This window comes from Aquila chrysaetos, chromosome 13 (genome assembly GCF_900496995.4).
Source record: "Aquila chrysaetos chrysaetos chromosome 13, bAquChr1.4, whole genome shotgun sequence".
NCBI classification, from domain to species: Eukaryota; Metazoa; Chordata; class Aves; order Accipitriformes; family Accipitridae; genus Aquila; species Aquila chrysaetos.
In genome coordinates, this window is record NC_044016.1 from 36,877,347 (window position 1) to 36,949,435 (window position 72,089).

Genomic DNA, 72,089 nt, shown 5'->3' on the forward strand with positions numbered 1-72,089 from the left:
GCTGCCATAAGCCAGCAAAGAAAGCAGACTGACAAAACAATACCTAGCAGAAAGGTTCACTTTTGTCTTGACTTTTATCCTTTATAACAGTGATTCTCAATTTCTTACCATAGCATACCCAGATGTACGGAAAGCAATGACTAGCACCAATTCTGTAAGGTTTATCTTAAGATCATAGATTTGCTAAATTGAATATGCCAAGTGCTTTTGCTTTCTGCTGCCTAGCAACTTCTTACAAATAAGGGCTATGAACAGGAAAGCTACTACAGAAAGGCAATCACCATTGCCGAACATGTTTAACTCCCTTTGCAAACAGCATTTTCAGAGACTGCAACAAGATTTCTCTGCTTCTCACCACCTCACCTCTGGTAACTGACCAGTATGAGACCACTGAAACTGCTCTGGTGCATGAACCAGAAGAGATGCTAAAAGTCAGGTTTAAACAGTGCTGGTTAAACAGAGGAGTTATTGCATGTTATTGAATGAGAAAATAACAAGTTGGTTCACTTCACATTAAACCACAGCTGGTTACCTTCATCTTGAAAGTGATGTCCCTGTTGTAGCTATGAAAACAGGTAGCTTCCAGTTCTCTACTGGCCACCGACCATCGCCCAAAAGCATTCACATATAAACAACAGTTAAACACAAGAATTTTGCATAGACTGTTATAAACTCCATGTTCATGATCAGTAACTAAGAAGTAGGAAGTCAGAAGCTTATTACCAAGTTTCCTCTTCCAAAATTGTCTAAGTAGTTTCTTGTACCTTACCTGTAATACACTTCACTCTAGTCTTTGTTAGATAGGATATCAGCCAGATAATACTATGATGGAAATCAGATAAGTAACAGTCCCCTGCTCGGAACACACAGGAGACTGCACTTCCTCGTGAAACAAGGGTTTGATACTACGGTACCCTAACAACTAGTGCATTATAAATGCATCAAGATGGATAGATGGACAAGTATGCACAGTAATAGACAGTTATACAAGTTGTCCATTAAATCCTTCCCCCTCAAAATCCAGGAGTGTATCTATTATATAACGGGGCTCTTGGTATATCATGGGTCAGAAAAAGGTCAGGGTCTAACCAGTCATGATCATTATCCTCTGAAGCTTCTCTGTTCCTAGACAACCTCACAAAATGAACGCTAGTGAAGTAGGAGATGGTTACTCTAGCTGATATCACCATACAGAATGGCAGTAGTAGTGGGAGTAGATTATAAACCACCTTTCCTTAACCTGCTAGCAGAACATTCAAATCCAAGACTAGTACTATTCTAAACTGGGTAACACCCAGATTAAAAAAAAAAAAAAAAAACAAACTCAAACTCTCCATCCAGCATGTTATACAACCTTGTCACTATATCATAATTTGCTCCAATTTAATAATGAAGACTAATTATCCAAATAATTTCAGCATGACTATCTGTTCCTGACCACTGCAAATCATCCTGCTGATCCTCAAAATCCTGTTTGTTCCCTCTCCCCTCTCTTATTTTAAGCCCAACTGCTCTAAGTGCCTTTTATTTAAAGAGAAATTGGTTACCTACTGTGTAAATTTCTGCAGGGAGCCCTTTAATGTAGACTGTTGCAATTTTCTCCAGGAATATACTAATAATTACAATGACTAGGGACTTGTACTTTGTTATCTAAGAGGAAGCAACGAAAACATGATTAAGACTTATTTGTTAAAGTCCACAAAAAAACCCAAAAAGTGAGTGTGATGAAGCCATAGGGTCTTAATCAGTAATGGGCTGGAGAAGAACTAAGACCATAAAAAAAAAAGAAAATCAGAAAAGAAAGGAGAGCAGAGGCAAACAATTAACTGCTCACATTAACTGGGAAAGCATCTCTTCCTCTGCCTCCATGAAGCTTCTGCCATAGTGAGCAAGATTAGACACAGCACTGCAGCATTTGGGATTTATTAGTGTTATTCCAACAGCTGGGAGAAGAGTGGTGTAGGCTGACAAGTAGGAGATGAAAAGGGAGGGCACAAAGAACACATAAGGAAGAAGAAATGGAAGGAACTGAAAAGCATGATATAAGGATGGCATGTGGCTTACAAGAGTTAGAAAGAAGCACCTTGTATAACCAGTGAGCTGACCAAGCCATGAAGTATTATACATTCCCAATTTTAAAACAGAAAATTTGCTACTTTTAATTCAGACTCACTGATTTACAGGTCACATGTTCAAAGTGATTTCTGCTAGAAATTTAAGATTTTGAAAAGAATTAAAAGACCTGTCCAGGCATAAAATCCAGCAGCTAGATTCAAATTCATGCTCCATGTAAAGCCAGCACGAGTTTCCCACCATCAATGATAAAGTCATTGTTGGAGCAGCTGAGTCAAAGCGTACACAGGTAGATGGCTGAGCACACCTACATATTCAGAGCTTTTCATCTCAGAACTCGGAGTTGCTCAAAGCATGAGCAGGACCACTGCTGCTGCCACATTCTTCAGCCTGCTTGTCTTTGCAGCCCAAGGGTATCGCTGTTTCTGTTCAGAGGCTTTTGTCTTCCTTCTTCTTGATGTAGGTAAGTAGATAAAAGTTGACTTTTAAACTTCATCCCACTGACTGGACTGACTTCAGACTTTTGCAACATGTTCTTAGACATTATTATTTTCTGTGTTGACAGTTCATACCTAGACACTACTTGCACATTAGCACATTGCCTGTTATCAGACTGCAGCTATATTCAGCTATTAGGTAGACCGCTAAAGAAAGGGCCTGCATTCCAATTATTATCTTATTCCAGAAGCAGATACAAGAACCACCATTCTTACCCTCCCTAGTGTATAAACTACCAAAGAGGGCAAAATGGCTCTCACGCATGCAAATAGATGCATAGTTTGTTTAGGAAGCCATGAAAGCACTGCCTTGGTTAAAAGGCAACTGTATGAAGGCTAGTAGTCCAACACACATCTATCGCACATCACAGAGCCATCAATTACAGGCATCATAAGTGCCACTTCCTCCGTTATGGAGGAGCTTTTAAATCTACTTTTTCAAATTCAGACATTGTTACTATTAAAGCTCTAGTTTACTGCAGAAGAATTTGATTAACAAAGAAAGCAAACACAGGCATGACTCGCTATCCTAGTTATTAGAGAAGTCATGAGGCAGAGACAACTATTTCAGCCCCCTTCTTGCCAAATGAGAAACCAACAGTGAAATACTAATTAGAGAAGGAGCTAAAACTTGCAAAGGTAAAAACTTTAGGAATCATGTTCTAATTGCTAGAGTAGTTAAAAAGCAGAATATAGTATCTAGGGAGTAATTTTAATCTGTTGGATCTCTATCCCATTGGAGATTTTTAATGAGAGATTAGAAAAACATGTGAGGAGTGTTAAGTCTTGCTGATACTGCCTTTGAACACATGACCTCAAGAGATTCCTTTCAGTTCTGTTTTTCTGTAATTGTGTGTTGTGGAAGGCTCTGAAATTCAGCCTTTATTGAAAGACAAATGTAAAGCTTGAGGGAGTGCCTTGGATATGAATATACCATTTCACTCCACCCCAGAATGTGGGAGAGTGATTAGGAGATCTCATGAGCATAGTCAAGTCTTAGCTTACTACCACAAAACCTCAAGTCTCACTAGTGTTGTAATGCCTTATTTTAACTATTTGAGCCATCTTACTTTCAAATTGTAGCAAGGTCTCCACAGAAAATGTTATTTTATAAGAATGCTCAAATAGCTAACACATCAGGTGCTATATAGTGCAGGAGAAGCTTCCCTTCTCTCAAGCATTCATAATATTCAGAGACTGGACAGATGAGGGGGAGAAGAGGCATACAGAGAGAAAATAACCCTCCTGAATTAAAAGAGCCTAAGTGATGGAGCTGAAAATAGAACCTAGGTATTTTAGTTCTTGTCTCAAGTGAAATTCTAGCTCCAAAATAAATAGCAGTAAAGAGATACAATATTTGGTTCAGCTCTAATTAGGAGAGACAGCAAAACTAGCATTATGTTAGAATACAGAAAGTCTATAGGCTGGCAGGAAAAGATGAACAGAGTGCATCCAGCAGAAGGGCTCCATTTACAGACACGGAATAGTGAAGTAGCATATCTTGGCCAGATGTCCTTAACTTATTACTCCAATTCTCTTGGAGAAAGGCATTGAGGAAAAAGAGAGACAGGAGAAAAGACAGATCATCTGGAAAGTTTTTACAGGTTCATTTACACTGGCTAGTTCCTCAGGCTCTGAAGATATTTATTCACCTCACCAAGACCAAGCAGAACCAAAAGGGAACTTCCTCCTTATGAAGTCCTTGAAGCTAAGGGTTTACTTTGAATAACCTTTAAGAAAGTATATACTCTGATACACTGTCCTGGCCTAACTGTAATGGCTGAGTCTAATGAAGAAAAAAAAAACAAAACAAGTAGATAAACACTGAAAAACCTACAGAAAACAAATCCAAGTAGTTTGATAACTGCATGGAAGTTGTACTAAATATACAGCTTAATTCCAATTCACTAAGCTAGAGCTTTCTCTCTTTAAAAAGAAAAGTGATACTAGCTCCAAATTGTAACACAGGTCTCTGCCTCAGATAAACTAATTTCCACTCTGGAAAGTCTCCAACATCTTTCAGAATACCATGGAGTTACAAGAGTAGCACCGATTCACAAGAAAACCAAGCAAGGACCCAAGAGTAATTGATCATAATACACATAAGAACAACAACAGCAAGGCACAGACCTACAATACCTGAGAAGAGCCAACGTAGCAACAGCTCAGCAAATATTGAATCAAGGTAAGAAGGACGAGAGGGAAGACCCCACCCCTACACAACACAGCCTAAGCGAGAAGCGAGGCTGCAGGACTAACTGAAATGGAGCTCCTGTGCCAATAGGGAGCAGGTGTGTGAGCGAGGGCCAGGTGAAATAAATCAGGACAGGTAAGGTCTGCTGGGTCTCTCAGGAGCCTCAGAGATGATAGCATTATTGCTGGTCTAGATTTTTTTTTTTTTTTAAATTTAGGGTTTTTTTGTTTTGCTTGTTCCATTACAAAATACCAAACTATGCAAAACAACCCTTTTTACAAGTAAGATATTCACATTATAATTTTCAATCAACATGAGGGAGGATTAGAAACAAAGAAAGCCCTTTAGTAAGTAGTGATTCTTTCTTGAACGTTAGGCCTTCAAATATGACCCTTTATTTTCTAAGTTAATGATGTAATTACTTTAGCTAAACAATAATTGTAGATTTTAATCCTCCTTTGCTGAAGCACATTTGTCTGATAGAAGTAATTGTTTGCAGTAGCTATATCTACGATTCAGCGGCTTCCTTGTCTATAAAAGATCTATGCTGAAAAGATGTTTCAGTGATAGAGAATGTATGCTATCAGCTTTTTTGTTCCGTGCCGCTTGCAAGCTTTGTGATTTTTTTTTTTTTAATGTATTCTCTAGGGTTGCTGAAGATTGCATGTTAGTGGCAAAAGCCTATCTTCTTATTACCTGTGGCAGTTTGGAAATTAGGGTAAGTTAAATGTGTCACACTGCAGTTGAGCAGGGAACAAAAGGAGAAGAAAAAAAGGAAAAATCTACTTCAGGAAGCTTTTAGTCAGTTTGTGTGGGTGAATGTGGGCAGAAAATGTAATGGAAAAGCAAATATGCTGTTAAAAGAAGATTTAACAAGTTTCTTTTTCAACAAGGGGTGACAGACTCATACCACTAACCCACTGTAAAGAGCAACTCAACAGATATTCCCCCAAAAGTTACCTATGGTCCCCTTTTTCTTTAAAAAATTGCTTTCTCACCTATACTATGAGCTCTCCCCTTTAAAAAAAAAAATTTATTATGGTAATAGCTCTCTTATTAGTCTCTCACTTTTTATTCAAGGCTTTTCACTTAATGCTTGTTTAAAAAAAAAAAGTAAGACCAAATCTCCGTAGCATTATATGTATAAAGGAACAAAAACAGCAGAGCTGAGAGTTGGCTTCCAAGGTTTCTTCTTTTTCAGTTATTACAATTAGGAATTACAGAATTATATTCATGATGTAACACTTCAGTTAGTGCCAACGTGCATGTTAATAAATAGATCATTTGTCTGCTTCTGTATACACAATAGTCTTTTCATAGCACTGCTCCACGTAGGCTCCCTCAAGCTGCTGCATTCAGGCTGTCTTTAGTGTCAATTTGGAGGGGCACAAGATTAGCCTCCCTCCTTTTCCTTTCTTATCTAACACTTGTGAAGATTTGCTGCCCCCATGTGAGTCTGGAATATATATTCACTGTCCCAAGAAATGTGGCGCCTCTGCTGTCAATTGGATCCCTTGAGGTATTCATCCATCACCTTTGTGCTCCTCCCTTTCAGTTTCTCTTATTAAGCCTTGTGAGTTCCCATTTATTAACAGAGCACCAGAGAATGGTCTTGGGATGCTTGTGAGGTGCCTATTCTGCAGAGTGGCAAGGAGCAGGGTACTAGCTAGATTTTTATTCCAAAGAGCTAAAAAGACAATTTCACACACCAGCATTTAAATGATCTCTGTTCAGATAACTGCTCTTCAAGCAACTCCTCAGACTCCTCCATATTTTGAATGAGGATTACCCACCAGAAAATAAAAATCTAAGTAGGTGTAGCACTTGGCAACTGTAGTAATAAGTCTAGTTAAATAGGCCAGGCTGACTCATTGGCCAGTGGTAGAGGTGTGTGTGTTTCCAACAAAAAAAACATTTATCAGACACTGAGATGAAGACCTTTTGGATGGAAGGCTTTTGTTAGATCACTGGCTATCCTTTGATCCTTAAATACTGAAATAAGGGAAGTTACTTCTTATGTGTCAGTCAGTGACTGTATAGCTTCCTGCTTCTTCCACGTCATATAAAGGCAAATGGAGACAGTTCCAGTGATATTATGATTTACACAGGTATCAGAGGAAAGCAAACTTTGGTCAGATGGTTTTGCTGATTTGCATGGGGGCAGTTAAAAAAAATACAGCCCCCCTCCGTGCTATTTTACTGCTGTGCTGCTATAGGAAAACAATGTACAGCCTCTCCTTTTCATAATGAACTTTTATTGAAAATACCAACCCTTCCAAAACCCTGTCCTTAAATAGGTATGTATTTATATCAAAATATATGTGAGTGCAGACAAGGCTCTGAGAGTTTTCAGCCTTAATATGGCCAGCCAGGTTACAAATGAGGTGTATGTGTATAGGGGAGTAATGCTGAGTATAAATAGCTACATTACAGTACACATGACTTGGGGTAAAGTTGGGCAGGGGAGGGAAAAGAGGGATCACAGAGCTTGCAATAGTAGCAGTTTCAAAAGCCTTTATTATCTTTTTAAATTGTATGAGCTCAGCTAATAGAATTTGAACAGCCTGGCAAGAAAATAAATTTGGAACTGCCTGCAATCATATTTTCAGAGTGACTTTTTTCATCCGTCAGATACTTCTATGATAGTTGCTACATGTCTACATTATGCAGTTAAGACAAGAATATTGATCAGCCTTATGTATACGTCACAGAGGGGAGTCAAAAGGATTTAAGAATTACTTGCATGATCTCTTACCATGAGGTGAGATGATTTATTGGGTAGATGAACCCTACTGGGACCCACCATGTGGAAAACAGGCAGGTTGGGAACTGCATTTCAGGAATATGGAAGAGATGGGATCACCTACTGCCAATGTGGTCCATTATTGGACTACAGGAGGCAAAAGGGATCTAGGACTCTGGCAGTTAACATCATCCAGATCAGGGTGATGATGGGCACACAACACTGTCACAGTTGAGCACAGATCTAAGCCTGTTCCCAAGTCCAGATTTGCCTACTTCACTCACATAAATTCAACTCTGACAGACGTAATTTGTGTCCTTCTGTAACACAGAGGAAAAAAAAAGAACAATTTTTCTCGCCTTAAAATTACTCTTGGATAAAAAAGTATTTTTAAACATTCACACTGTGTATTACTATAAGAAAGAATACTTAAGGAAGAAAAATAGTAAGATCTGCAATGAGTTATTCTGACTACTATAGAATTCTTTGGGGCCATGGGAAGAAGGAAAGAGAAATAAGATTTTGAGGTTACTGGCAATTTAATTTCTTTGATTCCTAATCCACCTGCAGATTGTGTTATTTGGGATGCTGCGTATCATCAGGCTTCCTAATCCTTCTTGAGAGGAATTCAGGGAGGGCTCTTCAAATAGGTGTTTTGGAAATAAGAGGGAAACACAGATTACTAAGAAAGGTCTGATCCAAATCACATCTAAGTGTGGCTATCCAGAGGAGCAAAGACCAAAACAGACCCCTGTTCACAGTCATCAAAGTTTAATTTTGAGAATGCTGTGTTTTAATTTGGCACACAGCAGGCCTCAGCCATGGAGCAGAAGTCTGTGCAGAGAATTTAGGACTAGTTGGCATCTGCCGTGCCTCAGTTCTGGCTGTTAGAAAATGAAATGCAATAAGGAAGGAGAAAGAATAGCACAGTAGTGCTGCATTTCCAAATGTACTTTACTTTCTAGTTTACAGCTAATATTTTTTAAGTCCCTTCCAGTTGAGAGGTTTTCTTTTTTTTTGTTTTAGAGATGTGGAGTTCACATTCAAATGTATAGAGATGTTACTTATACTATTTCCAAGAACTTGAAAGTTGAGAGGATGGCTGTGACTGCTTTTTAAAAAATCTACAGAATTTTCTTACCAATCTTATTTTATCAAGAAAAATAAATTCAGAACACACTTACACCCCAAACCTGCAAGCTGATTTAGCCAAAATAGGGGACAGTATACTATGACCCACAAGAGTCCGTGGGACAGTCATAACTTTAGACACATTCTCTACAGGCTCTGGCTGAAAATTTACTTAGGTGTTCCCTTAGTGTTATTGAAATTGGAGAGCTGATTTCAGAAACATAAACCTGGCTTTGAGATGCTAATGTACTTTGAAGACAGCAGTATTTGAACACCTTAAAGAGTCACTTTGTGGTGGGACATCAAGGGAATGATGCAGAGCTTGGGGGTGTATACATTTCACAGTAGTAGCACTTATTCTTAGAATTTAATTGCAGACTGTTGCAGAGTACAGAGCACTACTGTAAATGTATTCCCTGCACTGAATCCTTAATAATAATAATAATAATTAACAGTAGAGACATGCAAATAGTTTTCATTTAATAGTAGAGTTGCCTGCAAGTGCTTCCATTGTTAAGAGTTTGTCAGAGCTTTGTACTTTAATTAAAGGGAACATGATGCTGGTGGAAAGGTGTTGGATTGACACTCCCCGAAATGAAATCCTCTGGTTATCTGCTAACAAACAACAGCTGCGGCTGCCTAAGTGCTACTTCTGGAATAAATTTGGGAGGGCCAAGCTCCAAACTTATCTAGGGATATTGCTTGTACATTTCAAACATTGTTCAAAATGATGTAAGGATGTGTACATAATTTAATCAACAGGTAAGAGAGTTTTGCATTGCAGACTGGGTTTAGGGAGACCTGGGTTTTAACTCCTACTCTGACTCACACTAGATGATCTTGGAAAGTCACCACTGCTTCCTGGGAAGTTCAGGACACCTAACACTTCTAGGGTGCCCTACTTCAGACCTGAGTAAGTCAATCTCTTAAGAAAAGCATGGAAGAGAAATAGTCTTAGTTTTGTGATTCACTGTTATGAAGAACTGTAACTTCTTTCTGCCTTATGGTATGTTTCAAGAAATAACTGCGCAGCCTCATACTAGAGACAGGTATTTGAATAACACAGCAAGACTGTAGAAATATGGAAACTGAATTTAACATCAAAATCCTGGGAAAGCCCATTGGAATTTTATAACCTTTATGTTCCAGCCAAATTCAGAGCTTGCGCCTTAAAAAGTGTATTGGTACAGCTCTTTTAGTTAAAGATGTTTGGTTTTAACTAAAACATTAAATCTATACCCTCCTAGTTATGGAAGACTAAAAGGTAGTTAACACCAGTCTATTTTTATTCCTGCTACAGAGGAATAGCAAAGCAGCAAAACAATCTTTATTCTGCTCCATCTTTATCATTTTAGTCATACCAGTAAAGTGGTGTGAACAATCAGATGAATTCTGACTCAAAGGGTCCCAGACTGAACCTGGAAAACGTTACAGCTTTGCTAATTTCCCAGCAAATGATCAACTAACAGTTGTAGCAGCTGTGATAAGAGGATTCTTGTTTACAACAACATCCCAGATAGCCTGCTTTTGTTTTAATAGCACCTTTTTCATCTTCAGTCTAGGAGTCTGTCATAGCAAGGTACTATAAATTACTGCCACAGCATGCTCCTTACCACCTACAGCCTTTCTGTGGCGATCTATGACCCATAAATCTTACTGACATTCTTTTCCATGGCTCTTTTAATGCTCTTTCCTTTCCTCTCTCCCTTTTCTCCCCCTCTTTGCTGTGAAGAGGTCCAGCGGTTCCACCAGAAAGAAAAAAAAAAAAACTAAAAAAAAGAAGCAGCACGAAACAGAATGTAATCAGATTTTGTGGGGAAACCTGAAGGTGAACACAGTAAGAAATTAATCGACTCTGGATACAGAGTCCTACTTCTTTAAGTACTTTGCAACCTAGGAATTGCTAAAGGGTTTGGCAGTGACAATAAGCTCTTTTACATAAAATATCAGCAATAGATTTGGTCCTAGTAATTCAGTTCATTACAGATTTCTTCCCAGAGATCACTCAGTGTTCTGAGTAGCCACATGTTCTAAAGGAGATGGAATTACATTAACTTTTTGGAATAACTGTACGTCACTGAAGTAAACTTGGTCGGTGGGCAAGTGATGAATCTGACCTCTAGAGGTCCATTTTCAGTTTCACACACAGTAACTCACAAAGAGAGATGTATAGACACAAAAGACTGTAAGAATTAATTTCAGCACATTTAGATTTAACAGATTCTCTCCAAACTACTAGCATTCTCTTAACAAAGAAATTGCTTAAATGATTTATATAATTTCCCCTCAAATCTTCTCATTGGCTCACTGAACAATTTGACAATATCACAGGTATATGTTTCTATTATTTCTTATTTCATTATTTATTTTGCTTTTTGTTCTGTTACATTTATTCTATTTAGACAATAACATCTCTGTCAACTGCAGTTTAATTGGTATCTAAGATGTAGTCTGCGTTTACATTTTACTGGAATAATAATGTTGGTAACGGGTATGATTTTTTTATAAGAGAGTTATGCTGCTATGAACTCCTTGGTGGATGCAATCAAGTTAGTATAGAAGTGATTTATATTGGTTTAGTTCTTCCCCTACTCTATAGTAATAGCTATCTAATTATAAAGTATGTTTATACTGACACAATTGTATCCACAATCCTGGTTTACTTTTTCATTCTTCATTTGTCTTAATGTAAATTCTGCCAGAGGAAAATGACACATGCACACACGTATACCCGCAAGGAAGATCATCAAAGTCCTGAAAACCCATTTGGTTGAATTCATCAGAAGATAATTCTTTCCCCAGGGCTTTAATCTCTAAAGAGCAAGATCAGTCTGTGGTGATCATAACTGCTTGATTTGCATTACAGCAGTAATAAAAGACTCCCACAGTGCTTAAAAAAATACCATTTATGGAACTTCCTTGAAGAAAATAGGATCAATAGCACAGTAAGGTGCTAAATTGCTGTTACTTAAAATGTATACCAGATTAATTTAACCCTTAAAGCTCTGCATGCAGCAGATGCAATAAAACTCTTAAATCAAACTGTCTTGGTAAGAGAACCACAGAGCTTCTGCCACAAATTCTGCGATCTCCTATGGAATAAGCAAAGCCCTGAACAGATGGCATACAGGGAAATGACAGTCTTTTGAGGGTTTGGGTTTTTTGTTTGGGTTTTTTTTTTTTTTTTTGGTAAGGTGTTCCTCATTAGACACCACCTGGAATACAGCGCTCTATTCTGCACCTCCCAGTACTTAAAAGACACCAACTACGTGGAAGGAGTTACTCCAGGGGTGTTTCTATTTCTGAGATTCTGTAAGAGAAAACGGGGCTTAGAAAATGGGTTAGCCAGTTAGGGGAAGGGGTCCGTGGACATTTAAAGGCCACCACTATTGATGCCAGTTTATAAAAAGCCACAGGGATGATGGCAAGGGCTGTATTGCACCTGTGCCAGCACAAGCCGAGGAGAGGAGCCCCTCTGGGCTCGTTATCAGCCTCACCTGTGGCAGTGAGGGGGTGGGGGCTGCCCTTCTTCCCCCATATTCCTGGCTCGTTAACCAGGCTGCAGCGAGAAGGTTCAGCGACAGAAATGAGGGCTCATCCTAAGGCGTTCGTGGAGGTTTGGGTATGCTGCAGTGGCTGTGTGCAGGAAAAAGCAAGGTGAGATAAGCAGTGTGAGAGAGGGGTGAGCAAATGCGTAATTTATTTTGCCTTCGCTCTACTGAAGGTAAAAGGTGCTGCTCGTGGGCTCTGCCTGAACTGGTTTTGGGCTGCGTCGTGTGGTGGGGCTCTTTAGGGAGCCGTGAGTGCTTCACGTGGGGTTGGTAGCCCGAGTTGCGGGTCTGGCCATCTCTGCCACAAAGCTGTGCCTGAGGTGACAAACCCCTGTGGGGCTTCCTGTGTGGGGGCTCTGGTAAAACCCTACAAGTCCACTAGTTTGCTGCAGTATCTCACAAATGCAGCCTCATTTCTTGCAGGCTTGAGTTTGCTTGGCTGTTGGTCCTGTAGAAGGTGTTAGTTTCCAGTGTGGTTTGTTTCTGGTGTCTGGTTCAATAGCTTTTGCTGGATGTGGTCAGTGTTCAGTGCCAATCTTGAGATTGGATCCAGCCCTGTGCAGTCAGGTAATCCTATTTTTGTTTGTTTGTTTTAATCTGATTAAGTTTCTCAGTACCACTCAGGATTAAAAACCATGACCAGACAAATGTTTGAATAAAGTGCAAGTAGTGTTTTCTGGGCCTCTGTGTAAGAGGGTTTATGATAATGTTCTAATACCCTTGCAGTCTGGTATTAAGGTTGAAGAAAGTGAGCTCATAGATGAAGTGCTATGGTAACTTTTAATCTCCCAGAATAAAGAAAAAATAAAGGGATTCTAGTAAAAGTTACTTGAATTGCCCTTAAGCCATACAGCATGATCTAATTCTAAGATCATAAAAGAAAAATCCTCCTTGAGGCATGCCTACAGTAGAGAATTGGGAGACAAGGAATCCTCCTATTCCCTGCTGTTGGGACTTGAGTGGCTGAGGATCGGAGTACAGCTCCAGCTGGTCCTCCCAGTCCCCCCTCCTGTACCAGTGGATGGGAAGAGCGATGACTGGCAGTGGGAAGAACCTTGGCTGTGTCTGCCCTGATGTGCTGGCTGGTTCTATGTGCAGTCCCCGTGCAGTTCCCGTATTTGATGCGGAGGAAAATCTGCTGGGATCTGGCTGAAGCTGAATGGCAAGAACACAAGGAGGGAGCTAAGGCCTTTCTGAGGTGCCAATAGGACAGCAAATCAATATCCTTCTTGTTCAAAGAGCGGAATGAGCAGAGAGTTTAGGCTGAAACTAATGGGAGGGCCAGGAAGGAAAAGCCTCAACTGCTGTTGCCATGACAAATAATGACAAAAAATGACTGAAGCATTTTAAAGGTAATGTTGCAATAAAAAAAATATCCTGTGGGTTGCTTGGTTATAATTGGGCTGGGCCCTGTCAGCGCTTGGTAGGGCTGAGAGCAAGTGCTCTGCAGGATGCACAAGCAGTGTGTTCACTGGGGGATACACAGAGGGGGAGATAAAGCTGTTGTAAAAAGGCCCTGAATTTAATTCCTCTGGGAAATCCCCCCCCCCCCCCCCCCCCCCCCCCCCGAATGTAGATATCTGTTTCTGTTCCTTCCTTTGTTATTGCCTTAGCATATTGTTTTAGGAGGTTGCATTGCCTTTCTGTTACCTGCCTTATTCATCTACAAAAATGGAAGTAATGGAAGTAGTGGGGCTTGGAAATGTTTGTGTGAAACTTGGCTGGGGGAGAAAGGGAGTGGGAAATGGCTGTTGACACTTGGTGTTTCCCCACTGTGTGAGAAAGGTTGAGGGGTGAAGCATTCATCAACACTTCAGTAGTGATGATTAGTTGTATGAAGAGTTGCACTTGAGTATTACAGAAGTACTGCATGTTACAAAAGTGCTGTGACAAGTAGAACCAGTTGGACTGCTGAATTACAGTCGTAACGATAACTTCTGTGGGTATACACGTGTTTTCTTTGCCTCCCATTCAGCCCTGTGAATTTTAGATGTAGTCAATGTGGAGCCTTTCTTTCTTAAGTTCTGATCCATTTCCAAACCCAAAATCTTGGCTTTGTGGCATCCTGAGGATGCAAAGACCTTTGTGGTGTTGTCTCTGAGGCACATTCTGAGATGGATTATTTATGGCTCCTTCAAACAATACTATGTTTAAAAAAAATAAGAAAGGCATCTAACTACTGCTTTCTGTCCTACAAGTCTTCCCTGTTTTTCTGCTCCCTCCTCCTCCATCTGCAATAATCAGTAGTTTTGAAATAGTCCTTGCAAAATGTTGGTCAGTTTTTGTGTGCAACTGTGCGTATGCGTGCAGGTGTGTACATGTATGTGAGTGATCTCTGAATGTGTACACTGCAACTTGAGTATTGGGAAGATGCAGAAAGAGCCCTGTCGTGGGGTTATTTTTTTTAATAGGTGTGCCCGATTGCATTCTACAGAAGTGCAATTCAGCTAGACACTATAAAACATAATGCTGCAGCATAGTACTCTTCTCCCCACCTCCCACCCACCCTGTGATCATATAAATAGCTGCCAGAACTGAAATCTTAAGGTAGCTTATAGTAGATATGAAGGGAAACTAAGGGTGGCCAAGCGTGCATGCAAAACTGCAAGCATCCGGGATTGGTATGTTGGGGAGCTACAAACTAAAAAGAAAAAGGTAGTGTTTAAAAGCGTCCTTGGTTGTTGGCATTCTTTTAACATATACTGCATCTTCCTTGTGTTTTGGGCCCGCACATCTGCTAATCTTTATGACCCTGTGATGCTTGATAGAAGATGTCAGTACAGCTAAATTTTGCAATCCAGGAAGTACAAAGATTGTAAACAGAGATCGGACGAAATCAAATCCCTGTGTTGGTAAGATTCCAGACAAGATACCGGTCTTGAGTCAGAATTCACTGTCAATGCTTGTCACAATGAAAACCAGTTGAGACCTTGTGAAAGATCAAACCCTGTATGGACCTCTAATTGGGTGTTGTTTGAATAGTTCCTTTCTGTAATAAGCCAGGCCAAACTTGCACATAAGGTTCCAAGAAGGATTTTAATTTGTTTTTGCATAGCCTTGGAATTAAGTTGCTTTGGCCACTATAGCTTTATTAAATTCTCTTTGCTAGTCACCTTTGTAAACTCCTTCCCATAAGACAGTGATTCTAAGAATAGAAAATGAACATCTGTCTATACTGGGATGGGATGGGCTGTTTAAAATTTTAAAATAGTCAGTACTCTCTTCGGTATGACAAAGGCATGAATGGCAAATTTCTTGCTGTATTCAAATAATCCTGAGTATTTTTGGAATCTTTCCAGTCATTCTAAATAGATTGTAAAAAAACCCTGAAGGTATCTCATATTAACAGGCTTGATTTTAGGCATTGTACAAATATTGATAGCTAGTAGTTTCTTTTGCAGTTTCAAAGACTATACTTTTTTTTCTGAGAAACATGCTGAATGAGTTAGTACCGATTTCAATGCAAAAAATAGTCCAGTAGTGTAGGAAGTACATAATTTTAATACTCTCACTGCTCCCATTGGCCTGTAATGACCACAGGCTGTCAGAATGTAATAATTCCAATGGGGAGTGACGTTATAGCAATAACAGTATATGTGAATGCATCAAACATTCATGACCATATCTGAGGCTTTCTAGTCCATAAACCTTCTCTGAACTCATGTAATAGAGTTATCAAAAAGATAGAGCAACTGTTCATCAGAAATGCGCGATATTCATAGGCTTCATTGAAATGTTATAGTGTATTGAGTACATTGGTATAATTTGGTCTATTGTGTAATATATTAACCAATACCCGACAGACCTAAAATTTTGGCTTTTTCTGAACTCCACACACCCCCCCCCCCCCCCCGTGAGGATAAGCACATTATTTGGTGCAAACTTTTTTTCTGATTTGTGATCCTTCTAGAACATATAGGATAATATAGAACTTCGTAGTGTCATTTCTTTGCTATTTTAATTGAAAACCACAACACGCACATTCTTATGTTTACTTTAATTTCCAGAATCTTTCAGAGGACATTCTTCTATCTATGCTAAGATGTACTCAATCTTAAATGTTCAGCGTGTTAGTTGTCTTTCAAATAATGTTTGGACTGGATCTGTTAGCAGACTTACTTAATGCATTACATGTTTTATATGGAGCATTACATGACCTGAAGTTTTCTACAAAGCCATTTACACAACTCCATGCCCCAGTCAATGAAAATTATGTTCTCATAATCCACATCCTGCTGAATTTTCAGAATGTGGGGTGGAGCTTGTGTGCTGTAGGCCAGGGGAGAACATCCTGTACAACAGTGCGCACTGGGCTTCACTCTCCCTTGTGAGTGAGTGTTACAGGGGCCAGGAAATACATATGGACAGTACTATTTACAAAAAATAGATTTAATAGAATCCTATAAAGTGAGCTTTTGCTTCAGGTTTTGCCAGTGAAAAGCCCAGTGAAGTCAATGAAACATGTGTTGTTACAGGCTTTAACAGATTTTCAGATTGTACCTATAGGAGAGAGATGACAGACCGTGTTACAAATTGTTCTCATACAACAGGACGTCTTAGCAGTATTCTAGACAACCTTGAACAAGCTTCATCAGAAAAAAAAGGTCAAATTATAATGTAGCGTGGAGTTTTGATGCTGTGGTGTTTTTTATTACCTTTTGAAAGAACTTGGGAACCCCTGCTGAAACTGTTGCTTAATTGAGTCTCCTATCTTTGCAGAAAGGGATAAGAGGTTGACTTTAAAGGGATTCAAATCTTTTCCTTAGGAAAATACATCTGGGTTTTTGGTTTTTTTTTCTTTTTTTTTTTTTTTTTTTTTTTAAATTCAGAGAGGTCTTTGCAAAGGGCATGAATACTTGGTTATCAGTTCTCTACCATTGTTTGTGTATCCTGTGTCACTAGTGAAATATAATTTAGATTTCAAATTGAGGGCTTGTAAATTGAATCATGAAAGGGACATGAGGACATACTGTCTAAAGATTTACTTTGTCTCAGTGTTTTTCCCCTAGTTCATAATATTTTTTTCTGCAGTGTCACAGTGAACCTAGTATAGAGTAAAATTGTTTCTTTCTAACCAGATCAGCGTCAAACTTCTGTGAAAGTGTTCACTGAGAGTAAATTGATCTTTTTAGTGATGTTTTGAGATGTTTTTAAGCAAATCCAACTATTACATTCTAGTCCGCAACATTAGTTGTTACATGTCTCTTAAATTATCAGACTTGATAGCTAGTACGTACAGTTGTAATTTGCTTGCTTATGTGCTTTTAGGTTGAGTCAGGACAAATGCCTTTCCCTTGCGTTGGAGAGTGGTGCAGAGGTTCACAGTGAGTTACATTCTAGATTATTTGCTTGGTAGAGCTTAGCTCTCAGTAGAGAAGGCTCTGCTCTCTTGTAATTGCATTATTGCATGTATGTTCAAGTCAGGTGCCTCTGCATCTCTTCTCCCTAGCATGTTCTGGGGTTGTTAGCAGCTCAGCCTCTGAAATAGAGACACCCCAACATTACAGGTGCCAATTCATGAATGGACTTTGTCCACTCAATGACTTAAAACTACAGCAAATATTTAAACTTGTGTTATAGACCGTATAGTTTGACAGGCATCTTGCAGGGAAGTTTTCTTACAGAATGAAACTGGTGTTGAAGATGCTCTTAAACCCTTGTTGTTTAGGGAAGGGTAACCTGACAAGAAGCTGAGACTTCTGGTTACTGTGCGTTAGTTGTCTGGCTTTAATCCTATTTCCATGTTGTTGTGATCTTCCTTTCCATGCTTCCTGTGTCTGACCCACTTTTAGTGCTTCCCATAAATTAACTGATGAGCTCTTTGAGGTAAGAATTGGCCTTTTTCAATGCATATCTGCAAGGAGCATGGCATAATTGTGCCCAGACCTTTATTTTACACTTAAGAACAAAGAAACTAATGTTGATCAAACTACTGTTGTCTCCAACAGTTGCTATTGCCGAGCTCTTGGATGGCGTGCAAAAAAACCATAAGATGATAGTTGCCGAATGTGTAACTGTAGGGGAAAGATTTCCTTTTTCTTGCTACTTTAACCTAAAATAATACCTAAATAGATATAACCTCTGTTTAAAATCTCCCACAGCAATTACAGCAATGTCTCTGGTTGGCTTGCAGTGCTGAACGGGTCCTGCAAATTCAGGACTGGGTACTATAATTTCATCTCCAGATATCAATAGCCATGTAATTTAACAGCAGTGATTCTGAGCCATTTGCAAGCACAGAACAAGAGGTTCTGTTGATCAGGGTGGTTGATGAGGTCACTATGACCAGGTTAACATTGACCATGTGGGAAAGTAGTCAGCTTGATAGAGCAGCAATTTTAGGTAATGAGGCAGTAATACGTTGATCTTGAACCATTCCAGTCATATAGCGTACATTGCTCCAAATAAAATAAAATCGAGTCACAAAATTTCATAATGCAGGATGAGTAGGTTCTTCGTGGCCAGTCTTCTAGATACAAGCAAGGGAGATTCTTGAATTTTACTTGTTAATCTTGTATGTGTTGAACCTCTTCTATTGCATTTTTTTTCTTCCAAATTACATTTTTAACATCCAGTTTATTATACTTAAATCAGCATTTAGGCTTATAGACTTTTTATGTCTGTCTACTCTCCTACGTGCTTCCCCTGCTGCAGGATATCAGCAAAGTCATTCCAGGACCAGTCCCAATGACATGCCAAAAAAGAGAGGCAGGATGACTGGCATGCTACTTTGGCCTAAGGGCTGTCTCGGGAAGCTGCAGGCAGTTTGGATGCAGCCAACATCCCTACCTGGCATACCTTGGTTCAAAGGGTGGAGGTGGCAAATGGCTTTTCATTGCTCTCTGAGAAATCTATGACAAAATACTTCACTCATGCTCACCCGATCTTCTTCTTGAATTGCTGCGTGAACACAAATCGAAGCTGACAAGGTTGACTCTTTCTCTTCAAAGCTTTGAAAATAATAATGTGTCATCCCTGTAACAGTACAGCACTCCTTACAATTGCTCAGTCTTTCATACTTGCATACCTGTGCACACATGCTCGAAGAATTTCTTTGAGTCTCCTTAGTGATAGGCCTGTTGCCCTCCAAACGAAAAGAAAAAAAAAAAAGGGGGGGGGGGGGGGGGAACGGGGGTGACAGGACATGGACCAAACAAAGAAGCTTTACTACTCCATAAGTTTTCTAAGGGGGGAAAAAACAAGTGGGAAGGAAGGAACGATCTTGTGAAAGACATTTTATAAACATCTGAGCTTTGTTATATGCAAAAAAGTAACATTGTTTCCTTTTTAAAAATGGCCTTTGTATTTGGATACTTATTTATAAAAGGTTCCAAAGATGCGGGATCCTGCTGGTTTATTTCAGAGGTGCTCCCTGTGGGCTGAATGGGAAACTGGACCTTCTAGCCTGAGTAAGGGGCAGCTTATACTCCCTACCTTTTGTGCCTCGGGGGAAAAGCAGAGTACCCCAGAGCTCTTTCACCTGACTTGCTCCAAGCAACTTGGGAAAAATAGAAGTCTTGCAGCTGGCTTTCTTCTCAAAGCTTTTGGTCTTATGTTGTAGGTTTCTCTGTAGGCTTGCAACAAGGACCTGGATGACTTTTTTTTTTTTTTTTTTTTAAAGCTTCTTGAGGCATCACATGACTCGAATCACTTCAACTCTGTAGTTTTCCATTTATTGGTCAGTAAAATTTTTTGGATAATGACTCTCATTAGCCCTCTAATGTTGTGGATTTCATTAAGGATGTTAAAGCATTTTTGGGTATTGTGATGTCAGCTCCATACAGAGAGACATGTCTACTATTTAAATGAAGTTTGGTTATTCAAGAAGTAAATGTGTTATGCTGCACCTACACTTCACACAGCTGGGACTCCCTAAGTTTGAGAGGCACGAGTGCATATAGCTCTTACTGATATCAGCCACAATTGTGGGAATTCAGTATATTACGAAATTAGTCTAAATCAGTCTCAAGGTGGGTACCCAAAAATGAAGGCTCTCAAACTGTACAAAACAAACAAACCAGCTATGATTAAAGAAAGTAATTTTATACATTGAGCATGACCATCTTCCTGCTATGTGATTTCTAGTTTGAGTGTTAGCAATATGCAAAACAGATCCTTTGCACACATTCCAGAAGTCAAATGTGGCTAGCAAGAGACAGTTCAGAGGAATTTTAGATTAGTACATGTTTCCTAACAGAAAGTTAGCCATTTCTATTTGGACACTGTGGAAAGGGCCATAAAAATATGACAAATTGTTCTGAGGCATTGCTTTCATTATCTGGCTTGAAAGCAATATCACTGATGGTCAGCTTAGCCCTATATGCATCTTTAGGAGAGACTTGCCCACGGAGGAAGGCTGCTATGAATCAGAGTTTTAACTGATTATGAATGTTTCTCCCATGTGGTTAAAGAAACATGCACATACTCTCCATGTGTTGGGTTTGAGCCAGGAATATCACTTGCTTTCCCTTCACTGATCATGTTTTTCTTGTATTCTGAATGCATCTTTTATTAGTGTCCTGAGCTGTCCCTTTCCCAGCCCTCCTCGTTAAACACAACCTCTTTTTTCCTGGGTCCAGCTGTGAATATGCTTTTTTTTTTTTCTTTCCCCATCTCTGACAATAGCAAATTTTCCTATGTTACCTGGCAGTTCTTGCTCAGACTAAATTACATTGAATTTGCCACAAGTTTCAAGGGGAGGAAGGACTGGTGTTTGCAAGCTATGCTTTCCACTGGTCTATGGAAAAAAAAAAAAACAAACCTCGACCATAAAGCTAAAACAATCAAAAAGGAGGGTTTTTTCCTACTCTTTGACAAGTTTCTTTTCACTTATCCTACTGTTAGTAAAGCTGTTTAGCTTCCCAAAATCATGCAGAACATGTTCAAAGGGTGCTTCTGCAAACCATTGGTAATATTCTTAGCTCAATATAATTCCAGTGGTGCCTCTCAGAACAACTGCTATTATAGAAAGTGATCTAAATGGAAGAGTAAATGAGTAACATTCCGCTTTGGGGTTTGTTTTGGGTTTTTTTTTTTTTGGGGGGGTAGGGGGGGATGGGGGGGGCATCCCTTAAGAAAATGGTTATGTTTTTTGACAAGCAAAGGTTAGCTTTGAGATTCAGAAACTGTCATAAAGCCTGAAAGTTCATATTCTATGACTCGGAGTCTTCATTCAAGTTCTTGTGATAGGCAATGTACAAATACATCTGATGGATTTATAGTTTGTTACAGTTTTAAAAGCAATGTTGGCTAGAATAGAGGATGAATAATGTGTCTTTTTTACATGTTTAAAAATATTTGGCTAGTAGATCTAGTTATTTCAGTTTCATTAATTTAGTTATACCAATTTGAATGAGCTGAGGATCCAGCCTGTGGTCTTCCAAAGAATTACATCATGACTCTGAGCTTTCATTTGCTGTTCTGCAAGCAGCTGCTTTTAAAAGAAAAACGTTACTCTGCAGAAATACTTAAAGTAGATAAACTTCAGCTTCTTTCCATTTTGTCACTTCAAAACAGGGAGAATAAAGGAAAAGAACATGCCTGAACTCATTCCCTGCTCTTTGTTGAGTTTCAGCTTCAAATCCAATTTTTATAACTCAGTTATAAACTTCTGAAAATATGACAGTAGCGTGGAAATTCCCAACACAGGCTCAGCTAAAGCACTGCATGTGTTCTGGTGACAATTGCTAAAAGCAAGTAGCCAGCTGTTGAAAACAGTGGAGTGCTATCCTGTGTCCCTATTGTGGAATAACAAAATCTGGAGGGGATCCAGTTCTAAGTGAACTCTGCACCCATGAGTTCTGTAGCACTTACAGTCAGATTGTCAATGCAATTAATTTGTCATTTAATCTTTTTTGAAAAATCCAGCTAGTTCTATTAGGTACCAGGGTGAGAGCTGAACTGTTCTTCACATACAATGCTCCCTGCAATTGCTGATCCCTTGTGGGAGTATGACTTGTATGATAAGGCATGTTAAAATACCTAAAGGAGTGTATGGGTATCTATTCACTGACTTCAGTGAATGAAAGTTGTGGATTCTTAATTAGGCCAGCTCAGGGGCTATTAGTATCATACTGGTTCTAGCTCAATGCTTTTTAGAGGTATAAGTTAAAGGGCTTTACCAGAAGAATCAGAGTCAAACCTTTATTATTTAGAGTAAGTGTTAAATTTAATGACCCATTCCGTGGCCCAGTTCTATCCTTTAACCACAGCACATGACTCTTATAATACTCCTGTGCAAGGGGCAGACCGGTCAGCAAGTTCATGTTCTGAAGTTGTATAGGAACTGTGACTGCTTTAGGCAAGTGTCCTTGACAATCTATTTCTAAGGCTAGTAGTGCTTTTTCTGATTTGGCATCGTTTTGGGCAGAGAAGGGGTTTCCCTCTTGTGCGGTTTGTCATGTCCTAATACATCCTGAGCAGGAAGCGCTGCTGAACTGCAAAGGGACTCAATGATTCTATCTCAAGGCTGTGCCTCTACTATGTTAGTAGTTGCCTTGGTCTGCCCCCAAGATTGTGCTTAACCAAGGTTTGTATTCTAGAGCAGAGAGGAGTTTGAGCATGCTGCCCAGAAGGATATTGCAGGCTGTCTATAGCTTTTTTGTGGTCTGTCCATGAATACAGTGTATGGGTGGGGTACAGACCACACAGCGTTTATCTCTGTTACTGAAAAGTATAGGCATGATGCACAGCTCTGTCAGACAACAGAAAAGCGATCCAGAGCGTAAGCTTTCTAAGTTCAGGCACGTGCATTGCTAGCTAGCCTGAAGAAAAGGAAAGTATTACATCAGCTGAAATTCTAGAACCTTGAGATTATTAAGTATATTTGGAAGGAAACAGACCTGGGTTCTGGCACTGGGTTATGGACCTCATCAGTATGAGGATCCCAGAACTCTCTGCAAAGATCAGTGAGGTCACAGAGCTGCTGTTCATAGTTGGCAAACGTTTGTGGTTTAGGAAGTCGCACCAGGTAAGGTGTGCTATTGCCAGGGGACAAGTCAGTGGAAAAACACAATCCAAGAGTAGAACGGTTTGGATAATTTTTCAGTTAGATTGTTTTTCATTGGACGATGTGATTAATCAAAGCTATAGCTTAGATTCAAAGGAAGACTTACATCTGTATCTCGGTGGTCTGATTCAGAACAATTGGCAACATGTTTTGGTATTGGCATCTTTTGAGCCAGGCTCAAGGCTGTATTAGATGGGGAAAAACATAATGGCTTTACTTCCAGACATCTTCAGACTTAGAACAGAAACCAAATTATTCATTAATACTAACAACTTTGGAATAAGTACAGAGCGATAGCAACAGATTTGATGTAGTCAATACCAAATACTAGTGAATCTGATGTGACTGACAACCGTGCCTCCGTACTGTATATATGTATACTTCCTACTGGGGACATTTAGGTAGTGCTTTAATAATAGTAATCAATATATTCACTGGGTGAACACGGTAGCAATTCTAAAGAGAAGGTAGGTTTGATGTTGTAAAGACCTATTTGTGTGCTTAGTATCTGGTTGATATCAAGGGGATTCTCACAAGTATATAAAATACAGCATGTATCTAGGATTTAAGTGCATTCAGAGTCAGCCTCTGACATCCTTGCATCTGTAGTGCATTGTTTTCCACATCTTAGCAGTGCAACATGATTTGAAAGCATTTTGATGAACAGGTCTTGCTCAAAGCCTTGTTGCCTTGCCAGAGAACTGGAAGCCTTGCTGTTTCCATGTCATTTGCAGAGCAGTTTCTTGTTGTGCGTGTACTCTTACATATAAATTGTGGTGCTGCCTGTGGATTAAATTAAATATTTCACCCTATGCCTGTCTAAACTTCTAAGTATTGCAGTTGTAGATCGTGCATGTAAATAATTTATGAAAAACATTGTATGGATTTTAAGTCTTACTCTTTTGGCATCTGCATTTTCATCTCTGAATGTTACTTGTGTATTACACGGCTATGATAAATTAGCTTTTTAGTGAATTGGCTATGGTGGATTTTTAGGAGAAAGCAGAAGTAGCTGTTACGTAAATATGCAAAACTTTGCTGGTAACAAACTAGAAAAAAGGCTAATTAGTGTAATTACTGTCATTATAATTCTAATTTAACTGCATAGACTTGTACTGCAGCAACATCAGAGCTGTCACATTTGCAAACTGCATAATTATATATATTAAGTTCTGTCTGTGTTGCATCCAATATATAAAATGGGCTGTTACCTTAAACTGCTCCAAAAAAGCAGTCAAAATGTCATTAAAGGGCTGACTTAATCTCCTTGATTTTTCTGATTATCAGTGAAAGGTGAAACAAAAACCTTGTTTAAATAAATATCTTTTTAAAATATACTTGATAAAATTCATAAATAGATGGTCAGCTGAAAATAACAAATCTGGGTGTATATGTCTATATTTATGTGTTCCGTGTCTATATTTGTAAGTCCCACTGCCTTGTACTTACTGGTAGTACAGACCTTCCCTTCACTATCAGCGATCCTATACCACGTGAAGTTTTGTAATAAGAACCCTAATCTCGCTGTTAGGGAGCAGCTCTTTCTAAACAGGATGATCTGAGTAGAGTCTTGCTGATACTGTGTGAAATTATTTTTTGGGAGACCATAGCATGTGTCAACTATGAACTAGATATAATAATGTCAACTATGAAATCCTAAGTGATTTTAAACGTGTTCCATGCTAAATCTAACTTTTAGAGGCTTCTCAGTTACTTAGAGCATTTCGAGCTTACACAAACCTGGAGGGAGAAGTTTTGGATGGTGTTTGGAGAGTGTTTTGAGGTGGTGTCAGTGTTTTGGAGGATATAACTTGAAATAATTTTGATTCATTGGGAAAATGTCCCAGAATCAATAAGATGACATTTAATAAAGACAAGAAGAAAGGATGAAGCAAATACACAGATTTGTAATATGGAATAATTAGTGGGGAAGCAGAGGATGTGGTATTACAAACTGAGCAAGTCAAAATGGGATTCAGCTGCAGAAAGGCAAATGACATTTTTGGACATTTGACCCCTATCACATGTGAAACACAGGAGGTAATTATTCCTGATCTAACTGAATTAGCAGCTGAAGATGTAAATCTTTTATGCACTGCACTACACAGTGGTTCTAATATCTAGCATACAGATGGTGCAGGTGCCAATTTAATCCAGCATAATCCCTGCGCAAGAGTTATGACTTGATCTTCTGGGGCTTCTCTGAAAACAAGCTCCAGGGTGGTCTGAGGTTGTGGGTGTGGTTTGTGTTTTGGGTTTGGTTTTTTTGGGTTTTGTTGTTTGTTTGGGTTTTTTTTAAACTTGTACATCAATACGGTCTGCTTCATAAACAAGTGTTGTGTTGTTCATTTAGCATATGTGATAAGGAATGATCATTCAACAGTTTGCATGCCCGGTAGTGGTGCAAGTGAAATATACTTTACACAGCAAGTCACGTGTATCATGGATGCTTTCATGTATAAGATTCCTCGTGCGTGTAAGTTCCAGAATTGCCTGACACTGGATGAAAAGTCAAAAAGAGAGCTCAAGGGATGCCAAGGAATGCTGGAATTTCTCTTTCATTTCATTATTTGAAAAACAAAACCCAGGCCTGCCCCAGCAAGAACTAAATGTTTTTTCAGCAGTTGGCAGTATACTTCAAGCTGTCAAGCTTTGTTCCTTTCATAAATACATAAATAAATAAATCTTTGCAAATCTACATGTTCCTGGATTGTGAACTCTCTGCACATAACCACCTAAACCTACTGGTCTTGAAGAGTCATCTAATGATCTTGGATAACCCAGTATTTGGTATAACCCTAACTGAATAACTTAACCACCTACACAAGACAGCATTGCGAATGATCAGCATGCAGAAACCATGATTCAATGCCTCTCATGATCAGGATATTAAGTATAATGATAATTTTAAATAGCACATCTTGATGTTGCCAAGCTTTTTTAGTTTTGCAAGGCTTGGAAACTTTAAAAATAAAATCTGAGAGCCTCACTAATACTGTGACTCCAGTAAAAAAAAAACCATAACAAGCGTTTAATTTTAAAGTGAATAATTCAAAGCTTGTCAAAGAATTTCAAGAACTAGTACCGCTGTTATTTTTTTAGAAGAGCACTTATCAGCATATTACTGTGTTTTAGTTGCTTATCTAACATGCAGTTCTCTGATAAGTGCATGTTTAGGTGGAGTTAGAACTTAAAAATAGTCACAAAAGTTCTCCCACCTCAGAACTTGCTGTAAATGGCAAGATTAGTTTATTTCTCAGGCAGCATTTCATTCTTCTCATTTCAATCTTCAGTGCTGCGTGTTTCAAAATTGGGCTTGTATTTATCACCAAAGTGTGGGGGCAGTGATGGTGGACACTTTTGGGTTTTGGGGTTTTTTTTTTTTTTTTTTTTTTTTTTTTTTTTTGCTTGTGCAGTGTTTCCTGTGTCATGCACTTGACTAGCTAATAACACAGAAATAACTTGCCTCAGGACCTCAAACCAAAATTCTCCTTGGTTTCATTCCCTGAGACCGTGACATGTTGCACACCCTTTTTGAACCCCCAACCCCCTTTCAACAGACTGAGAAAGTACATCCTGTGAGACTTCCTTGCTTAATATGTATTTATGCTTCTAGAGCACTCTTGACAGTTTGTTTTCTCCCCCTTTCTACATAAAAAATGAGTTGCTTTTGTACTGCTCAGCATTGTGTTATGAATATTAATCCAGAGGGTTTATTTTTGTTATTCTAAATCTGCCTGTATCCTTTGTAAGAAGAAAAATGGGACATAATTAATCTCTCTGTTAATCTTGATATTTGCATGGAACAAGTGAAACAAGCTCTTCAAACCACTTGCTCAACTCTTAAGAAGTAGTTACACTGCAGTTCAGAGGGAAACTCGAGGGCTTGCTTATTTATTTATTTTTGTCATCTAAGATTCAATACACACAGTGGGAGGCAAATTTACTAATTCCCAGTGAATTTTATCTGGTTCACTATAGTGGTTGGAAGATTATTTCAAAAGTGTCTGTAGGAGAGGAGTGGGAAGCTACCAGATTTGAAACGGCAGCTCGTTTAATAAAACATGTAGCTCATCACGTACAGCTTGGGTCTCCAAATGCAGCCGGCCAAGTGAGCGCTCTGTGACGCGTGTTTCGACTTCGCCCTGGTGATCAGGGGTGCTGAGAATCTGCGTCGGCATCAGTGACAGAAGTGACTCGGGTACTCAGTGCTGTTGAAAATGGTCTTCCCTGCCGACATTCATTTCTCTGTACTGTTTTAATAAGGAGATGTGTGCTGTAGGAAAAAGCTCGTAATTCCCTGGAGATTCATCTGTATGGTCTAGAGTTTGTAATAGGAACACTGATACCTGGGGACACAGTATTAAGTTTAGCTCCGCCACACACCCTTATAGAGTAGGACCTCAATTCCTCTGTGTTTTGTTTTCCTGTTACTAACGTGGGATAATGCCAAATTTCATGCGTCTTACTAGGCCTAATGTTTCCTCTGGGTTTTGTGGAAATGTACCTGACATCACCCTGTGCGCTACCCTCCAAGGTGCGTAGGACCTTGGTAGAGTACAGGGAATGGGCAGAATGACTGAGCGGCCTGATTGCTGCAGTGATGTTGTCTTAGCTTGGGATGCAAGGTCTGTCGGGTATAGCTTCACAAATGAAACTGTAGCCTCTTGGGACTGCATGGGTTTGTGCAGCCTTGCAGCTGGAACCTGTTATTCATGCCTGTACTCTGTATCAGATGTATGAAAGCAATTATTTCTCTCCATGCTGTATACAGCTGCTACACACTTGGCTTTTACTTATGTGAAGATGAAATGGGGGTGTCTTTAGCCTTGTGCAGCATTCCATAATTCATTGCTCAGTGATGTCAGTCAAATATGGGGGAAGATATGTGCTGTACTGTAGGTCATGATACATTTAATTGTATTTAGCAATATAGTAGCCTTGCCTAGAGTAAAATCTGAAGTTGGCTAGAACAAAATAAAAATGCATGTATTACAGTTGTAATAGGTCTAACTTCATTTTTTTAAAAAGAAATTCTTGTCAGATGACTAAAATAACTTTACTTGGACTCTGAATGGTGACTCCCAAATTATGCATTTTAGCTTCCTCTGCTGGGCTTTTGTTGTTGATTACTTATTCAGAATGGCCTCCAATAGGATAGAACCTGTAAGTTTATAATCTTAAAGAAAAAGAAGTAGGAGATAGGGAAGTTGCATGAAAAGAAAGAACAATAAACAACTTGTATGGAACTGGGATGCAAATCAGCGTAACCTGCAGTAAATAGCGTGATAGTGTAGCAGAGCATCATAAATGAGGACAAAGTTGAGATTGTGAGATTTCTACTATTTGGCCATGTACAGGAATGTCAAGAGGAACAGGAATAGGATACAGTTTTCTTGAATAATAAACAGCCTTTCACATGAAACCACATTTTCTTTTCTACTGATTCCCTGTTTCAGAAGTCATGTCCTCTAAATTCTGAAGCAAGTAAGGCGAAGTTCCCAGAAACAGCATTCATCTTGCAATCCAGATGTTTCCACAGTGCAATGAAAGCAGTGCGATCCTTTAAAAACCTGAGGTAATTGTTTGTTTACAATATGGCCAATGTTTTTTTGTTTTTCCCCTCTGTATCTAGGTAGTATGTAGTCGAGTGGTGCGTGCTCTGGAGGAAGCAGCAGAATAGCAGAGAAGCCCAAGCTGTGTGCTTTGTAAATCCTGAAAAGCAGTTTCCTCAGGATACAGATTCTCTTTACATGTGTAAATATGAAAAGAATTGAAGCCTTGAAGTACGGTACCATAAGCAGCGTATTTCTTAATAGCTCGAAAGTCAAGGATTGTGTTATGAGTTCCGCAGAGAATCTTCAAGTGTCATGGAAATGTGAACAATACAAAGCACTTAAACTGTCTGCAGTACAGAGCAACTTGTCTCTTAGTATTTGTATACTTTTTGCATCTATTGAACCCTGGTCTCCCAAGGCAAAAAACCCCTTGTTTTGGGCACTGTATGTTCTAGTTGCTGTAATGGACACAGCAGAGTAGCGCAAGAAATTTCGGAGTTCTTTATGAAATTTTAATAAGCATCACGTGGTGTGGAGGAATTGAAATTTGTTTGATCTCTTGTTGCTGCTGTTGTTAACAAAAGAGTGACAGAAAAAAAAAAAGCCAATTACAAGAAGGGAAGGATCTGTGCTCTATATAAACCGATAGGATTGGTACAACCATGAAAACATACTCAGTTTTTTTTTCTCATGTTGGTCAGCAGTTTCTTTCAGTTAACAGAGAATGGAGAATTTTTGCAGGTTGAGCTTTAATTTCATCAGAATTATGAGCCTCCCTCCCTCAGTAGGAGGTTACTAACTGCTCAGGAACAGTAATCTCATAGGCCACAGATGGTGCAGATAACTGACAGGACACAGATTTATGCTGTCTGGTTTACTTGCCAGTAACATGTCTTCTCTCCGACCTTCATGTCTTCTTCTGCAGAAAGGTCATTAAAAGAGGATTAGGAGAGGAACCAGAAGAGTGATATGTAGGAGTTAAGGTGGATGGAAAAGTAATGTTTGGGGTTTTTTATGAGCATCAGGGTTCGATTCTGTCTCAATGATGGCCTTTCCAATGGTCTTTCCCCTTCTGCCTCCCTGCTCTGAAGTAAATGCTCTGCATAAACCAGAAATTATACCTGGGTCTGAGAAATCTTCATGTGTTAATGCTTCATCAAAGGTGATGTATTGATACACTGCGTTTATTTAGGCAGGTGGCATTCTCTTAACTGAAAACCCTAGTATTTTGTAGAGAAATTCAAAGACATTGTGTGTCCAAAGAGGAGGTAGAAAACTGAATGAAATTTAGGACTGTGAAATCTCTGGGTAAAATCTCTGCATGTTTTGTTGATTTGGAAAGCTACTTTCCAAGAAAGCATTTTTAGCGTCCAGCTGTATTAAAAGAACTTGCAAATGTGTTTTCCTTGCATTCTGCTAGTGCAGTCTGCTCAGTAGAGACAGATTATTTCAGATCACTTCAGAGGTTCCTAATGTACAGTGGATAATCAAAAATCCCGTTATTAGATGAAGCCACAGTTTTGAGAGCATGTAAATTAAAGTATCTGTCTTGGAGAAAGTGATTGCAGTGTAATGCTGGTGCCGACATCTATCCTTTAGTTTGTTACAGTATTAACTTTGTAGTACTACGTGAATATGCCAGGTGGAAGTGAGGCACAATGGGTGCCAGGCGGTAACTTTGGCAGAGTATAGAAAATATTTTAACATGAGTCCTGTGATTCAGCCAGTGTTGTTGCCTTCTTATGAACACATGCTATCGGTTGTTCTACTGGGAAATTTCACCCAGTCTTCAGTGAACACTAAAGGTGCTGTTGCCTTCAACAGACATGCAGCAAATCCATCTGAAGAGTAGCACAGTGAAGTAATGGGTTAAGTTTGTCTGTAGGGCGACCACCAGCTGACAGCAGTGGAACTGTACTGTGTGCCATACAATGCGATTAGTAGGTACAGTAACAATTGTTTTCGAAGACATACCCTGTATATTAAAATTTGTGAACCAAAGTCAGCTCTGGTGTCTGACTTCAAAAGACTTGTGATGAGGATGAGCTTGGCCCTCCATCTGAAAAATAAATTGGAGCAATATTGAATCTTTGGAAATGGTAACCCTGCTTTGAACGCTTCTGTTTTATGAACGGTGCTTTGAAGGTATTCATTCATTCTGAAATGAATTCATGCTATTCATTCTGCCACTCACAGAATAAGATGTAATAGCAGTCACTCATGATTGCTGTCATCTATCAACAGTTCATTACATACCAGGTAGACTGAGGATATAGCATTTGTGAAAAGTATTACTGTGTGCATCTTGAAAAGAAAAAGCTAGCAACTTTATATATAAAGATACTGAGCCTGTTTCTCTACAAGACTGGATAGCTGATATTTTGAAAGGTTTTTATCAAGCGAAGCTGCTGATATGCTGAACAGATAAACTGGTAGAAAATGGTGCTTCTCCAAGGAGTCAATTTACCCCAGTTGAGGATTAGGCCTATTCTGGACCATCTTACCCCTTATGGTGCTTTACTATGTGTAATGACTCATACCAGTACAGGGTAGCTGTGAAACATATAAGGAAAACAGTGTTTTACTCCCACTTCCCACTAACCAGATGCAAATGATATTCCTAGTGTAATTTTCCTTAGGAGCTCATCTCTTCAGAATGTGTCTGCCAAATTGCTGATATGTCTCCTGCTTTTGCCTCAGGAGTTCAGCCAAATATCCCTTAACTAGGCAAGGAGATGGGAGCTGCCAGTTTGTGTCTGGGATTTATTTACAAAGGAAGTTGGTTTCTTCTTGTTGCTAAAATGACTTTAGTAATCTGATTGTGTGAATGGAGAGGATCAGTGGCAGAACAAGTAGTTAAGTACTGCGCTGTAGGCACCACCTATTGGACAATTGCACTAATAAAAGGTCAGCCAAAAAGGGGCTGGTATGTCTGCCTAGCCCCGTGTACTTGCAGTGTTAAAATCTGAGTAGGAGTAAAGCTGACAAGAGGAACCCCCAGATAACAGCCACTTCATGCACACATTTCCCATTTACAAATAATTTAATATAATTTTGCTATTATTTAGGAATGGTGTGAGTATAGATTCATAATGTGTATGATGGAACTGATAACTGCATGGAAAAAGACTATAAAAAGCAGTATCTAATGTAATCATTTTAATCGGTATATCTCAAAGAACAAGATCACTATTGCTGTTACTGTTTCACAGGTGGGGAAACTAAGGAGAAGAGAATTACTAGGTCTCACTCTAGACAATTCCTTTTGCAATTGGTCAAGAAGCAACCTTTGATTGGAGGAAAAAAAAAAGCAGCAGCTTGAAATGTGACCCTTCTTAAAGTATAGTGATGCTAAAACACCGTATGGTTGACTGCTGATCTCTCCTGGGCTGATATCTATGCTGTATCCTTATCAGCTGAAACAGTTCATTCAGCTTTGTACTTTTTTTTACATATCAGGCATGTGCTGTTTTTAGTCATCTGCTTGCAGTTGTTGAATACACTGGCTCTGTTTACTCAAGAGTTTTCTGTTTTGATAATGTATAGCCAGAATTATAACCAACATAGTGTGGAGTGTTGGCTGTATGTAACCTCTACCTCAGTTTACCTTCCTGTGTAAAATGGTTATAGGAGTATTTCTCTGTGTAACTTACAATACTTGAGCAGTGTTTTTAATATGATTTTAATCCTTTCAACAACTTCTCTGTAGATCGAAGAACATGCAAAATAGGTGTCCATTCTAGCTTGTATATTACTTAGCTGGGAGTATAATTTCTCCCAAATCTCTGAAGAGTGATTGAGTTAATAACTAGTTAACTACTTGCTAATGTATAATTTTCTCATTTAGACAAGTAAATTGTAATTAACACATATGGCCTACAGATACATTGCGGGGGGGGGGGGGGATAATCTAATTTTCCTTCCTCTTTTCCCAAGTATGGATAGATTAAAATGTCCTGTTTTGTGGGAATTACATTTTAATGAGCTCTAATATGCACAGATCCCTTTAACGAAGGCTTTTTTATCAGTTCTTTTAATTATGAGGATCAGCTTGAAGCAAAAGGACTTGAAAAGCTTTGCATTTAGGAAAAAAAAAGGGGGGGGGGGAATCGCCACAACTATATTTGGAAATAAAAGCCTTTAGGAAATGTACGGAACCATTGTGTTTGCAGTTACTATCTTTTAGGTCAAAACTTCACAAATGTCAGCTAATCAACATCGTTATGAGGTTGGAGAAGTATTTAAAGCAGAAATTGAGGTGGAGTAGGGTATAGAGGTAGTGACAAGGATGATCCTTAAATCTACTCTTGTCTCTGTTTTCATGGAAAAGGGTTGATACCCAATAATTCACTATACCAAGCGCACATGCTGCTGAAGAAAACTCAAAAGCAGAGCCGTGTACAGGGCATGCTGTCTAGGTATTTTTGCAACACTTGATATGCATCTTTTGCCTGCTTGAGCTAGTAATAGCAAGCCTAGAGAGCATGAAATTGAAGAGTTCTGTACCTCTGAAATACTTGTTGATTTACCCATCCCAGATACATACAGGGTTGTTACTTTAGTGGTGTTGCTTAGTGCTACAGTATGGGCAGTGACTTCTGGGTTTTTTGCTTTTGGTTTTTCAGCGCAAGAGGCTATCTGTTGGGATTCTTATTTTTAAAGCAGAAAACCACATCTAAAGGATTTCTGTAGCCTGGCTAATAGATTTTTATAAAGAGGAGTGTGGAAGATAAGGCTGGTAAAGGAGCAGCTTTGTGGCAGGTTGGCCTTTTATGGCAAATGTGAGCATTTGAAGAGTTAAAGTCCCTTCCTTTATATGGATAAAAAAAAGAAATGGTTATAGTGGTTTAACTACAGTGTCATGTCTGCTCTCCAGTGCATCTAATGGAGAAGTTGCTTCTTCCCCAGTATAAGATCTTGTAAGACAAGCGTGATGAGCTGAATTAGGGGAGGGAAGCATCCTTCCACTAGTGTTGCATCACTTTAACGTGGTGAAGCGCAGCATCGTGTCATAGAAAAGTTCTGATAGCTTTAGAGAGAGAGGGGAAAAATGAAAACTTTTAATGAGTGTTGTGGCTCCCAGAAACAGTCAGTGAGGGCGGTTGTTCACTGTGTCTGAAGGGTGAGTTCATGTCCCCGGTTTGTTGACCTGGTGCTTTTTTTAGCGACTGGCATAAGCACTGGCAGAATGTGAAAAGTCCGCATTCGCATTGGGTTCCTCACTCGTGTCTGGGTATGGTCCAGTTCCCGCTTTCTGTAATCTCTGTGGTGAGGACAGGCTAGGTTTTTCTGGAGCCTTTGACTCTCAATAATTCAGTGTGGGGAGGCGTCCAAATACCCTAGTGGTGCTCTTAACATGCTGTCATCTTGTAGATCCTGTTCTTTCCTTTTTTGTCCAAATCCTCAAAGGTGCTAACTCCGATTGAAATCTACTACTGTATATGTGCCTTTGAGGGTGTGCACCTCTACTCCTACAGTCACCTCTGGCCATTTCCTACTGAGGCAGAATCTTGCATTCACCTAGTGTGTGTATCTTTGCTTCAGCTTCTTTGCTGGGCTGGCAGGGCCCTTATGAGAAGCGTGGCAATGCATTCAGGTTCTAGCTAAATACCATCTTCCTGCTTTGCGGATGCAGTATTTGGTTTATCCGTGTTTTAAGACAGCCACATAACCCAACTGGATAGGGTTACCCTGATGCAATTGCAACTGATTCCTGAATTAAGCAAAATGAGTATTTTATTCCTTTTATTACAATTGCTATCTCCTCCAGGCTGTTGATCATTGTTTGGTCACAGGCTGTAATACCATTTGGGGTTCTCTTCCTACGCCAATACTCAGTAACATAGGGCTGATGCTACGTGCTTGTAATGTCACCTTTTGCCAGCAGGTGTCCCTTCAAGCTCACCAATATTTTGCATTTATTGAAGAGCTGCTACATGTTGGTTAAGGGCAAGAAGTTATTTTTTTGTAACATTGGGTAAAAATTCAAAGAGCCCACCTTGTTTCTTTGAGCTTCCAGTGTACAGAATGGCACTATGTAAACCGGTGAGGTACATCACAGAGATTATCTTGAACCAAATGCCTCCTGTGAATGACCCGAGTTTTAGGAAGGTTGTCCCATGCGGAGGGAACAGGTGATGATGCAACTAGAATGTATTGTGGGGTCCTCATTTATTTCTCCTCTCAGCCTTTAACTCTGTGTATAATCCTGAGCTGCTCATATGATGTTTGTATGCATTCTATCTGTAAAGGGATGATGTTTTCTTTCTCACAGGATACCCTTGTTTGCTAATGACTGAGATAGGCTCAGATACCTTGAAGACACAACCTTTAAAATATATAGGCAGATTTGTTTTTAAAAGTCAAACCCAAACACTTCTGAAATAGGTTTCCTGTGTTTGTTTGCCAATCTTGATGGTTATTTTGAAGGTATCTTTGTTTTATAGGTGTAGTTTGAGTTGACTAGGGTTTTTGTTAAGAATATTATTTAAAAAGAAAAAAAAAAAAAGAAAAAGAATAAAGCTGTTGATGACCCGAGTTCCACAAATCTAACATAATGGTCAAAACCCAAACTCACATGTTTGCTGGGGACGGGCGGGGATCCTCTTCGACCAGCTCTATCTGTATGGAATAATCTGTTGTATACAGGTTATGAGAGATGAACAGAACCTATTTTTCAAGGTGAGGGTAAAAATCTGCAAAAACTGCCTTGTGAGAGTTGCCAATTTTAAAACTAGATGTTTCTGTAGCTCATACTCATCTAACGTCTGCGAATCAAATTACTAGTCTTTAACATTTTTGTTGTGTGGGAGGTTGCTTAGCTGGTTTGGATATTTTTGCATGTTATCATTTAGTAAGTACTGCTACTATATTGGTCTCGTACAACTAGGAGATTCAGTGATGTGGTGGAGGGGCTCCTGGGCCTGCCTCCGCTGTATGTGGTTGTGCAAAAGGAATTGGAGGTTGAGTCCCTGTTCCTGCTTACATTTGTCGTAATGCATCAGCTTGTCTGTGGAGCTGAAGAACCCCAAGGGCGGTAGATGCCTTGGACAACGTTTTGATTCATGCTGACTAATAAATGACACAAGACAAGTTTGAAACTACTTTGTCAGACTAGATGACTGACAGACCTGTGAGGAGCAGCCTTTTCATTTTCTGAAAGATGTGTGTGATAACGCACTGAACAGCTGCTGGTTCTGATGTGTAGGGGATTGACAGCTGGACTTGTAGATTTAGTAGATTTGATTTCTTGTTTGTACTGGAGGTAAGTCTGAGCAGAGTCAGGTTGTGAGTGCTTCATTACATCAGATAAAAAAATTTTTCCTGTATGTGTGAATGTACACTATCTTCACACGCACAAAAGAAGACTTTAAGGTCTTCAGGGCTTAGATGCCATTTGGATCCTGCTCTTATCAGCATAATTAATCTCACTTTAGAAAAACAAAAATGTCATTGGAAAGACAACCTGCGTTTTTTTGTTTCAAATATAGGTTGTTTATTTTTGGTGCCTTGTCTGTAGTGCCTTTTAAAAAACCTAACTTTTTAGATGAGCGATAGTAAGCTGCGCTGGGTTAATGGAGCTGTATGTTTTCGTGGACTCTTTTGTGGATTGCATATAGGTAGGTTTAAGTTTGGTCCCCAAAGGAACAAATACTGCCACATGGATTGTCCTGAGCAGAGTCTGCAGAGTAAATCTGTCCTATCTTGAATCACCAGTCAAAGCTCTACAGAGAGTCCGTCTCTGGTTTTCATTTTGCACTGGTTTGCTTCATCCTCCAGAGGTAATCAGTGTTAACATCCTTCATCTATACTTACTGCTTACACCCCTTGGAGCCCATGGCATTTAGCAGGTTATTGAGAAGTTGGTTCCTAATTAAGTACAGATGGGTACCAACTCTCAGAAATATCCATAAACAAATGCCTACTATGCTAAGAAGCTATAGACTGCATCAGAATCTCTCTCCTGTATGATGTTCTCTCCTTCTGCGCCTCCCCCCTCCCACTACTCTTTTGGAGTTACTTTTCAAAAAGCAGTGACAGCCATTTCCCGTAATGTTGCACTCTGTATAGGTATCTTTATGCTGTTCTGTGCTTCCAGATTTGTAAATAAATGCCTTGTTGTCAAGGTGACGGGCATTTTATGATAGTCAGTTGAATAAACAAGAGGTTTAATTTCCCAGCACATTTAAGTTTGCCAGTCATGGTTAATATTCCTACTCTGTGTGTTGCTGCTAACATGGAGGACATCTGTAAACCATTCTTAGCATTACTCTACTTTCAACAGAAGCCTACATATAAATCTTACCTTGAGCAAAATGCAACATTGGCATCAGATAGCAGAGCCGCAGCAGAGGCTTTGGAATTGATACTGCAGAGGTCTGTGCAGGCTGCCAGCCCAGGTCTGTGCCAACACCAAGTGTTTCAGGGAAAGAATTAAGAAACCTGTATGGAAATGGGATCAGATTATTCAGCGTATAAAAACGAATTGTTCTTCATCAGTTTGTCAGACATGAGGTATCTGAATGTGCTTGAACATCTGGCTTATGGGTCATCACCTACTTTCTGATTATTCTCATTTAATCTTATGGGTCAAATTATACTTGTGGCAGTTTATCAATTTCCAATTATATTCTTTCCTGGAGTGAAAGTATGTTTGTGTTAGTTTATTATTGTAATTGGGGATAAAAAGCAACAGTATCTGAGGACAGACCCCGTTGAAGAAACACTTCACAACAATTCCTCAAGAATTCTTTCACTGTATTTTGTTCCTTTTGAGTTTGTACACACCAAGGAAATGAGAGCGAGCCTCATCTTACTAGTATGTTTTTGTTAATTTGCCTAGTTAGGGGTGTTATATTTCTTCTCAGATATGTTTATGCTTCGCAGTGTTTTTAGACTGCCCTGCATTACAAACAGTAAACTCATCCATATGATGCTGTCATTATTGGACTTGTAATGAATTCCTACCCAGATGGACTCCATCTCCTCTCTTCAACCCAGAAGCCGATGGAAACTTCCCCCACTGTTAGTAGCATAATGTACAGAAAGAAAAAATTAAAAACATATGATAAGTTGTTACCCTTGTAGACAACTTGTGACCACTTCTGTCACAAGAGCAATCTGGTCATCTATTCATGTTGTATTAACAGTTGGTGGTTTGATATCTAATTTGGTTTTCTGTTTGTTTGTTTAAATCTTGACTGCTATTGACTGCAGAAAATATAGTAAAGGGTTATCTTAAATAATGTGTTTAAAGTTTAAAAAAGTTAAAATTAACTACAAAGTTAGCTTCTAAAAAAAAAAAAAAAGGGCAACACCCCCACCCCCCCCCCCCCCCCCAAACCAAACCAACTGCAAAAACTAAAAACCACATTAACACACTAGCATACAAGCTCAATGGATGTTGGAGACACCCAGAAAACCCAAATTTTCTACAACATTCATAACATGGAAAAAAAATGCCTGGAACTTTTGAGTTTTGGGGGTTTTTTTTGATAAATTAACTCACATACTTCTTTCTTTTCACACTGTGTCAGATACTGCTGAACTACATTCTGAGAAATGTTTCCTGCCCTGAAAAGGTTGCAGTCTAAACAGACAAGACAGTACAAAATGAGGCACATAATGTCTTGCACTGGGTCCCATTACAGATGAGTGACAGAACCAGAAATAGAATATTATTTTTAATTTTAAGTTGGACCCTATTCCTCAAGCATCTGCTCTTTCTCTTTCATCTCTGTTATCTTAATGCTACCCTAAAGCATCACGATGATGCATATTGTACTTCACTTCTGCTTCTTGTCTCATCTTCTATTTAAATTGTATGCACTTTGGAATAGCAGTTTATCCTTTGGGGTTTTTTGCTGCTTTTGCTGAGCCTAACATAGAGGTCTCTGCACAGGGAAATTCTTTGTACATGGGAGATGTGAACAAAAGTTTGTTTGGGACGCTGAAAAATAATTTTGGTATGTTCACGTTGATCATCACTTACACACAAATTTACATGTGTACACAAAGTAAGAAGGAGAATCGTGTGGTTTTCTACTTCCCACTCAAATCAACAATCTCAATTATTCAGAGTGCCACGTGTTGCACAGTTTAGCAGAGTACTTTAAAGGTCAGTGCTCTGCAGGTTTTGGTGACATTTGTGAATCTGTTGGGATAGAGAGTCAGGCAGCTCTCTGGAGCAACAGGGGCTGGAATTAGAGGGAGTGTAATTTTTAGAACAGCTCTTGTATATGTTTGAACTAATCTGGCTCAGCAAAGATAAACAATTTTGTTTGCTTGAAAAGATTAAATAGAAATAGCACATTAGTGCAGAGGTCTCCAGCTTGACAGTAAAAGCTGAAGCATGATAAGATACTGTGTAAATGAGTTTTCCTTAATTTGAAATAATTACAGTCCTGCTATTTCATGTTAGGGCTGTCAGCACTCAGGCCTTGTTTTCCAGGGACATTGCACCATGTAAATTATCTTTCTCTTTACGCCTGTTTAAAGTGGTATAGAATGTTAATCCCTCACTAAACTAGGTTAGACTGAAATGTACCTGTCTGAGGCTGAAGTAAGGACATCCTCTCAACATCTTATGCCAGTTTAATTGATGTGGTTTGATACACTTAAATTTGATACAAGACTTGTATGTATGCTAAGCTGTAGCAAGATGAATCTTGCTCATTTTTCCTCTTATGCAAGTCAGAATCTGATCTGTTTCACTTGTAATGTGAAAACATACTAAGATCATGGATGAGCTGTAAAGGATCAATATCTTAAGAGGGGGAGCGAGAGGAATGCTGGTAACAAACATGAGTTTTTCAAATTTGGAGTTCAAATGGGAGTTATGTATGTTTTGAGCATGAAAGCTGCGTGCCCAGAATAGGAAGTTAAAATCAGCATGAACTTCAAAGAATACTGTGGCAGTTACTGCACTTACAGCTGTAGCAAAGGCCTTTTTTTTTTTTTTTTCTGGATGTAATTCACTGTAGACACATTTCCCTTATTTGCAATTCCTTTATTTTCTTCATATTGCAGTGAGAAATTTTTCACACGGAACATGGACAGAAGGGGAAAACACACAAACAAGTTTGTGTGTATTTCCAGGACTTATTCTTCAGGTGTTCCGCAAAGTTTTAATCTGTTATTCATGAAATAGCATGATTGCATGTATTCAAGAAAATTTTTTGGACAAAGCAAAAGTGATTCTAAAGCCCAGAATAGTTTAATTGGGTAACAGAAAAAACAAACAAACAAACCCAAACAACTTGCAAGTTAAGTGGTCAGTCCAGGAAATAACTGAGAAATAATGAGCAGTCTGAGGTAAAACGTTACACAGAAGAAATAAGAAAAGTTAAAGATCGTTTGGCAAATAATGTTTTAATGTGATGTTCATGAAATAATTAGGAGTGAAAAGCAAATTAGTAAAATCTAACCTAATTTGTTCTGTAGAGTGTGTGTGGGGGGGAAGGACTAAATAAATTGCTCACAACAAATAATGTAACCAGCCCTAACAAAGAGCACTAGAGAAAACAATAACTATTGTTTGCTGATTTCAGCCATGCTAATGCAGTAGGATATTGAATTAAATAAGACACTTAATTTGTAGAAGGAACAATGTGTGGTATGTAATTAAATATCAGACGACTGTTACAAGTATTCTGGAAGAAATAAGAAGCTCAAGACAGCTGCTATCTTACTGTATTTACAAAAATTACAGAAGCAGCAAATATATAACAGGGTAGAGAACTGTATATCCATGCACTGTTGTGGCATAAAATTACAGTGTAGTTCATCAGGTTGCAATGCCAGTGAACACGCTGTTTTGGAGTTCTTGGGGAGTGGTGGTATATGTGTGTGTACATGTATTTTTATATACATACATATATATAGTCTACATGTGCATATGTACACATGCATGTTTGTGTGTATACAAAATATATATGTTACAAAATCACAGTATGGTTGAGGTTGGAAGGGACCCCTGGAGGTCACCTTGTCCAACCCGCCTGCTCAAGCAGGGCCACCTAGAGCTGACTGCTCAGGACTGTGTCCGGATGGCTTTTGTGCTTTTGCATATTTCTGAGGATGGAGACTCCACAACATCTCTGGGCAACCTTTGCCAGTGCTTGTTCACCCTCACAGTAAAAAAGCGTTTCCTTCCATGTGCGTACGCTCTTGTGCTCACTCTCACTATTTTCCCTGTTGCTCCCTCAGTGAAGAGTTTGGTGTAGTTGCTCCAAAATAATCTGTTGAGCAACGAAGAATAAACTAAGGTTTGGTGAAATGCTGTGGGCTTGATCTTAATCTCACTTACATTGCACAGGTCAGTAGTAATGTTAAGTTTTTTTGAATCATAATAGTTATTGCTTCTTTGGATATAACAGAGTGGGAAAAGCTCTTCTGCCAAAAAAAATCTGGACGATTCATGGCAAAGTACTGCTGCTTAATGTCCTGGTGCATTTTCCTTTTCCTCCAGGTGTTCAGTGTCTCAAACCTCAAACTTTCTATATGCATTCATAGATACAAATTTGCATACCAATCTCCTATCTCCACTTGAATGAAAAGGAACATCTTTCTTGCTGCCAAGACGGAGTTGCTTCATGATCTACTCGATGTCATGCCATACTCAGTTAATGTTTTCTCCTTTCAGGCTACTGACTAAAGACACTAGAAGGCTTTTATATTGAGTGTGTAGGACTGGGAGGACATCGACATGGTAATGTAGGGGATCCTTGAACATGCCCTAAATATACTACGTTGGTTCAGCAGTCCAGCTGTGTGGTAGCACTGCATACAGACTAAGATATCTGGTAAACTGCTTTTGGGATCTCAGATAACTGATTTAGAAGGAATTCTGGTATCTGGTATTATATGGCAATGAGCACACCCCGGTGGACATGAAACTGGTGAGTTACAAGATCAGACAGAAAGCAAGTTGGGCATTGGTTTGGGGTAAGGGAAGTCAGAGCTCTGTTCCTGTCTATGCAACTTACCTGATGTGTTTTGTGTGTTTTCCTTCTTTTGTAGTGTTTGGTTTTTTTGCCGAGTTTCTGTTAGCTTGGACACAGCACTGCACTAAAGGATCTATATCACCATTTTGGAAAACTGGCAGAGGGGCTTAAGTTTTCTTATACCTGTCCATGCTGATGCTTTTTGTGTTGCCTCTGATTTTACTCAAAATCAATGCAAGTATTCATTTTTTGGTAGTTAATCAGACACTGTCTATTCACAGGTTAATCGTTCTCAGTTTAACCTTTAAAATAATAGATAAGCAGCCCTGATGTGCGAGGACAGGGAATTAAAAAAACAGTAATGTTTTGTTGGCTTTTCCCCCATTAGTAACCAGAAAGAAAATATCAACAGCCTGTTACAAATTTGAAAGTGGTTCAGGCATGATCTCTGTCTTTCTATCAAGACACGCACAGTATGCCAAGGGCAAAGACTGAATGTAACACTTCATTGCAGATTGCTGTCGTGCAGTGTTCCAAAGAGATTTGCAGATATAGTGCTAATAAAAGAAGTTCCACAAGCCTATGGTTTCATATGAGGTGGGGAGGAAAACAAATGGCAATTGAGCATATTTTTCTGTCCATTAGTTGAGGCAATGTACTGCATAAATAACCAGTTTTGGCCTTTTCTCTGCCCTTTGTTATTAGCAGTGGTCTGCTATGAAGGATGGAGAGGAAAAGACAAGGACAGTCTAAACAAAGAGCAGGAGATGGATCGTTTTCATTGCAAGGTGGTCATTTGCCATGGGATGTGCAGAATGAATGACGTTAAGTGTGATTGTTTTCCTAGTTAACTGTAAATACACCTGTGTTGCAGACTGTAGCGTAGTGTTGAGAAATCCAAGTGAGACGAGAGCTAGTCAGATTGGGTATGGAATCCTTCTGTTTGCCAGTGCAGAGCTCAGTGGTGTTGCTGTTTTACTGAGCTAGTCAACTGACTAAAAGGTTTGTGTGGCAGGAGGTAGCAGAATGGTGATAGCAATTGAGCTGCTATTTTTTTCCCATTCCTCTCTTATTTCCCCACTTGGAATCTTACCTGCATTCCAGTGCTGAATCTTACTATGTCAGTGTGTACGTCTCTTAAAAGAAGTGTTGCTGCTTTATAGATTTCATTCCTCTCCCACCTCTTGGTATTTTTCAGTTTACTGCTTCCTTATAAGAGTAGTGTGTCAAGTTGAATAGGATTTCCTCCTTGCTTGTACAAGCAAACTCTTAAATGTTTTCTGTAAAGATGGAACAAGAAAACAGAATAGACCTAGGAAAGGAAAGAGTACATGAGCTTAAAAAAAAATAATAATTTAAAAATCAAGAAAAAAAATTTCAACAATCTTGAACTCAAGAGCATAGGTTTGTGGTTTAAATCAGTGGAACTTCCACTGGTGGTTGTACGTGGAAGTGAAGGTAGAACATCTTAGCAGAATTCCTTCTAAAATAAATGGACAAATACAGTTCCTCTGGCTTTGCTGAGCATATGTCAGCTGGAGCTATGGCCAGGATATTTCAAAGCTTTCAGTTAAGGTAATTCAGTAGCTTGTTCTAGAGCATGTACTGTCTGCAATGAGACTGGGTTCAAGGTTTGTATAGCCAATAGTTCATACAGTTCCAGGATTAACTGTTGAAAGGGAAAAAGGAGGAAAAGTTAAGAAACAAAAGTAGAATTTACAAAAGCAGTTTCCGTATAGTATTAAATTTGGTGCTAATGTCAATATAAATACAAACCAAAAAAGCTGGACTAGAATACATGAATAGAATACTGTGTGTTATTTCTGTTAAAGTCTTCAGAATCACATTAATCTAGTTGCCAGTAACAGGCAGGGTTTTTCCAGTCATTGTTAATTTTAAATGGTTTTAACAGCTCTTGGAAGCATTCATGAATTCAGGTTTCCTCGCTCCCCTAATCATGTTGTCGGCTTAAAATTCACATTTAATTAACCTCTTCACCCAAGGCATAAATCAATACTAAAACTCCAAATGCTAACCATACTGATAGTGATTTTCATTTGGGCTAGCTTGCTGAAAATTAGGAATTAAGATGCCTGCAGGAAAGGAGCAAACTAGTTGTGTGGAGTGAAGCACAACTAACTTGTAAACTGTAATAATGAATGTCCTTGGATGGAATGGGAAATCCATTCATTAAGGTTCCAGGAAAGAAAGTGAGAACCAGACTAAGCAGAGCATGATGCTGCATTCAGGACAGAATCCACCTGAGTGGCTGGACTCAATAAGTACAGATTGCACGTGTGTTCTAGAAGTCCTGGGAGTCCCAGAAGGATACTTGAAGTAGCAATAGCAGAGCAAAAGAAGTTAAAATTGTGTGAATTTGAACATGTGCAAATTTTTACTGTGAAAATCCTGTATAGTGTTATTTTCTCCTCTTTATTACTGTCACCTAGTAAAGCTATAATGTATTTTTGGTATAGCAGCTCCTGGGAGCTTGGATGTGCAGATGTCTGTATATTTGTATTGAAAGAGGCATGGGAGACACTTAATGTTAATGGGTAATGTGCAAAAAGAATATATCTTTATTACTTTTCCTAGGGATGGGGAGAAGTAGTACTCATTGACCATTATACAAATACTGTGGCACCCAACATAAAAGTGGTTGTAGTATACTATTACAGAGACTAAACAAACTTTTTTTTTTCATTTATTAGTGTATTTTGCAGGGTCTTAATTCCTATTCAGAATTAAGAATAGGAAGAGCAGAAGAAGGGGGGTCCTATATTTTTATGCTTCAAGATGATTTTCTACACAGTTCTGAAATTCCATTTCCCCCCCCCAAATAAGGATTTGGAGTCAAATAAAGAGTTTTCTTTTCACAATTATTTTGCTAAAGACAAACTAAAAAATCCTAATTCTGTGAGCTTAAAATTCTTGATCTATTGCTAAAGCTGGAGTACCCCTTGAAATAAAAAAAATAATAATAATCATCTGAGATTTAGTGAGATGATGAGGTGGTTGAATGAGGTAGTTCAGTGAGGTGTGATAGGTTTCATGACTACCTGCTGTAGTCAGTATTCTTTTTGCATGAAGAATTCGAATCTTTTGTGTACTAGAAATGTAAGAGCTGTTTTCTGTGGTGGTGAATCAACTGTTTTGCAAATGAGCTGTCAGCTAAGCAGTCTCCAAGTACTTAGGCTATGTTACAGGAGGATGTTCACTTATATCCCCACCTGTAAACGTGTGAGGTGAGTGTTGTCTTTACTTACAGTACGTACTTCGGAGTCTTGGTCAATCTGGGTCTTGAATAGCAGTGATGGACAATGTATCAGAAGCAATTGTGCCTCCACAGGAGGTTAGGTTTGCATTCTGGCTCTCAAGGTTTTTCCTGCTTCAGTACAGTGGAATGTGGTTTCCAATTAACTAGTGAAAAGGAGTCTTTCTTTGTAGAACCTGACATTTTCTTAGAGCAAGGGTCCTAATTTCCCTCTGTCAGGTATTTATAGTAGTAAGGACAGCGTGTTACTGTGTTTTGAGAGCATAAATATCTTTATTCCAGCATGATAACACAGAGTGCAAAGATGTAAGCAAAAGTTGTCAAATGCTAAATTTGACTGCAGCATTGGTTTTGAATCTCATATCGGGAAGGCATATGATATTCTCATAATAAAACTATATTACTGTAAAGCCATCTTGTTTTAAATGGTAAAATCATATATATTTCCAGGATATTTCTGCAAAGACCTTGAGAACTCTATGGTCAACTTTGCATATCTTGTTTACAGATGTTATTTCAGGTGCACCTTTATATTTTGCAGTAAATGCAAGTCTGCATACTTGAACCTTTAAACTACTCGAATTACACACCTCATTTCACTGAAGTCTAGTGGTTGGTATATCTTCAAGAGAACCATTAAATAAAGTCTTAGCTCAGCAAAGTATTTAACCATGTGGTTAAAGCTCAGCACACTCTTAAGTCTCTTGATACGTGAGGACCTTCAGGCAAAATTATGTCTTCAATTATATGCATGTTACTTCCTCGGTTAAAATGGAATTGCTCAGGTGTAACGAAAAGCAGAATGGGGCAAAAAGAAGGCCATCTTACATAGTTTTGTCCAGTTGGCTTTTCCTTGAAATTGGGTGTTCTGGTACAAAAACTTGGGTAGAATACCGGTTCAGACCTGTTATGTTATCTCTGTTTATTTCTAATGCTCAGATTGGACAGAATGTTATTAGGGCTTGTAATACCAAGTTGAGTTTATATAACTGAGTAAATAAGGAGCAAAGAGGGAAACCCAGCCCCCTTTTTAATGTGTAAGCTAAGCACATTTTATTGGGAATCTGTGACAAATCTGGAACCCCACAATGCTCTTTATTCAGAGACACTGTTCAGAGTGCAGCAACACTGTAGGCCCATAAACTTCTAGTTCTGCCCTAGCTGGCCAATAGCAATAATTAGTCCTGTGTTCTTTATTACCTCTCTTCACATGCAGGTAGGTTCCTTACCGATTTCCCTTCTGTTTTCTTTAGACTGAAAAGAAGGCAGATAACATTCAACAGCTTTCTGGCTGGAAGTTCTGAGTATTTCTTAAGAGTCTGGGGAGTGGGATTTTCTTCTTTAAATAAAGTGGCTGGTGCTGTTATACCTAGGCCAAAAGCTACATAATTTTCACTTCAAACCCAGCTAGAATCAATACAGTGTTGTTGTTGCATTCATCCTGCAAGAATTAAATACGGGTTTGAGGAACAGTGTCTTGCCTTTATCCTTTAATGAGCATCCCCTTTCCAGTACCTGTAAGGTTATTTTGTAGGCTAAAGTCTCTATACTACCATTCCACTGCATAACAGCAAGGTGTTTCAGAGCTCAAGAAGCAGCAGTTAGAATCTAGTTTCCCTGACCTGAGAAGTTATCATATTCTGGAATAGTCTATTTTGAAAGCATTTCTTGCTGAAACAAGCTTGCTGTGTATGCTGCTCAGGCATTGACTGTTTATTGCTTATATAAGCAGAGTTACTTTGCTGTGCATGTTGAAGTTTTTGTTGTTTTTCTTTTAACTTGAGTGTGAAAGCCTCCTGTTGTTTCCAGAGTCACCCTAAAATTCTATTCCTTCCTGATATGTATAAGGGGAGGCAATTTGATTATTTTTGAGGATAAAAGATCCTGAAAGGATGGTAGGTTAAAAAAACCAAAACCAAAAAACTCAACCCACTGATCAGTGGACTAGTACATGTCTATATTTCATACATATATTATTCCCCTCCCTCCAAATTAAAAAAAAAAAAAAAAAAAGGAGAATCAATTAAGATCCATTTAGGAAAAAAACCCTCAGAATAGGATTTATTAGGAGGAGACCTACATGTACTTGTAAATGAAGTTTTATTTTCCAGGGCTTAGGAGTCTAAAAAAACCAGGTTGCACAAATTTGGGGCCAGTAAGACAGCAGTAGAAAAATCCCCATCATTCCTGAATTCTGCATACAAAATACATTTTAGGGTTTTATCAGTGCTTCTCTTATGTGCTTGCAGCTGCAGAGCTGCACAATGCATTCAAGTATGATAGCCATCACTTCAGGCTCCATTTCACCTTGTCACATCCCATATATAAACTGGGGTTTTTAACATGATGACAGTGAGTCACTGTAGAGGGAAGTCCTTAGAAAATGAATAAAGATTGAGGAAGTCGGAGATCATTAAAGCTGACACCACCTCACATGTTCATTAATTATGAATCTACTTGGAAGAGCTTTGTTAGACTGCTGGCAAGTGCATGTGATACAATTTTTGAAAGCGCTTGACTCAACTCTTGGAAGACCTGAAACAGGGGAACCCAGAAGTGAAATGCAACCCAAGGGTATTTAAATTCAGGTGTGCACTCAGCCCAGGATTTAAGTTTGCTTAAGGCTGAAATTCTTGCCAAGTGGGCTTTCTCTACAAACTGACCTCCAAGATGCTTTCCTCTTGTTAAAAGAGAATCTTTTTCTGTATGGAAGAAGAGCTCTTTCTTTGTGGGCAGTGTCATCACAGTTGTACTGTGACTTTCCTAATAAAATCCCAGCCAGTCCCCAATATGTTTTATGTAGACAGCTGTACATAAATGAATGGGGTTTTTTTTTGCCACATGTGGCAAAAGCCTGGAGGAGGAGATTGCTCTATTTATTCTGTTCCATATCACATCTTTCCCAAGGGAATGCAGGTGACTGCACGTCACAGCAGGTTATCTGGGAGAAACAGGTCCATGCTTACTCTTTACCTCCTCTCCTTACTTTTTAACTTGGTGAAATAATCTTGGTTACTTTCTCCCTCAAGTCCCGTGTACCTTTTAGGCTTCAATTTTAATAGTTTGTGAAAGATCCAGCAAATCTCAGGCTTCTATTGACAGGTTTTTTCCATAGCAGTGCACGTCCAGAGGAATGTTAGCAACAAGACCAAAGTCTCCTACATATGCAGATTAAAACCTCCTTTAAAAAGAAATAAGCAAATAAAGCCAGAAAGAGGCTTGTGAAACCAGACCAAGCTGTCCTTGAACTGAACTCTGTTTTTTTAACAGTATATGAGCACTTCTGCTCCTGGAGACCATTCGAGCTCTAGTCAAAACTTGATGTTCTGTGTTTTAGCCTCTTTGTTACGAAGAAGTGAATGTTGCTGTTGGGATGGGGGTAGATATTCTCATAAAAACAAACCTGAAATGCCTCCATATCATGAGGAAACTGCGAATTTGTTTGACTGCTGTTTCTTCAATGCATAAAGGGATAAAAGAAGGATACTGGTGTGTATCCATGCTTAACTCCCACATGTTGCCCCACACATAGTGCTGCTTTTGCTTCTAAAGGAATCACACTTGTAGCATCGTCTTTTCTCTGGCTTGTCTTCGTAGGTTTCTACAGGATCTTTGAAGAACAATTTCAGCCTGAAATGAACCATCTTCAACTACTGTTGCTCCTGGAAGGAGGACACCAGGCATCCAACAGACTGCACACCAGAAAGTGTAAGTGAACAGGACAAAACCACATATGTCGTCCAGGCTCCACACATTCTGATCAGTGTCATACCACCAGATGCACTGCATGACAACCAATCATGCCTTTCTGACCTTCAGTGTAATGGTCATTATAAATAATAACCTTGTAGTTACCTTCTTTAAAGAAGAGCAGAAGCTGAAAAGTAACCAGGTGAAATCTGCAGGTTATATGTGGGGGACATATTTCCATAAAATGAGGTATAGTGTTCCTGTGCTGTGTGCCTTGCATGCGTGCCAGCAAAGTGAGGGAAAGCAGGCCAAATGTGCGCCCAGCCATAAGTCTTCTCTGCCTCCTAATAAAGAAATGATTCTAGCATCTGTACAATGAGCTGATGAAGAACAAATGAAGTGGGACTTCAAGCGTGGAATTTTTCAGCATGCCAGTAATCAAAAAAAGATCCAAATACAACAGTTTGAACTTTCAACAGGGGATTCCTAGAACCAAACACCTAAAAGAAATCATTGCAACTTATTTTTACTTCCAAGATAAATACATAGCTTTGAAGAGATGTTTAAGTTCACTCTTTTATTAACGGAGGGAGAGAAGCAACTTGGAGGAATGTTGAGATGATCCCTACTTGGGTTTCTGCAAACTGCTAAGTGTGGAACTTCTGTGAAAATGAGATAATTGGAGCTGAGGAATCATTTGTGTGCAGAGTTGCATATATTTATTTAAAGAGTATAGACGAACTATTACTGTGGCGATGGTTGTAGCAGTGACTTATACGTTAACCAGCTGACTTTACAATCAAGCTGTCTGTAAGCACTTAGACAAATCTCTGGCTGATGACTGCCTCAACTGATAACGAAGAGTTGAGGGTGATAAGCTTTAGTAGTTTTAGATGGACTACTTTGAGGTGATACCTGCCCATACAGTAAGGCATGACTGAAGTCAGTTAATTAACCTGACAAAAGACCTCCCTGACATTTTACCTTAAGCTTATTTTTATTTAATTTAAGAGGAACCCAGTTAAGTCATCAGTTTAAACTGAATGAGTCTGCATCAGAGGTTTGCCTAGGTTTAACTAAAACACTTGAGATAGAACGGCAGAATGTTCTGTTTAGGAAAGACATTCATATTTTTATAATCTTGGCTTTGGTACAGCTATTCTTACAATGTAACTTCTCCTACCCTCCCTAAACTAATTGAAACATGAAGGCAGGACAGTGAGCCAGTGCCAAGGAGCTAATACATTTCCTTACCCTGACTCCTTTGAGTCAACTTCTACTTTCCTTATTCATGCAAAGTCAGCCAGAAGAATCCCTGAAGCTTATTCCAAATGCCAATCTGTAACATAAACTAGGGAAGGGTAGACTTCCAGTGCTGCAGCTGCTGCCTGACCCTGGATTGCTTGCTTAGTGACCTCAGCAATATGCACAGTCTCCACAGGCCTTGAGAAGGGAGCCTGTGGTTAGCTGCCATATGGTCTGGTTTGTTGGCCTAGTGTGCAGCTTCCAGGCCACCGAGATATCTAGAAATCGTTTACGCTTTACGTTTATGCACGTCATAATGGCTCTTAGGTTCCCACTCACACATTCTCAGTGATCTCCCCTTCATGTGTGTTGACTCTTTACAACTGCGGTGTTAAATATTTCTTGCCTTATAAGCAAACAGCTTACTCTCATACTGCTTTTTTTGCAGAGCATTCCCTTCCATGCTTACTGCTACTAACTCCTTAGAGCTAGCCTTATTTCATGTTGAAAGAAGAAATTCATCTTCATGTAGTAACAGCTGACTGTGTGCAACTTGCATAGCACCTTTTAGCTGAGGACTTTGGGAAACATTTAAAACATTAAACTCGTGTTACAAACACTAGGGAGTCATGAAGTTTTTAATCCTCCTATATGAAAAGGTCAATTAAAGCGAACAGAGCAATTTGTCCAAAGTCAAATAGTGACTGACTGATTGAACTACAGTCCAAAGCCCAAGGGTCTTGATAATCCATTGCGCATGATATTTACTATAGTTGCTATGTCACACAATCTCTCTAAAGCTGTTGGTAGAACTTAGAGAGTCCTGACACTGTCCTATCCCAAATAAACAGTAGAATTAATGAAGTCTGGTTTCTATGTTCTTAAGGTTGTACAGGTGCACCGTGTACCAGCACGGTATCGGTCTAAAGCATGGGCTTCCTTTAGCACATGGAACGTGCTGTGGATCTAAACCAGTGTTTGCCTCTGGGTTTAGACCAGCATTTAAAATATACCAGTCAGTTATTCAGCTGGAATCTTTAGGGTGGTTCTGCAGTAGAAAAAGAGAAGAAAGGAAAGAAAAACAGATGGTGTGATTGGTAATTGTTGTAATCATTTAATGATTTCTACAAGGAGGTGGTGCAGAGTATTAATGAGGGTGCATGGTGTAGTAAATGAATCTGGATTTAGTTTCATATACTTTCAACAATGTATCTGCATGTTTGTAAGTGTTACAAATCAAACTCAAATGAAAAATATTCCACTATTTAAATATTCTTATATGTAATTGCATTTTGACTGCAATAACATTATCAGAACATCTTTCAAGCTTCAATTAATGCAAACCTAATTCTCCCTTAATACCAGTACCAGGAGGATTTTAACTTAAGAACATACAGATTTATCTCGGAGCTCCTAGAAGATTTTCAAATGCCTTTTGTAGAATTTTTATACTGTGTGTATGTAGCTTATGGAATGGAACTATACTGATGTAGACATCTACATCAATTTAAGGACCTGGCTTTACTGGTTGCTGTTACTTACACTGTGGTTCCTTGCAGAATGGAATTGTGACCTGTGGAGACAATTTTGATGATGCCAAATAATTAAAGACAGAGTCTGAGAATTAACAGGGATTCCCTGACTTCTATTCTTAGATATTGCTGTTATATCAAATAAGTATATAGAATTATTGATATTTCTATTTAACTACACTCTTGTCTCAAAATGGGGCAGTACTAACTTTTAATTTACTTCTGACTGCAGGATGCAGTTGATAGGGGTTTTTTTTGTTTGTTTGTTTTTTGTGGACTTTTTTTCTGAGGTATTTTAACGTACTGTTACTGAGAATATAAAATTTAAATGCGCATAGCAGTCAGTGTAGCATATTTCAGTCATGTCTGAAGTTTCATTAGCATCACAAGAAGTTGTTTGGGTTTTTTTTGTTTGTTTGTTTGTTTGTTTTTTTTACAAGTGCCCATGAAATGAAAACAGGTATAACATTTGTATCTGGTTTAAAATTTTATAAGTGAAGTTACACTGAACATTAAGTAGGTTGTTTTCTAATAACATAAAGCATAGTGATTGGGGTGGGGGGAAACTTGAACTGCCTATGCAAAACTAGGGAGATTGGTATCAAGTAAAAGGCTTATATTCCTTTTAGAGGTAGGCCAGTTGAGAGACATACTGAGAAAACACGGATCACTTTTTACACTCTGAGTATTTGAGTCTAAGGTCATTCAGAATCATATCAAGTTTCATATTTAGAGCCGAAGTTTGTGAATTTCAGGCTGAGACAACATCTTGCATGCTAACCCTAGTAGAGCCAGTTCTGAAATTCAGATTGGTGTAACTCCATCCCTGTGCTGCTGTAACCGGGCTAATGAGTCAGCTAAAGCAGGACTGATTTGCCTAGATGTAGTCTAGCAGATTATCCCCATATAAAAAATCCTCATTATTAATACTGCCACTACATCCTAAGCTTTTACTGCCACTGTTTCACTGACTTACCCAGTACCTTTCCTCATGTGTTGTCCTAGGAAGACAGTGGCATATGAGCTAATAAAACTCCAAAGGGTCTCTCCTCATCCAGTATAGTTAATTGCCTCTGCACATAGGCATTGCTGTATTCTCACAAATCCGTGTTTTTCATGTCAGTCTCTTTACAGTGCAGAAAGGGAAATGTTTAACAGTGAGGAGTTGGTTGTACGTATGCACACATACATGCATGTGCACAAACAAACAATGCCCGCTCAGTTCTATACCTTGGCTGCAGAAGGCAGGAGAATATTGCTGAGTTTAGCTGGGTGATGAAAAAGACTGTCCTGGTATCTCAAGCCATTCTTGACTGAGTGGGGCTCCACAGATTCAAGAGGCTATTCCATGGAAGAGGGACTTGTAGAACTGAGCAGGATTAAGACAGCAGCTTTGAGTTCCAGATTACAACAATGTTGTTAATACACAGGTAAATGCTGACAACCATTTTCTGAACTTGGCTTGCATAAAATTAAGGTGGGTGGGAGTTTCTAACACCTGATCCAGCTGTGACATTTACAATTCTCTCTGTATTGGAGACCACCTTAGTATTAGCTAAATGCAATAAACAGTGGAGTGGTTTTCTTATTCTCTACAGATAACTTCATTTTCTGGCTAATTCTGGCTCAGACCAAATGCAGATTTGTCACTCATATTTACCTGTGCATGGGGTTTCAATAGTGGACAGTGCATGGAACAAATCAAATCTAGAAATACACACCTATTCTCGAGGAAACTCTCTATTTCAGGGAGGTTTGAAAAGTAGGCAGATACTATGTTGTAGCTGGTGTATTTTTCAGCAATGTTGAAGGGAAATAGAGGAAGCTTAGTTCTGCTTTAAGCTGATGCTAGTTTGTTACCACTTTTTTAGTTTAAGGGGAATCTAGATCACTTCAAGAAAATTATAGGTCTGTGATTTTGATATACTTGACCTTAATGTTTAAGATTCAGTAGAAAAAAATCAGAGGGCTTCTGCATGTAAAAACACAGACAGGAATCTGGAGCCAGTATGTCATTTCAGGGTCCTTGGTTATCAAGCTAAAGTGTGGGTCTAAAGGAATTTCAAACTAGCCATCTATTCAGTGTGAATTGAGGAGGTCTTTAAAAGACAAGCCCTGAACATCAAAAATATTGAGAGGAGGATTGCCACAGGGTAAAACTTCCTGATAGTTAGCAAGCATGTGTTGTACTTCAGCATTTAAAACTCCAGAAAAGAGGCAGAAAAGATTAAGCTGAAATCTAAAGCTGGTAAAAGCAAACTTATCTCATTAAAACCCTTCATTTGCTGCCTTCAGAAGATCTGCAAAAGCCTTGAATAGGATTAAGGAAAGGGCATCAAGATGAACAGAGTACAGCCATATCAGCAAGGGGTTTTGCAGATGGCATCTCTCCCTCTTGTGAAAAGCTTTTTATACCTTAAAATTATGTTCAGACAGCTTACTATAAGGTAGTAAGAAATGTTGACTCAAGTGGGTGAATATGCAGGAAACCAGTATAGCAGGTCAAGCTAAATGCAGAAAAGAGGATCTTTTGAGGCTGGAAGGATTTTACAAGTTATAATGCTCTGCTTTAGAAAAGCATCCTTATTCTAACATTGCTAACTGATGACAATTGGTGTTCCCTGTTCTTTTTCTTTGTAACGGAAGTACCTGTCCTTTAACAGAGGCACCTTTTTGCAGGGCAAAGCTTAAAAGTCTGAACAGGTATAATAGACAATAAAGAAAACATTTATTCTTGCAACTTTTTAAAAAATTAAAGCACTTCAGAGAGGATGGATGCATGATTTCTTCAGTGTACACAGTAGCAACATAACCACTGATGGAAAGGGATGAGTATCAGCTGAGCAGTGTGAAAAAGTTTCTTTCTGTACTGGAAAACTTTTAAATTGTAGTATTTTCCTATTCTGCCAGGAAAGAAACAAATGTTGATAGCTACTAAAGAGCAGAACTAAAGCAATACTGTTCGGAGATGTTAAAGAACCCATTCAAGTCTCTGCCTCAATGTGTTTTCCTGTAAAAACATGCTGAGTGATGGCTTATTTTGATATACAGCTAGGACATTAGACTGTAAGCTCTCCTGGGCAGAGAATCAGTTTTCATTTATTTTGTAAAGCTGAGGTATAAATTTGTGCCAAGTTGAGTAGCAGCCATTTAAAAGTAGGGGACCCTCAAGGCCCTGCTGGTGCAATCAGGCATGCAGATAGAGAATTTTGGCAAAAGAAATTAAGCTAAGGTATTTCAATACATGTGAAATAAGCAGGATTTTCAAAGTACATAGCTTGGTATGAAAGAAGGTGCAAATCAGGTAGCAAATTATAAAACCAAAATCCTCAAAATAAGTTTCTAGATGGTACCTTGCAGACCTTTAATGTTCTGTACGCAACTGTCAGAAAAATATTTACAGCATCAAAGTAAGGTCTGCATTAGTTCCTATTTGGTCCCTACAAAGGAACAGTTAATTTCCTTTTCCCATCTTCTTTTAGTGTCATTTAGTTGTGAGATTCTTAAATACAGCTTGGAACCAAATGTTATTTATGGTTCTTTTCTTAGCTGTATCCAGTAACTGCTAATTAAGTCTTTTGTAGCATGACTCTGAACTAATTAGGGTTAATTGAGCCTGCTTGTGCATTAGCTACTCCAGCACTTGTCCTGATAATCAGGAGTTTTGAGTGTATTGAATATTTTTGTGATTAGCTAGCCTAAATTCATGTTCTCTGCTGGTTTTCTGGCTCTTACGGCCTTTTGTGATTACTCCGATAGTAAACATGAGTGTCCCTTTCCTGCTGTCTTCTTTCTTGTGGAAAAAATAAATTACTGGTCACTATAGCAGGCTTTTTGTCAGGCTGCTTGGTTGCAGTAATGACTGCATGAAGTGGTAAGTTAAGAGTTTCGTAGGTGTTCAGTTACATGTTGAAAGTTGCTGAGGTGCCAAGCTGCTACAGTTTGACATTAACTGAAAAAATCATTTTTTTGTGTATAGCATTGCATAGTGCCCCAAGTTGGTGTTGATGAACTAATGCTGTGGAAGGAAAAATATCAGCACCTGAACTGGTGATGATTCACTTGCTGCAGTATAGTGATTTTTCTTGTTTTCCCTCCTCTTGGAGGTCCTTTCATCCAGGTTCTTGATCCAATCTGTCCATCCTTAGCTCTGCTGAGGTTATTGCAAAACTAAACGCAACAAAGCAGTCAGTCGGGTGACAATTCCTCTGCCTTCAGTGTTATCTGTGGTTAGTCACTGATTGACTTGTGTGATTCTAATCAGGCTCTCGAAGGTGCTTTGATTTAGTAAGGTAAGGCTGGCACTGGTGCTGTCTTGTCTTCCGAAACAGAGTTGCAGATGTAACTAAGCCACAGACCACCACCGTGGTGCCAGTTCAGGTCATACAAATGTTGTACTTCTTGAAACACAGCTTCATGTCAGCTGTATCCCATGTTCTCCTAAGCACATAGTGTTTCTAAGCACAATGCTGCTTTAATACAGACATGACAATAGAGGAAACAAATGCTTGGGTTCAAATGTTTCTCATGCTGTCATGATTTTGAAAGGTTTTTGTCCCTCCCGTTAGCACCAGCAGCAGGCTTCCTCAGCTGTTAGTGAGACCTCAACAGTTACAAATACATTAGATTTCAAACTTCCCATCTCAGAGTGACAACTCATAGAACATACTGTAGTAGCCCATTAAGCAGCATGCCATATATGAATATTCATTCTTTTGCCTTTGATATTTACATAAATTTAGTGCAAGGCAAGTCTTTTTACTCTTGCTTTAGCTTTTTTTGACAAGTGTAGATACAGCTGCACATAATTCCTTGAATTAGAGCAATACCCTTTATTTTTCTTTGCCTTTTTTCCCTGTTGGAAGTGAAAATATTTTTTCTTTTCTCTTTGAATGTTAAGGAATGTGGAAGTATGTAGTTAGCTAAAAGGATTGCATATGTATTAGATTTTCTGAAACTGTCTCAGCTTACAGGCTTCTGAACTATGGGTTCTGAGTATGATTTGTTTATTATTTGTATATACCAGGGCAAAAGTACTGATTTCAAAAGTGTTGTACTAATCAAAAAAACAGCGTAAAGGTGAGTTAGCCGCGTGCATCCATTTTTTTCTATGTACATCTGTGCAATGTAAATACTTGCATATTGATCCACAGACAAAGTAACTTAGGCAGTCAGCTCATTCTTTCGTATTTGTGCGCTTCCCTAGCTGCATATGGCTGCACTTAATTCTGAGAGGCTGTACGAACATAGAGATCTGGGAAACAGGAGCTATAAGGAAAGACTGAATGACTTGAGATAGCTTGGTCTGACAGAGACGTTGAAGGGCAATGGAGCAGGGTGGTGCAAGTTGTGTTGAGTCTTCAAATACATAAAAGGCTTCTTCAGAAAGAAACTCATAATAATTCATTCTCATTGGTAACCAGCACAAGAAATCGCAGATTTAAATTTCATCAAACAGAAATTTGGTTTAGAAATGAGGATTAAACTTCTACCTGTAAAGGGATATTTCCTGGAGGAGCTGTGTCATGTCCAACAGTGGAGAACTTTGATAGCCAGACGACCACACACAGAGCTGATCAAACCTCAAGTTAGGTGCTTTAGATGCTTGTGAAAATGACTTTGAAGTTCCTTTCAGTTGTTTGCTTTTCTCATTCTGTAAAAAGTTACTAGATCAGATCACAGGTCTCTTCCAGCCAGTATCTTGACTCTTGCAACTACAAGAAGTAGATGTGGATGAAAAGGGTTACAGGAAATAAAGTATTTAATGATCCCCTGATTCAAGTATTTAACAATCCTCTCATCCATTCTCTTAGCTTCCAGCAAGAGACAGTTGCATCTGAACCATTGTTTCTAATAACCAGGGGGAATGACAGAACCTGAAATTGAAAAATAGGAAATAGAGAAGCTAATATGGAGATTTATGATCATAATAAAGCTGATGTCAGGGCTTATTTCATAATGAACACACTATGATTCTGGGAAATGGTGATCATAGTGGAGAACAGAGTTAAACAAATGGATATCCATACTAAATTCCTTTCACAGGGAGGGGTGTTAGAATGTTCTGGTAGCACTTACTGGATAAATCTTTCTTCTCCTGCCCTCCCCTTTCCCCAAATGCATTAGGAAAATAGGAGTAATACTAATTGTTCAGTAGAGTCCTTCTTGTTTCTACGTGTAGGAGTAGTCTTTGCCCTGCTGTCTGTTTCTTTTTGCCTGAAAACCCAAACCACAACATGACATCTTCCCATCTAAAATGACCAACTCTCTCCCTGTCTCTTATTTTCCACTAGTCATCCTCCTGTTACTGGAATTGCAGTGCGGTGTGAGCAAACTTAAACTCACACCTTTAGCATGCTTACTGCTTTGTTTCCCCAACTGTAATTAAAAAGAATTTCAGTCACAATTCTACCACTAACTAGGAGATACTTCTTCACTCATAAGTGATCTTCAGTTGAAATATGCTTTGTAACCTACATGCAGAATGACCATACAAAAATATTCAGTTGCAGCAAGTGATTTACTGTTTTGATTCAGTCTAGAGACTGGAAAATGAATCTGACAAAAATAATCTGACTTTCTAACCTAATGCCAGTCAATACTGAAAAGTCTGTGAGAAATCTACAGCAAAGTGACTACCCCCTGTTCAACCTTGCCCTTTTTTGCAAAGGTTGCCAGTAAGACTATTTGGTTATAACTTTTTCTTTTTTAAAAGGTATTAGACATCTCTTTAAATAATCTGAGATCTACAAATTCATTTTACATGGGGCACAGCACCAATGAAAATAGTACCACCAGCCAAGCTTCCTTAGAATTGGTGACCAAGGTATAAAGAATTCCATATATTACTGACATAAAGGAATGGCATTTGCTGCAAAGGTTTTTCCTTTGGGAAGAAAGGCTTCATGGAATTACTCTAAGGTAAGGACCTACAGTCTAGCGTGGGGAGAGAGAGAACTTTGGCAAAAGCAGTATCAGAATCAGCTCATCAAGTAGTGAATTTACTCTGTCTATCCACCCATGAGGCAAGTAATCTGTAGAGACTATACACACCCATGTCTCTTTGGCTCTGCCTTCCCTGGCTATATTTATTCTGCATTCGCATCTGTGAAGGTTTTTATGTTCATGTTGTTAAAATATTTTTAACATCCCCATTGTCGTTGGAAAAGGGTGCTTTGCCTTCCTTTTCTCTCTTGAAACCGTTTAGTGTTCTGTGTACTCATTGCTGAAGTAAGTATTTATAATAATCGAATATCAGAAAATTGACTTACCATGCTTGGCAAAGTAGTGTATTCTATTGCTGATACTTCAGAAAAAACCCCCATAAACCAAAAAACCTGAAACTGTTACATAGAAAGTGACCGAAAGAGACTGTTAAGTTATTGCAGTGCCTAGGCTGACATTGTTTACTTTGTAATTGGAACTTTCAGGCATACGTTTTGTTACGGAAATAGTCAATATCATGTGATTGCAAGACCAAACTTGAAGCCATGTCAATTAGAAGACATTGCTAATAAAAACTGATGAAAGCAACAGTAGAGCATCTAGGTTACAAATTAAATCCAGTGATATAAACGGGGGAGGGGGAAATACACAGATGACCAATGGAGACAGACAGACAGATGGATGGACTGTAATTACTAGTTACACTTGCAAATGCCAGGTATGCTCTGTTTTGTCCTAACTTGCTGCCAACAATGGGTGGGAAGTAAATGGCTAAGCTGTTCATGAGCTTTCTGTTTTAGTAAACACACTTGGGGATGGGAGAAAATCTGGGCTTTTGCCCTGCAAGTGTCAAATAAGGGAAAGCTAGTGTTACTGAGTGTGCCAATGTGTTAAGTGCTGCAATCACTGTACGCTTTAGCCAGCCAAAAAGGCAGAAACAGGAGCAGTGTTTGGTTTTGGATGTTGTGAACTTCTGACTCAGTCACCATCCACTTTGTGTAGTGCTTTGAATAGGGATTAATAGCCAGTGGTATTGTGCTTTAAGATGTCCCATGTCTGAGGTGAAGTAACGAATTATTTTTTTTTCTCTGACAGTTCAAAATAATAGCACTCTTTATATTATGCACCTACTGTGAGGATGATGCTTTGTAATTACTTTGCATATATACTTCATACATCTGTTAGGTACGTTGTGGTGGTGTTATAAGCCCCCTGTGCAGATGGAGAATCTGCAGCGTACAGGATCTACATGAAGCCAGGAGTCTTGACTGCCAGGCTGTTGTAATAGTCAGAGCTCTGCATCGCTTAGAGATGTTCTTTCAACCTTTGGAATCCCTTAACCATTTGAATTCATCCACCGCTGTTTCTGATGCTATTTACAGGCCTTAAATGCTGCCTGGTACTGCAGCTTGTTACCTGAAGCCTGACATTGCTGCAGTCTGTATCAGATAAGAAACAAAATTATCTTCCGCAGAAAGCAGCGTAATTATCACTTCGGCTGCATCAAGTGTTTAATGAAAAAATCATGTAATTACTTTCATTGCCATTCTGGACACACTTTGTAAACTTTTCCTTTTACAGTATGTGTGTCTTTACAATAGATATCAAGGAAAATGGGGCCGCAGAATTAAATGTAACGCAGGTGGGTTTGTCTACTCATCCTAGTGTTACTGCATTGAAGGTAATCTGTTCATTAAGTACTAGAAAAAGGATCAAGTGTCTGAAGAAAGAGCTTGTCTTAAAATGAATAATTCTGTGTAGTCCTGCAAGATTTTTACTGGTTTAATTGTTGCTAGGAAGTAAGTAGCTAATAAATCCAGCTACATAACAACTGTTGATATGAATTAAAATATCTGCCTTTACATGAAATGAACCAGGTATTTCTACAATGGTATGTCTCTTTTCCTGAAAGTCACAATTGCATGTTTACCTCACAGTGCAAAGTCTGTAAAGGCTTTCCTGCAGGGATAGGGAGAGTAGTTGTGCATTTTTAGGGGAGGATGAAGCTGAATTTTCTCAGATTGAAAAGCTTTTATTATTGTGAAGGAGAAGGGAAAGATAAAAGTTTCTAAATACTTCATTCTCTACTATAGCGGTAAAAAAAAAAAAATCACTTCTTGCTGGTGGCTGGTTAACTAGTTTAAGCAAAAACTAATGCAAACAATCTTGGATTGCGCTTGCTTTTTGGTCTTTTGAAAGAGAACGTGTTTTCTTTTGGAAGGTATTGTATATTGGTCAGCTGTACGTTAGATCCTTTTGTCTAGGTCTGCTTGAGCCTATACTGCTTTGTTCCACACAGGGAGCCAAGGGAGAGCAAGAAATAAGTAGCATGTACAAAAGCATGCATGATTCCCTGTTGTCCATTTGTCACAAGACTATTGGCTGTTCTGAGTTGTTACTGTTAATGCTTGTGTGGGATCCTTGAAGCAAAAATGAAATAAGTTTATTAAGGAGCGGCAAAACAGCTGTTGCTGGTGTTAGTGTGCAGCCAATCGATACAATGGGGTGCTTTATAAAACAGACTTTAGCCCTCACAGTGTGTCCAATTTTTTGTTTTTTTTGCTTTAACATCTGCTAAAGGTCAAGAACTATATTTATCAGAACCAAATATGTGTTGGAAATAGGACGCTATCTCTTTTCCAGCAACACTGTTTTCAAATGGGGACAAAATTTAGATACTTGGTTTTCACAATTACTGGAGAGAGAAGATCTATAGAAGTTGAAAAGTACTTTCCACTTACGGTACCTTTTACTCCAGTGTGTCAGTGTTTTACAGACCCTGGCTGGCTCAGTCAAAAACGTGAGAATAGTAAATACTTTACAAAGGGTCCCAGCACAATCAAAACTCATGCTTTAAAAGCAGAGTCTATGCTGTGGGTGCATCCTGTTTATGGATGTGAAACTGCAGGTGTCCTAGCCTGGATTTTCAGCGAACTTAAGTACTTGTCACTTGTTGCAGAGTTAGTCAGACTGTTAAAAATGAAACCGAGCCTTCTAATAGATCACCTATAATCAGAACTTTTAAAAGGGGCTAAAAGGCTTAAATTTTGTAGTAATGGAAAGCAGATGCAACAGAAGAGCATTTCCCCTCTGGTTACCCTTTATGACAGTCTAAAACATAGTTACTGATCTGAAACCTGCAACGTAAAAATAATCTGTGCCTCATGTTCTATGGCAGATAAGTATGAGGAGCTGTGTAAGTGGTAAGTTCTGATTGTGTTTTGTACCACCAACTGGTTAGCAAAAGCTCATGCAGGTGACTGGGCTGAAACACCCTGTTAATTTGATTATTTTACATTCCTTTCCCTCATCCAACTGTTTTTGATAAACTTCAGTCTGCCTTGCCTATTCTAATCATAAACTTTCTTGAACTAGACTTCCCTCCAATTACGCTTATCTGGTTTGCAGCTTTTACCTTTATTAATCCAGGAAAAAGGAAAATGCGTGCCTAGGAACTGTTAGAGCAATGAAAAAAATGGAAGCGTGTTCCGTACAGAATAGAAGCTGTGAGCAACCCTGCAACAATCAGGAACCCAGTCAGAAAGCTGATTTATATAGAGGTGAAAGGGTATATACAGGAAGCAATCATCCCCCCAGCACATTGCAACCTTCATAAAAAGAATTTAAGCACTGAAGCTATTTAGATTAACTACTCTGGTTTTCTCCTAAAATACATTCGCCATCCTACCCTAGTGGGAGTAGAAGAAAATCATGATCAGTTATTGCACAGAGATTTAAATTAAGATCTTTTTTTTTTTAATAAAACTGAACTTCTAAAACAAAATCCCAGAGAATTGGAATTAATTGCTGGATCTGCATTGAATCACCAAGAGACATGGTTTTATTTCTGTGTCGCAGCAGAAAGTGCTTCATCAGTAGGAATTCATGTGGAGGAAAACTAAGCATGTCCCACTTACTGAACACAAGAATGTCCAGGATGTTTAATTATTTTTTTTGATTAATTCATTTAACGTTAAGGAAGTCAAGGACTGCAGCATATTCAGCGCTACACAGTTTGCTACCCGTATGTACGTCCAGCTCTTCTTAGTTAAAGGCACCTTGTGGTTTTTACCTGCAGCTGCTGTAAATGAATTACTACTTCTTTTCTAAGCTACCTTCATTACCCTGAGGAAATGCATGGAAACACACTGGAGCTAAGATGATTTGCAGCATCTGTGGTTAAGATTTAATATGAAGTATTCTGTTTTCAAGGATAAAACATGGGGAAGGGTCAGTTAAAACAAGTGTAAGGCATTAGATTAATTGCTTGGAAACTTTTCAGCTAAGCAGTGTACTCGGTGTGAGAAATAATAGGACAATGTTTTTGTGCGTAGTTGATGTAAATTTAGTATAGATTAAAAAGTAGGGAATTGATCCATAGTAGGCACTGAAGTTCACAAGTTCACTAACAAGATGTGAGAATGTCTCCTGGTGATACGGTTTCTTGGTAGCAACAACTTTGTCATGTGGAGACACCTCAAGCAGGTCAAGCCCTTGCTGTGCCAAGTGATACGCAGACTTTACGCATGCACAGTCCAGGTATCATGCTTCCCCTAGTGTTGTTCCTTCTTTTATGAAGTGCTGCATCTCATTTTTAAATGTGTGAGTGATTAAACAACTTAAGTTCAAGATGTCAGTGTTGAGTAACTTGATTGTTTGTTGTTACTGTAACATGGTGGCAGTGCTAAAATGATCTGTGTTTGATCAGTGACCAGTGGGCAGTGAATAAAAGCCCCTGACTTGAGATTACTTGGAGTCTCAAGTAAGTAATACTTGCATGTTGCTAGAAGACACCTCTAAAGTCAAGTAATTGAAGGACCTGATGTGGGACAGGCTGGCTTTCTGCTTGCTAAAATCTGTCTTGAAGTCTCATCTTTACTACAAGTCTTGCTGCTCTTCTCTCTAAAGAATTAATAGACAAGAAATGAAGAACATGGAGATTGCTTTCTAATGTACTCTCTTCCACTCTGGGATGAAATGAATTGAAAGGCGACAATGAGAAACCTGTCCTGGTTTCAGCTGGGATAGAGTTAATTGTCTTCCTAGTAGCTGGTATAGTGCTCTGGTTTTGAGTTAGGTATGAGAAGAATGTTGATAATGCGCTGATGTTTTCGGTTGTTGCTAAGTAATGTTTAGACTAAGTCAAGGATTTTTCAGCTTCTCATGCCCAGCCAGCGAGAAAGCTGGAGGGGCACAAGAAGTTGGCACAGGACACAGCCAGGGCACCTGACCCAAACTGGCCAATGGGGTATTCCATACCATGTGACGTCACGCCCAGTATATAAACTGGGGGAGTGGGGCAGGGGGGGATTGCTGCTCGGGGACTAACTGGGTGTCAATCGGCAGGTGGTGAGCACTTGCATTGTGCATCACTTGTATATTCTAATCTTTTTATTATTACTGTTGTCATTTTATAGTGTTATCACTATTAGTTTCTTCTTTTCTGTTCTATTAAACCATTCTGTTCTCAACCCATGAGTTTTACTACTTTTCCCGATTTTCTCCCCATCCCACTGCCTTGGGGGGGGGGAAGTGAGTGAGCGGCTGCGTGGTGCTTACTTGCTCACTGGGGTTAAACCACGACAAACCCTTTTGCCAACATCACCTGGTTGTGATTTTTCTGGACTATATTCTCCAGGGCTTTGAGCAAGCTGGTCCGGTAAGCATTAAATTTTGGAGTCAGAAAAGCAGACAGAAAATCATCAACCTAATTGAATACACAAAGAGAGTAACTAAGTTGGAGAAGTGTAAAGCTGGGAACTAAGTTTGAATCTCCTAAAGCTGCTGAAGTAACATATCATTTATGCCTGCATAACTCGTATCTGCATTTATCATTTATTGCATGAGATACAGGTGAAAATGTAAAGTTCACTACTGAAGTGTCTTCTGCCTTGGAGAAAAGCACATGCTCAGATTTACGTTGTGTTTGGATCAGTAGCATTAAAGAACGATCAGTTTTTATTAGGGAGTACATCTCCTGTTGAAATGTAACATGGGTATTACCTATGAGCAGTGGACAACTTGTTATCAGATTGTGTTCTGGAAACCCTGATCATCTGTCAAGCAATTGACATTGCTGGATTGGTGAAAAAAGCTTTAGAATTGTTGGTGTCAGGAAGTTTAATAAATATTCCTTTGATTCTGTTAATTAGATCAGATGATAAACTGCCAGGGAATGACAGCTTCAATAAATCTATATCAAGAAGGAGCTAGGAGCCACCAGTCCTAGACAAACATCTGTTTGTCAGTGAGTGGAAGTCAGGGTTTCCTAATTATTTGACTGCTTTGGCTCTGTAGTTCTCTGATAGTGTGGTCCGTGGCATGATGATGTACGTAGCACAAGTAACTGGTCAGAAAGCCTTGCTGACCGTTGTGCTTAAAAAAGCAAGATAGAAGGGGTTAAAGGAATCTCCAACAAAACTTAATGCAGTCTCTTGTTCTGATAACTTCATGTGTTTTGTAGACAGTGAAATGAAAACTTTACAATACAATATTATAGAATAATCAGCACCTCTGGGATTAGTGTCCTAGTGTCTGTCAGTTTGTAGGTACTTTTTTGCCTTGCAGCCTGAAGGTTTTACCTCTTGATTCTGAATCTAATGCAGTGCTGTGCTTCTTACACACACGAATGTGTAGCCTTTCTTTGAGTAATTCTAGCATGAACTTTGTGATGCCTTATGTCCTGAATTACACAGATTGTTCTATGCATAAATGTTTATTAATAATATTTAAATGTCTTTTAAAAAAACTATGTCCCCCTCTATGTGCAATTTGAGAATAAAAATGAGCGAACAAGCTTTATTTTGCCAAGTAACATGTCACTTCCTTCATCTCCCTTGCTATCCTTCCCACCCCCCATCTTCTCTCTGAAATAACCAATTATTTTGTTAATGTTTTCTCATGCAGAAGGTTTTCAAGGACTTTTGTCATTCGCATGTTGTTTCAGTAGCTCAGCTAAAGATAGTTCATTGTGGTTTTACAAACAGGGTTTGCTTTAACAGCTATTTTGTTTTCATTATCGGTTTGTACGCTATCTGTTTCATCTGGAAGATGAACTGCCACATACTGAATCAGACCAGATCAAAGCTCTATGCTGTCTCATTCTAGCTTCAACGTTGTAAAATATACACCATATATGTATATATGTTCCTATGCTAGTGTGCTCTTCCAGGTTCCTCATGTCTTTGACTGATGGACTTCAAAGCTATTATATCTAATATGTGTTGGTGAATACCTACTAATACCACTGTGAATACAACTGTGCTCTGTTAATGAAGCTCTGTACACTTTTAACCCCACATTAACCAGAGGTGTTGAGTTCTATGGACTTACTTGTGATGTTTGGAAAAAATACTTCAATGTTCTTCAGAAATGAAGTAGGAACTGCAGCTTCTAAGTGTTACACATCTTGTAGTGAAGCTTATGACTTTGGGTCCTGATGCAGTGAAGTTTCAGGCATATTCTTTGGAATTCCTAAAGTGTGTGACTTTTTCTGAAGCAAACACTGAATATTTTGAAGCCAAACCTAACACTTCAGTGATAGAACACTGCATCACTTGTTGTGCCACTATGGTAAATAAAGCTTGCAGCTTCCAAGGAGCTCACTTCCCCGAGTTAAATATCTGCCTAAGAAATTGAGCCTAGTTCTTTTCACTCTAGCTCAAACTTGCCCAAAGAGGGAACCGTCATGGGCTACCTTGATGGTAACTATCATAACTAGAACAGAGTCTTGCTCAGAGCTTTTTCTTCTCTATACCTTCTAAATGCTGGCAAATGAGACCAATCACACACAGCTCTGCTGATTTCTCAGTAGAAAAATTTTTTGGGAGCAGGGGAAAAAAAAAAGTCATTTAGCGTATGAAATACTGAATTCCACTACTGGATTACCCGTTATCCCAGTGACTAGAGTGAAACATACTCTGCTTCTCTAATTTGGACTCACTGAATCATTAAGAACTTGTTTCTTTTAATTAGCCTCTCTCCTTCATTTCCTGTAGATTAGAATCATTCTCGGCGTGCTGGTTTGCATGTATATTCTCGTGTACATTGTGATCACTTGGGAGCTGTAAGGAGCCCTCAGGTTTTACCTGCCAAAATACCCCTCAGAAAGCTAGGTACAACTTAGGTCTGGATTTTTAATTTTTTTTTTTTTCTAGTGCCACAGGAAGAGGATAATAGGCAACTGACTTCATTAGTGTTTAAGTCCTTGCAAACAGATACTTGTAGTCTTTATGAAAGGATATGGTGTGTTCTGAGTCCTTTCGTAATGGCTGCCAGATTGCTTACCCACTGAAATGAAAACTGTGCCTGGATATAGATAATTACTACCAAAAATTGCCAAGCTCAGGAATTCCTCTGTGTGGACCAGTTCCACAGGGTTTTAAATTTACATTTATAATCCTTTACTTTCAATTGAACTGTCCTTATAGCCAAAACAGACATACAAATTTAGGGTTAAATTTGGCTTCAGCCAGAGATCTAATTGTCATGTCTGTAAAGGAAATGTGATGTTTCAGATGCTTCTCTGCACTCAAAAACTGATTGAACCTTTTTTTTTCCCACCCATCCCCTTGTAAATTTTTATGCCTGTCTATTCCTTATGAGGGAAGTGTAAACTATAATAGTGATTTTTTTTTTTTTTTTTTTTTTTTTTCCTTTTGTATCGCTTTAGTAGCATTTTGTACTCATGCCTGGCATTTGACAGGGTTCAGAGTGGTGAAGAATCATTTATGTTGAACTGTTTTGTGGGGAAGCCTGGCTACCAAGAAGCTGTTGCTCTTATTTCCTGCGCAGACCAGCAGCAAAAGGCCCAGCCATTTCCAGTACCGCTGACTTGAAGGAATGTTAATCAGTATTTTCCCAGAGGGTTTATTTATTTATTTATTTATATGTGTTTGCTTTCCCCTCAATGTTGATGTTGAGTATTCATGACATCAGAAGCAAAAAATATGGGTGAGAAGATACAGAAGCAGATATGTTCCTTAAAGTAGTGGGTCTCCTGACATTTACAGCATACATAGACTTTAATGCAATTATGATCATCTAATCTAAACTTTAAGAAACATAGGACAAATAATTTTCCCTAGCAATTTCCATATAGAACTCCTTGGGTTTCAATCATGTCTTTGCTGCATGCACGTGTTCTTTTGCATACCTTGCTATACATAGTGCTTTGTCACAGGGCACTTACATTGCCATCTTGATAGTTGTGTTCAGTCTTTCCACTGAGTCCCCCTGTTTTGTTGCAAGTTGACTTGCATTTTGGTTTAAAACTGGAGAGAATCAACATCTGTTTTGGAAAGTATTTAAATCTATGGTGCTGAGAAGAGAGGTATAATTCAAATGTATATGTACTAGTATACTGTTTATTGGGCTTAAACTTAAAAAATTATATAGAAGTCTTATGCCAATCTGGGATTGAAATCCACTGTATAAGATGTGAAAACCTTCTAGAAATCATGATAGGAACATACTCTGATGCACAATCTCTTACATACAAAAACGTTTGTTTGCCTGTACTGTACACTTCTAAATTTTTACGTTTTTAAATGTACAGTACAGTTGCTTGCTTATACCCTGCTTTATATCAAGCAAATAAAGACAAACATGCACTGTGACCTAAAGCAATAATAGCTCAACTGATGGTGTTGGTGAGAAGATGCATTCTGTTGGCTGATCATATTTTCAGTTCTGCTTTTTGTTGCTTTGCTCGAGTTCACCTTGGTGCTGCTTGCGCCAGTGTGAGAACCCATTCAGAGAAGATTGTGACAAGGACAATATATTACTGACAAACCTTGAGAGAATGTTAGGAAACATCATTCCAGCTGTTAGAGTCAATGAGCAAAACTGTGAGTCTTGTCAAGTCCTTTTGCTATTTCACAGCATAAAACTGTCACCTCATTAATCAGAGGAGCGTGTTACCACGATACTTCAGCATGAATAGCATTCATCACTGATCTTGTCAATTTCTTGGAATAAAACTACAATTTGATAATCCCCACCTTATGTATTTGAAATTTACAGTGAAATTTCTGTTTACTGGTGATGTACTTGATAAATCAAACTGGTGAGGATTTCAATACATATATTCAAAAGCATAATTATAAGGCAGACGACTAAGCAGCTTGTCAGACAGGAGGTTGTTACACGGGAAAAAAACCTCCATTTAATGCAGAACAGAGAATCTTGGCTGCAGCTATGAAGCACTACTGGCTTAGTAGATAGAAGCATGACTAAGATGTTTTGGAAATGTGACGGGACAGTGAAGGGGGAAGGTTCTGTTTCATTAGGTACATAACCCTGACAGAACTTCCCAAACAAGGATCTCTTATTGTTTCTGTGTCTGTTTCCTATGATTATTTTGATAGTGTTACTATTATCTGTAAACACTTCACAACATGTAGGTGGAAGTATAGGGGTTTTTTTCAACTTTCTCATTTTAATTCTGGACAAAACAGGCACTATGGATAGATGCGTACTAATTAACTTAAGAACCAAAGAGAAGATTTGCTTACAAATTTGCTTGAAGAATTAATGCTAATCTAGGTGAAAAATAGACTGGTTGGGAGCATTTAAAAAATTTTTTAATGCCAGATTTTGACTTAAGAGAAAACACTGAGGAAAGAATGAAAATGTGGTATGAATATGATTTCTTGATTTTGGATTAGTTTTTGGTCTTTCAACACAAAATTCTTTGTCCATTCCTCAAGATAAATAATATAACTATGGGGTTGAATTTGGTTCTCATTAACATGCTCAAGCCTGGAGCAATTTCATCAAGGTTAATGAATAATGTAGATAAGAGAGAAGGTCTGGTAATAAAATGTAATATTCAACCAAATTTGTTCAAGTGTTTTGGAGTAATCTGAGTAAAGGTGGAGTATATCCAAGATGCCCACAAATATAAATAGTAATAGGGATCCAAACTTCATGGCTTAGCCTAAACCAGGGGACTGATGCATCTCATTTCCCTTTAGTATTAGGGAATTGTAAGTCCTCCTTGTAAGTTTGTGCATTCTCTGTACACCAAGGAGAGGATCTAAATAAATAATAAAAGGAGTCAATATACAATCACAGAATTTGTCTCTATGGCAGTTCATGGAATGACTTGTGCTTGCTCTTCCCTCAGTCTGAGCCACTGAAAGCTCTTGTGGCTGTGTTAGCACCTCATGAATACACTATGGTCCTCATTGAAACAAGCCTGTAACTTCTCAGTATATGGGAGTGTAAAGCATTATAAAGACATAACATAATACAATTGCTCCAAGCACGTAGCATGCCACTTATAAAAGTGTTAATAACCACTGAAAGAAGGTGACAAAGTACTTTAGCAACGCTTAATTTATGCCAGTCTCATAAACAAAGTTTGAAATGGCTCACAGTATAAGCAATAGCTTTTGTAGTGCTGATAGATGACCTTCTCCTAGCTGTGGAGGGAGATCAAACCTCAACTGGAGAGGACAGGGAAGCACCTTGTGCCAAAAAGTCAATGAAAAAGAAATGTTTACTATAGAGTAATCATTCAGATCCACTTGCTTCCAACTTCATTGCAAAACACCTTCACATTATGAAAATTGCTGCAAAGCATGTGTTGAGGGGGAGCAAGCACAGTAGAATATACAGAAGTATTCATTCATTCATTCTAATTATACAATAAAGCAAGCCATAAGGTCAATTTTTAGCCTAGAAAGAAGATTTTTAGGTGGCTGTGAAGTATATTCTGTCTGAAGTTTGACAGAGGAAAATGAGAGGTTACAGAGATGAAGTGAACTGCCCATAACCAGCTCAGCTGCAGCACTTAGTACTGAAGGTGCCAGAGAGAAAAGATTGAGGAAAGGTGAATAACATCACCTCAGCTGCTCTTACCATATGTTTTACAAGAACAAGTAAAGATCTTATGATATCTGTAACATTGCCATTTCTTTGGAGTAGGCCGCTAAGGATGATCAGGAGATCAATCTGCCTATGAAGCTATTAATTGTATTCTTCCTTGGAGACTTCTAGACTCTGGCTTTGTGTTCTTCCACACCTTTTGATCATGTCATGCTAAAGTAATTCTTTGCCTGGCGCAACAGATGCCTTCATCACGATCCCTTTAAAGAGGAAAGAAGAACTCAAAGTTACATGCATTTAAGCATGTCACTTATCATAAATGTCATCAGCTCTGTTGTGTTAAGCCATAGTGAAGCCAGTAAGTTATTAATAATTTAGCATGCAGTTACAGAAGCAAGCAAAGTCATGCTTTGATCAAATCCAGGTAACACAAAAGCGTGAAGTGTTCTGCTCAGTAAGTTAACGGACAAAAGTTAAACACTTGACACTATAACTGGACTGAAATTGCAGTACACTGGAAAGTTATTTTCAGAATTCATTGATAAAGCTCAAATACTTCCTGTCTCAAATCCTTTACAGGGCTTTGCATACTTGTTCATTGAGGAAAGTGTCTTTAACTCAAGAGGCTGAAGTTAAGGATTACTAAATCTTAAAACTGTTTAATTTGAATTAAACACTATTAGTGCATGTGCCCACACATCCCTATCCCTTTCTGCAGTTGTATCGTGAATAATGTTTGCATAAAGTTTCAGGTGGGTCAGGGCAATCCCAAGCACAAATACGGGCTGGGCGGTGAGTGGATTGAGAGCAGCTCTGTGGAGGAAGACTTAGGGCTGTTGGTTGACAAGAAGCTCAACATGACCCAGCAGTGTGCGCTTGCAGCCTAGAAAGCCAATTGTATTCTGGGCTGCATCAAAAGAATTGTGACCAGCGGGCCAAGGGGGGGGGATTCTGCCCCTCTACTCCGCTCTTGTGAGACCCCACCTGGAGTGCTCCATCCAGCTCTGGGGCCCCCAGCATAAGAAGGGCATGGACCTGTTGGAGCGAGTCTAGAGGAGGGCCACGAAGATGATCAGAGGGCTGGAGCACGTCTCCTATGAAGCCAGGCTGAGGGAGTTGGGGTTGTTCAGCCTGGAGAAGAGAAGGCTCCGGGGAGACCTGAGAGCAGCCCCCCAGTACCTAAAGGGGGCCTACAAGAAAGCCAGAGGGGGACTTTTTACAGGGGCATGTAGTGATAGAACAAGGGGTAATGGCTTTAAACTGAAAGAGGGGAGATTTAGATTAGAAGAAGGAAGAAGTTCTTCCCGGTGAGGGTGGTGAGGCCCCAGAACAGGTTGCCCGGGGAGGTTGTGGCTGCCCCATCCCTGGCAGTGTTCAAGGCCAGGTTGGATGGGGCTTGGAGCAACCTGGGCTGGTGGAAGGTGTCCCATGGCAGGGGGTTGGAACTAGACGATCTTTAAGGTCTCTTCCAACCCAAACCATTCTATGATTCAACTTCGGGAGTGGAGAAACAGTAGTTGCCTGGTTTTAATTTGTGTTTGTGTGCCACCAAGCGTAATGGAATTTTGATTTGTGACTGAGGATTGTATACAAATAAAACATAGTAAAGAAAATTTGCGTTCTAACCCTTGCTGTGTAGGACATACCAACCCTTTAAACTTGGTTTATTAGTCTCGGGAAAATTGGTAATAATCTTGGACAGCTGCTGTGTAGTTCAGTGTTTGCAAAAGTGACTTGAGGTGTTCTGTTGAAAAGTGACATAAATGAAAAGTATTCTTTTCAATAATAAGGACCTAAGTTTGAAGCACTCAATTTCGGAGATGGATTTGAAGCTGAAGCATGAAGTAATGCAGGAGGAATGTTTACAAAATG